General features: G+C 43.6%; 1 protein-coding gene across 1 annotated transcript; it reads left to right on the forward strand.

The window, feature by feature from the left end:
* The first annotated feature begins 10388 nt into the window (after positions 1 to 10388).
* On the forward strand, positions 10389 to 48932 carry LOC126199597 (loricrin-like). Its single transcript, XM_049936523.1, has 3 exons — positions 10389 to 10412; positions 14188 to 15753; positions 48921 to 48932. Exons 1-3 carry the CDS (start codon positions 10389 to 10391, stop codon positions 48930 to 48932), a joined length of 1602 nt encoding a protein of 533 aa, XP_049792480.1.
* Positions 48933 to 72089: the final 23157 nt, after the last annotated feature.

The raw sequence follows: 72089 nt of genomic DNA on the forward strand, positions 1-72089 counted from the left end.
ACTGAAGAAGCACAGAAAGATAGTGGACTTTCATCGTTTTTACAAAGTTTTTTATTACTACCATCACTTTTACCATGTTTTTGTGTACCTATTTAAGTTCTTAATAAAGTGCCTTAAAATTTATAATGCGTTAATTGTATTACATTTATTACCTAAACAAATAGATATGCAACAATAAAAATGTTATAATTATACAGTGAAGTTTTATGATATACGAGAGACTAGAGCAGAAAATTCGTCGCCCTGAAAAGTTACAAAAATGTGACTCATTTTTGCCTTGTCTCTTCATATGTTTCGAAACCTGGTTATTGTCTATGAAACCCGCACTAACCTAGAAGCTATCAGACCATCTTTGGACCTGAGATCAGTTTAGTATTTGTAATGTGTAGATCAAACGTAAGTACTTATGTTTTACGTAAGGAAGTAATTTCATAACACAAGTTAAGATATCTGTTGAGATTATTAACTTACTTACAATCAGGTCCTGTAGTCCTTGCCTTCACAGTTTTACTGCTGTTTGCGTTTTCAGGTCCTTTAAATTCGCACTTTTTATCACTTTTTACTTTTAACTATCATAAATTTTCATCCTCTTGCGTTTTTCAGGAATTATTCCTCTTTAGAAAGTTTCAGGATTTTCTTTTCAGAAATATTAAGAAGAATTAACCAAAATATTAATATTAGCTTCAAGGAACTTTGGTATTGACAAGATTTTTGCTGGTCCATCACATGAGAGCTCTAGTGTAGTTATTTTGAATAGGGTATCAGTCATGGACAGCTGCCCTTTTCAAAACAGAGTTTTTGAACTATTGGTAATCATGACACTATGCAAGAAACTAGTGCCCTGTTTAATGAAAGCTGGCAGATATATTCATAAAGAACGTATTCAGAGACTGATGCACCTTTCAGAACCATTGATTCAATTGTTACTGACACTTCTCAGAGAGAACGTTTAAGACAATGTTATGCAAAACTTCAGCGAAGCATGGGGACCCTGAATTTATTGTTTTAACAATATGTTGCCAGTTTTTACAAAAAACCAAAGTCTCTAGAATGATTGCTGAATTTCATGTACACTTACTGCTGAATAATGGCTCAACACAAGATGGGGGACCCAGGAATTGGTCTGCCTACTAATGGGGTTTAGAACCACTAGTACAGACACTAATACAAACCTGTAACGTAAGAGTAAGCCCTGGGATCTTGTGGCGTACACTTTGATTTTATGATCAATGTTTTATTCTGTTACTTTTATTATTAAGCATTTGAAACTGCAATAAATCCCTTTTCCTCGCACTCATTCCTTTGGAACATTTCAACTGCTCACTGTTTTCTTTTGTTCTGCTTTATGGCACAAAAAAACAACTGGGGGTCATACACACCCAAGTCGAAACTATAGAACGCTAACACAGAGAAGTCAAACTACTATACATCAGTCCCAATGGACGGAACAGGAGACAGCTAGAAACAGGCACGTGGAAAAGTGCTAAAAACACCATGCAGAAATGGAGCTGCAAAACAAACTTAAATGGCCTTCGCCATATTGTTTCGGCGGATATGAAGTAAAACGCAGTCGACGGCTCATGCTGTGCTAAAACGGCTGATGAATCAGACAGCAAACCCAAGCTGGAATATAAATGGTTTAAAAAAGGGCGTTCCAACAGGAAATGGCAGACAGTTAAAATTAGGGCGCAATGTGTACAAAGTGAATCAGTAGCGCCACTTAGCAAATGATGATAGCTAAAAATACACAGCTAAGTTAAAATAATCTCCTCCCAGCGAGAGGGCCGAGAGATCGTCCAAGGTGCTGGGAGACAATGAGCCGAAGTTTAGTCCCGTGAAGGGAGGACCATTGATGATGCCAAAGGGACACCACATCCTAACAGATGGCAACACAGAGATCATCGAAGTGAATATAGGTACTCACGGGCTGAGGTACAAGGACTGCAGCCTTGTCTCCTGGCAGACTGACAGCCAGGAACCCACAGATACATCACTCTGCCTCCATGAAGAGTGAGCAAATGCCAGTTTTCCTGGACTTGCTGCACTAAGGGATGAGCAGTGTCCAGTGCACAGACTTTGCAGGGCACTGAGTGAGTCTGAGCAGAGGACAATTGGAAAGGCTGTGTCGCCGGATGTACTCCATGGCCTGATACAAGGCAAAGAGCTCGGCTGTAAATACTGAGGAGTGTGCTGGAAGCAGATATCGAAAGACACAGGTGCCAATGACGAAGGCACACCCGACCCCATGGTCAGTAAGAGAGCCATTAGTGTAGACAAAGCTACTGTCGTGAAGTTCCATATGTAGGTCGTGAAACTGGAGGCGATAGACCGAGGCTGGAGTAGTGTCCTTAGTAAGCGAATGAAGGCAAAGGTTAACATGGGCTGATTCACGAAGCCAAGATGGTGAAGGGTTCACAACCACTGGGAAGGTTGTAGGTAGTGTGAAGTTAAGCTGTTGTAGAAAGTGGCGAAAGCTGACTCCAGGAGGTAACAGAAGAGGGACTAGACCCTTACTGACGATCAAAGAAATCAAAGAAGGATTCTTAGGAGGGGTGGCCACGCATGGCAGACAAACGGCACGCATACCTGCGGAGGAGAAAGTCACAGCGGTATAACAGTTGTAGTTCAGCAGCTTCAGCATACAGACTCAACTGGTCTGATGAAAAAGGTGCCTGTGGCCGAAAAGATGCCATGATGGAAGATTGTGTCGAGATAGCATAAGAGTGATGGGCGTGTAGATGCATAAACAAAGCACCCATAGTTGAGTTTCAAACGGACAGGGGACCGGTACAAAGGGATTAGTGTTGTTCGATCGACACCCCAGGAAGTACCATTGATGACACGGAAATAGAGGGACCACGTACAGCAGGCTGCCAGGTAAGACATGGGAGGACTAAGAGTTCCCTATCGAGCGTGAGCCCCAGAAATTTCGTAGTTTTAACGAGCGGAAGGGCAACAGGCCCAAGATGCAGATATGGTGGGAGAAACTATCTGCACCGACAAATTCATCCAGACGGTTTTGTCAGGGTCAAAGCGAAAGCCATTGTCGATGCTCCAGGAATAAAGAGGATCAAGACACCGCTGAAAATGCCACGCAGTGAGACAGGTCCATAGAGAACTGCAGTAGATGGCAAAACCGTCTACAAAGCGAGCTGGAGATGCCTGGCAGGAAACAATCCGTTATAGGGTTTTGGCGATAGCAAAGAGGACGAGGCTCAGGAATGAATCCCTGAGGCACACCATTTTCTTCGATAAAGGTGTGACAAGGCAGAATCCAAACACACCTTGAAAAATCCGTCATGTAAAAATGCTCCAAGAAAACAGGGCAGGCGCCCAAGGAAGCCACACATATAAAGACATAGGAGGATACCAGTTCTCTAGCAGGTTTCGTAGGCCTTCTCCAAATCTAAACACACTACCACAGTCAGATTTTCACAGAAAACCATTCATGACATGGCTGGACAAAGTAACGAGATGTTCAACTGCAGAACGCCGTGCTCGATATCTACACTGTACATTCGTTCGTAAAGAGCACGTCTCTATGCGCGAACTGCGTTGCGGCATGCCTCAGTCCACCAAGGGACTGGAACACAATGTGGTAAAGAGGAAGTGCGAGGAATGGAATGTAATGTTCTGCAGCAGTAAGGATAACGTTGGTGAGATAGTCCACCTGGCCATCATAACTGGGAAATCTTGTTCTTCGAAGGTCGCCAGGAGTAGTAAAGCTGCCAGTTAGCCTTAGGAAGCTGCCATTTTGGTGTGCATGCGGATTGGGTAAGAGTCAGCAAACAGAGAGAACAAAGGAAATGGTCGGTCAGGTTTGTGTCAGAACAAACAGACTACTCAAGGCAATCGGCAAGCTGGGCAGTGCAAAAGTGTAGGTCCAAATGGAAATAGGTGTATGAGGAGTCAGAAAGGAATGTGGCTGCACCAGTGTTAAGGCAGAAGAGGATGAGTTCGTTAAGAAGGTCAGCCAAGAGGGCACCTCTGACAGGTCCTGGGAGAACCACAGAGGGGATAATGGACACTGAAATCACCGAGTAGCAAGAACGGGGGAGATATCTGCCCAATAAGCTGAAGGAGGTGTGCCCTGCTGACATCAAAGGACTGAGGTACGTAAATGGTAGAGGGAGAAAGTGAGGCAGGAAAGGAAAAGGCGAACTGCAACAGCTTGAAGATGGGTAGTCAATCAGATTGGTTGGCTATGAAGGTCAACCCTTATAAGCAGCATGACACCCCCATGAACGGAATGCCGACCTCAGGAAGGGAAGTCAAAACAGAGGAAACGAAATTGCGCCCTCACAACAGCTTTGAGTTTTCAAATTACTTAAGATTCGTTTTGACTTCCCTTCCTGAGGTCGGCATTCCGTTCATGGGGGTGTCATGCTGCTTATAAGGGTTGACCTGTTCGACATTGTCGCCATGCGATACCTTAGCCAGGCTGGCTTCTATCTCGCTGGTGCACACAAGCCCTGCCTTTAGTGGACTTCTTCAAGCCTTTCCAGTTAGAGGAAGACTTGGGTGTTTGGCTTTAAGGATGAGGAAGTTTTCAAGGCAGCACCACTACTGTCATTTTCTGCTGGCTGGTTGTGTAGTCTGAGGCTTCGCTCCTTGAGGCGAGTGTTTGACTGTGTGTTGCACAGCGGGACGGGGGGATAGTGATGCTACCTTGATACTGGGTGATTTCACAACCTCTGAGCCGAATTTAAGATCACATGTCTGCGTGGTAATGCCCTTTAGGGAGCGAGGGGTAACAAGAACAGGACTATAGGTGCCAGACGGGAGAACACAGTGTTTGCGACTAGCCAGTAACTTGCGAGCTACTGGGCTAAGGCACTTTTTCCTTTACCCAAACCTGACAGCCCACTCATCTAGATACACGGGACATCCCCGAGAGGTGGCGGCATGGTCGCCATTGCAGTTGATACAGTTGGGGGGGGGGAGGGGGGGAGGGGGGGAGGGGGGGAAGAGGAGGTGGACAATCGCCCTCGTGTGTGGCCCTGCCACACGTTGCACATTTGGCTGGGTGTCGACAAGTTGTTTTAGTGTGGTTAAAACGATGACATTGGTAGCAGCCCATTGGGTTCGGAATGCACAGCCAGACTGATAATTTTATAGCCTGCTTTGAACGTGGACAGCAGCACCACCCTATCAAAAGTGAGGGGAAGAGTGTGGGTGGGCACTAAGGAGGAATCTACCTTTCTCATTACATGATGAATGGCAATGACACCCTGATCAAATAGTTAAGATTTTATTTCAGCCTCAGACCGTCAAGCAGCCTGGTGTAAGTTACACCATGGGAAGAATTCAAAGTTCTGTGAGCTTTGACATGAACAGTGTAGCCGTGGAGAAGCGAAGCAGCAAGCAAGTGTTGTGTTTGAGAATTAGAAGATGTCTGCAAAAGCAAAGTGCCATTCCGTAAACAAGAGCAGGATTTCACAGGGCCAGCAATTGCATCAACACCTTTCTGAATAATAAATGGATTGACTGTGGCAAAAGAAACAGTGGTGCAGCAGGGTGGGTCTTCGAATCAATAGCCTCATTACTTTTACGGTTTGTAGACCTCCATTGGGACGATGAGTGATTCATTGCGAGGAAATCCTCACGATTGCCAGTGTCTCCGATGGCGCGCTCCTTCCAGCTAGAGGCTCCTTTCACAAGGGGGGCACACCTGCCTTAGGTGATTGTTGACACCTCAGGTCACATCTCCTGAACATCAGAGACGGGGGCAATCAGCAATTTGCGAAGGTTGCAGCTTAGGCAATCACCCCTCCCTGGGCCTGGCCTGTACCAAGGAGTATGTGCAAACCCTACCTGTCGACCCGGGCCTGTGAATTACTCGTTACCCATTTACCTGGTACGTGTCAGATGCGTGGGCCAGCCTTCGGGAGCGCACAGGAACGAAGAAAAAAAAAAAAAAGAGGATCCTCAAACGCCAAAGCGGAGGACCAAGAGGAGAAGGGAAACAAAGAAAGGGAAAGAGCCAAATATAAAGGTGAGACTTTTCGTGTATCAGTGACAGAATGCAGAACATTCCCAATAAATCCCCAGACATGTTCCCCAAGGGAGGGGCAAAAGAATAGCAAGAGGATAGACATGCAGCACAGTAGAGAAAAATGCTGCAAAGGTTGGTGCCCTGAGGTAGCCAAGCATTAAACCGCGAAAGAGTGGCGAGTCCCCTGCGGGGCTCACTTTATTGACCACTTGGAGCATTGCATACGAAAGACTAAACACTTCAGAAAACTATTATTCCAACAAATGTTAACTATTTGGACAGTAATAATTTAGTTGTTGAACAAATTACCGCACACCGAATATTTTGACACTTGGAAAAGGTACCTAAACAGGTAAATGACATAGGATAAATGTGTGTTCTTAACATACAGTTAAGAATGGAAGAATTATTTAAACGTCCACCAAATTACTGGCCCATGGTAATGAGTACAATACTGAACTTCACTTATACTAGAGGCAATAGCTGTGGTGATTACCCCGTAATTATCATCTTGATGCCGAAATTTCATGATTCAGTGTAAACCAATAAATGCTATGGTTTAATAACCAATATAAATACAGATCTGTGGCATAATTAATCCAGTCATGCTGCTATTTTTGCCTCATTCATCATTCAGGACTAACTGGTTGGATGTTGCCCACCTACTATGTGCCACGAAGTCTTGTACCACTTCATGCCAAACCATGTTCGACTGTCACACTGTTCGTTGTGGAGGCATCTCCGTCGAGGTTTTACAATCCGTACAGTTCTACATTTTTTGTGCATGAACCAGTTTTATATGAGTATTTTAACACACATTATGAAACAACAGCTTTAAGAAATACATTCACATATTAAATTTGATTATATTGCTATACTAAAATAAGAAGCACCGTTTCCACAGGCGCATGTGTAATCCAAAGAATATTTCAACACATATTACAGTATTGATAGAAATGCATCATATTTACATAAAGGAGATTGTACAGAAGTGTTACAGAGCTTAATCTATTCTGTAATCTAGTTGCTGTCTGGTGTTTTCATTTCACACTGGCTCTTAACATTAATCTGAAAGGTGACATATCTCTCTCAGCTGCTCAAACCTTTGTTCTTTTTCTGTTTTTCTTAATTTAAACTAGTAAGAATAATAATTTAGAAACAATTAGTAAACTTTTTAAATAATGCAGGAGCTGATTACAGAAAGAATGACACCAGCAGGCTGCCGACTGGTGCACAGAAAGTGTAGAGATACTTAAGTTTTAATGAAGTGAGCCTGTCCATGGATTCTGAGGTGGCTGGAGCAGGCGAAGGCCAGGTGGCACTCTTGTGGGCATGCGTAGACGGTGGCGTACCCAGTCAGCTTGGCCAGCAGGAACAGCACGGCCTTGAAAGGATAGGAGCAAGCGCAGTTATACAGAGAAAGGACTTTACCTATAGGTTAAGACCGTCCTCGAGATGAGCACCCCTTCTCTTTGTTTGTACGTAGGAGCAGGCTTCGCCACGACGTTGTACAGTCTTAGTGCTATCTCTTTTCACATAATTCTACAAAGGCACCTCGGAGTGTCATTTATAGCGTTATGTTTCTTTATATTTTGAACCACATCTGAATTCGTTTTGCATAGGGCATTAAAATATCTGGCCCAAGATTTTAACGTATTTACCTGTTCTTTACTTTGTTATCACTGTTTTAGCTCCTCTTACGTGTTTACCTTCCACTGCCATTACTTCTGTTCCTTTTACATGCACAGTCACACAATAACTTCAGTTTAACATTTTCTTGTAAACCTTTTTCAGTGTTTTCTAGGAGAGCCTGGTCATCTGAAAATAGAATTCGGTTAGAAAATTTGTTCCTTCCCAACTCCACATTCTTTCGTTTCTTAGAATTCCAGTCTTCTAAAACTTTGCAGATATATTTGTATTTACGAGGGCGGTTATGCCCCGTCAGTACGAGTCCTTGTCCTGGTGGCGGGGCCAGTACTTCACTATGTGAATCAGCTCCTCATCGTCCTCAAAATGTCTTCCACGAATGACATCCTTTAATGGCCGAAACAAGTTGAAGTCTGAGGGAATTACATGGGTCAGACCCGTCAGGTGTGACAGCCGTGGATGCTCTCCCCGACCGCTGCAAATCGTGGAGCCACACCGAACCGCCTTCTGATGACCTCACCCTCCGTGCCTAGCGAGTACCTGTGCTTCTGTCTACAGCAGATGCCCAGTAGACTTTGCACAAGCATTTGTGGAAACTTCCCAGTTTCTTTATTTGCCGTGAGAAATTCAATGACGGCACGTTGCTTGTAACGTACATCACCTACAGACGGCATTTGTAAAATGTCCTGCAGCTACGTTATCTGTCTGAAATGAAACATGGCGCGCTCGCTCAGGAGACTTCCAATAATACACACGTAACATTTATCATTCGCAGCATTGTTTCCGGCTGAGAAAAAATGCGGTGCATTACTTTCGGGCAACCCTGGCATTTTAAAAGTGATTAGTGAAACCAGACCCTTTCTTTAGTCGCTTGTTAACAGTCAGCTCTTCGTTTACACTAATGTTAGTGTTATACAGTGATTTCACAGCATTCAATCAATTTAGAGGTACATTGTAATCGGTCAATATTTCTCGCAATGTAATTCTTACCATACTGTAGGCCTTCTCATGGTCTAGTAAGAGCAGAAGCGGGGGTTCGTCGATCAGTTAAAACACGATCCCAATAAAAATGTTGACGCTTTTATCTTAAATTTCCTTTTAATGATAGATTAATATATTTTATAAGCAGCATTTGTAATGTATATACACATATGAGCATTTTAATTTTTCTCCTTTCTTTCACATACTTATTCCTGCTAGATTTCGTTCCTCAGATTTTCCCCATGCACCAGTTATTGAGTAACTGCAAAAATCTGTTTCCATTTAATACTGATATTTTGTATATTCCGGATACATTCCATCTATACCTGTATCCTTCCTGGCCTTTGTGGTCTGTAACATGTACACAATTAGTATAGCAGGACTTGTCTGCCTGTACTAATAATAGCTGCTTAAACTGTAACGATTACTTTCCTGGTATTACAAACTCAGTTATTTATTTCCCAACAGTTTCCGAATACTTTGAATGTAAACTTTCGAGGAGCATTTAAGCTATCTAGGTTCTTTTAACAGTTCTTTCTCAGCTATCTCTGTTTATTTGTCTAATAAGTTTGTGAACTATTGCTCTGTTTTTCATACTGTAGCGGGTCCTCCCGTTTCTAGGCATTATACAACTCTCCTAAAACTTCTATAAGGAGGCAAATGTCGTGCACCATGTTTTTAAAATACATAATTTACAAGGAATAATTAACTTTATGTCAAAGTAAGGGTAACTAAGCTGGCTAGACAGTGCCGCGGGTCGGTGAGTAAAGGGCGGCCAGCTGGTTGGTCCCTCATCAGGCACGCACCCCGCGCAACTCGAGCTCCGCTGCCGTGAGCATCACGAAGATCACCAGGCTTCCGAAGACGAAGAGGCCGAGGCTGCAGTAGAGCGCCGACGGCGGCAGGATCTCCTCGCGCATGAAGTAGTGCGCCGAGCCCAGCCAACCCAACACGAGGCACAGGAATCCGAACAACATTACACTCACGACCGTCAGCCCCCGGTCGATAATCGTGTCGCGCCACAGAGCTGCAATCCTAGTGGCGGTGTCACCTTCAAACCAAATGAGTGAACACAATATTAAGTATGTTTCTACGTACAGCAATTTTCGCATACATGTTATATTCTGGTCGTATTTAACGGCTGCTTGAGACATGTAGATGCAACTAGAACTGAAATTGAGGGTACCAAAGCTAAAACAGAAATACTGAACTCTGTTAAAATATTCTTTTAGAAACGAAAACCCAGCAAAGTAGCCTCAGTTAAATTCTTTTACCGGCGAAAGGACTGAAACAAGTGTCAGTGGGATTGAAAAGCATCTAAAAACATTAAACTTTAACGCAACTCCAGGACCCAATGAAATCCCTATCAGATTCTGCAATGAATTCATAGCTGAGTTACCCCTATATTAACTGTTATCCATCGCCGATACCTCTAACTGGAAAAAACTGGGCCCTGTATGGGACTGAGCTTGTGCTATCTTAACACTGTGCACGCTCTCACTGAAAACAAACGATCAAGAATAATAATTCAGGAGCATAATTACTCTGAAAACCTGTTGAATGATGCAGGACTTAATTACAATAAGAATTATGAGAGCAGGTTAGCAACTGGAGGGCATAGTGTGATGATATTTAAGTTTTAATCAAGCGAGCCAGTCAGTTGACTTAGGAGTGGTTAGAGCACATTAGGCCAGGTGGCACTTTCGGCGGCATACGCAGATCGTGGTGCACAGTGTCAACAGTCAACGGGGTGGGCGGTACCAGCATGGCCTCGAAAGGGAAGGAGCAGGTACAATGATACAAAGGAACGACGACAAAGGTAAGACGCAGTTCTTGTGTGGAGACCCATTCTCTTTGGTTCCTGTGGATGAGTCCATCAGTGGACCCAGCCAAAAGGAATAATAGTCCACAATACATTTTTTGTCGTGGACAGTACGGGAAGTCCTCTTACTTTTTAAAGCAATGTTTGCAGTTTGTCCCCATGAACATAACTCACAACATGAGGTAATCACAAGTGAAGCGAATATATTTTGTTTTATGGTAAGAAGTAAAAGAATTTAAATGCCACTATATATTAAGCCCAATCGACGGAAGGAAAGAGCTAAGAACAGGGACTTTCTCTTTGAGAAAAGTTCCACAACATACCCTGTAGAGATAGCGGAGGTCCCAAACCAAAGATTAAATATCCTTCGCGATATTGCTACGATGGATAAAAAGTAAAACTCAGCACGCGTCGTTCACTAAACCAGCTGATAACTCTAGACGGCAAACATACATTAGAACATAAGTCGGCAAATTGGTAGCACACGGGATATGGACGCTCTATTACGTATCAGAACGGACAACAAGCGAGCTGGGCAGTGCAGAACGAGAGATTCACATGGAACTAGGTGTCGCGGATTGTGAAAGGAACGTGAGTGCTCCAGTGTTAAGACAGACGAGGTTGATTTTATTGAGGGCAGCCAAGAAGGCACCTGTGGGACAGACTCTGGAAGAGCCCAAAAGGAGATCTTGTGCATTAAAGTCACTGAGCAGCAAAAAGGGCTGATGGAGGTTACCAATAAGTCGGAGGAAGTCCTGCCTGGTGACACCAGATGACGGGGATGCAGAAGTTGCAAAGATAAAAGGTAAAACGAGGAAAGAATGCAAACCAACACCTTACAGTCGAGTTTTCAGCAAGATGGTCTAGCTATGATCATCATCCTGGATCAGCAGTGTAACTCGCCATGAGATGGTATGCCGTCTTCGAGCGGGGAGGGGGTCAAGCATACTGGAAGGAAATGAGAGGTTAAAGCCCTCGCAATGACGCAATTTAGTTTCATGGACACAGAAAACAAGTGGACACTGCCATTCCAAGCGCAGCCGTAATTCTACATTGTGTGATCTAATGCCGCTTATTTTCACTAGACAATAGTCATTAACAGGCATTTGGGAGGAGGGCATAAATGAAGGATAGTCTCCTCAGCAGCTGCTAAGTGCCAACCTTCGAAGATTCATTGCTATAGGGCGCAGAGTTTGGAAGATCCTGCTGAACGAGGTTTACAGAGGCGTTGGCATTCTCACTGGGTCAGCCTGTAGATTACAGGGTGGAACTGGTATGCAGTGCACACCGGCAAAATGTGAATATGACTTTTGTCCTTTCCAGGCTGCCACTTGTCCAACAGGTGGTTTCGCCACTGGAGCCTAAGATTTGGTGGCTTGTTGCACAGCTGGAAGAGATACTGGGCTATTTTACAACTGCTGTGTTGAACTGGAGATCACGAGCGTGTGGCCATGTCCTTTGTGGATCAAGGCGTAGCAAGAATGGCACTAAGTGCCGGATGGTAAGATGCAGGGCTTTTGACTATTAAACACTTGCGAGTGACAGGGTAAAGCAGCCTTTCCCTCACCCAGATCTCCCGAATGGCCCCTCGTCAAGATACATGGGACACCCACGGGATGAGGTGGCATTGTCACCATGACGATTGATACAGCGGGGAGAAGGAGGCGGGCAATAGCCCTCGTGAGCATCCCCACAAGTAACACATTTGGCCGTGTTTTTATAGGACACGAGAGTGTGAGTAACGTTGGTAGCAACGCATCGGGCTTGGGAGGTAAAAACGTTGTTATTACTTAAAAACTGAAATTTCAATAGTAAATCTCTCCGTAATGCACAACATCTCTCTTAATGTCTGGCAGTGGAGTTTGTTTAGCATCTCCGTAACGCTCTCTCGCCAGCTAAACGATCCCGTGACGAACGCGCCGCTCTTCGTTGGATCTTTATCTTCTCTACCAGCTCTACCTGATAGGGATCCCTGATAGATGAAAATACTCCAGAATCGGACGAACAAGCGCCTTATAAGCTACTTCCTTCGTGGATGAGTTAAATTTCCTTAATATTCTTCCGATGAATTTGAGTCTTGTGTGCTTTTCCCACTATATGTTTTATATGTTAATTCCACTTAAGGTCGCTTTGGATAGTTACGCCTAGTTATTTTATGGCAGATGCTATTTCCAGCATTTTATCATCAATAGTGTAGCTGGACAGTAGTGGACTTCTATTCCTATGTATGCGCTGTAAGAGTAATGTCCTATAGGAGTGGTCAGCAGAGTTTTGCAGGTTCTAGAAGTGCAGCTGGCCAGCAAGGACGCATGTAGGTCAGTTCAAGTGCCACCCACCCCTTTCAAACAGCCACCTACTGTGACAGTGAGTTATTGCCAACAATCTGTTGTCCTTCAGAGGCGAGCGATGAAATTTCTGCAGCAGCACGGTCTGATTCAGAGTGAAAGTTAATGAGATAGCCGAGGGTATCAGAAAGGTTACAAGTAGTTGGAAGAAAGCACACGTCACAAACAAGTGCAGTAGTTGGTTGGTTGTTGAGGGGAGGAGTCACTAAATAGTGACGTCACTGGTCACGTGATAGATAAACTAAGAGGAACAACAGACACCACAATCCAGTCAACACCCAACAGAGTCAAAAGGAATGTCGGGGTGGCGAGACGAGTGAAGAACGGGTGGCGGGGAGGGGAGTTGGGGAAGGGTGACATACCACAAAGGCGCTACGCAACGTTGTGTTTGCGACAACGCCAGCAGAATAAGACAAGAAAAGAGGGGAAAAATGGTACACTAGACCAAGCAAAACGTGGGGAAAAGCGGGAGGAAAACGTAGCTAGTGTTGAGTTAGAAGAAAGGCTTCTCAAACCAGTGCCAACGCTAACCAAAGATCTCTAATTCCGGATGAAATTGCAGGTATTTAATTCTTTTTGGACAAACCATTTTCAAAAAGAAAACCGAGGGCAGACATAGCTATGCGAGAGTCATTCGCTAAAAACCAGGAAAAGAAAGGTGGGAGGGCACATTTATTGTTACAGACCAAAAGACAGGGGCAATCGAGCGAAATAAAGATCTTGAGGGTGGCCCCAAAATGACAAGGAGGCAGCACATGGGTCAATACAAAGATAGCGAAGGCTGGTAGGTTCCTGCTGGGAGAGGTTAAGGGAATAATGGCACATTGGCAGGTCCCCTTGATCACACAGTTTATTGGACAAGTGGGTGGGACCCCATCAGTCTGCTCATGACTGAGCAAAAATTGACGAAGCCACAAATCCATCTCCAGAAGGGTAATGGACAATGATACCCACAAACGCGTCTGATCTTCATTCAGATTTGGGAAGGTGACGTATGATACCTAATGTTCGAGATGTACCTCTCCCTAAACTCCTGTTTCCGTCGTCTTGTAAGTTGGAGAATGCGGGCACACAGCCGTTTAAAAGCTGTTAAGTGCTCTATAGAAGGGTGCCGCTTATGTCACTGTAGAGTTCGCCAACGCTCTTTAATAGCCTCCGCGATTTCCGGCGACCACCAAGGTGGTGACTTTCGCTGGGGCACCCTAAAGAACAAGGGATCGTATTTTCCGCCGCTGAAACGATCGTTCTTGTGACCTGTTGAACCACCACATCGATGGTACCATGTGGGGGGAGATTCAACGGTGAGAGGTGAAAGCTTCCCTGTCTGCTTTGTTTAAACACCATCTGGTAGTCGTCTGGGGAGTGAAAGGAAGATGGGTTAGTGGTCATCACCGCAGAGGGGGTGCAGAGGGGGTGCAGAGGGGGTGCAGAGGGGGTGCAGAGGGGGTGCAGAGGGGGTGCAGAGGGGGTGCAGAGGGGGTGCAGAGGGGGTGCAGAGGGGGTGCAGAGGGGGTGCAGAGGGGGTGCAGAGGGGGTGCAGAGGGGGTGCAGAGGGGGTGCAGAGGGGGTGCAGAGGGGGTGCAGAGGGGGTGCAGAGGGGGTGCAGAGGGGGTGCAGAGGGGGTGCAGAGGGGGTGCAGAGGGGGTGCAGAGGGGGTGCAGAGGGGGTGCAGAGGGGGTGCAGAGGGGGTGCAGAGGGGGTGCAGAGGGGGTGCAGAGGGGGTGCAGAGGGGGTGCAGAGGGGGTGCAGAGGGGGTGCAGAGGGGGTGCAGAGGGGGTGCAGAGGGGGTGCAGAGGGGGTGCAGAGGGGGTGCAGAGGGGGTGCAGAGGGGGTGCAGAGGGGGTGCAGAGGGGGTGCAGAGGGGGTGCAGAGGGGGTGCAGAGGGGGTGCAGAGGGGGTGCAGAGGGGGTGCAGAGGGGGTGCAGAGGGGTGCAGAGGGGGTGCAGAGGGGGTGCAGAGGGGGTGCAGAGGGGGTGCAGAGGGGGTGCAGAGGGGGTGCAGAGGGGGTGCAGAGGGGGTGCAGAGGGGGTGCAGAGGGGGTGCAGAGGGGGTGCAGAGGGGGTGCAGAGGGGGTGCAGAGGGGGTGCAGAGGGGGTGCAGAGGGGGTGCAGAGGGGGTGCAGAGGGGGTGCAGAGGGGGTGCAGAGGGGGTGCAGAGGGGGTGCAGAGGGGGTGCAGAGGGGGTGCAGAGGGGGTGCAGAGGGGGTGCAGAGGGGGTGCAGAGGGGGTGCAGAGGGGGTGCAGAGGGGGTGCAGAGGGGGTGCAGAGGGGGTGCAGAGGGGGTGCAGAGGGGGTGCAGAGGGGGTGCAGAGGGGGTGCAGAGGGGGTGCAGAGGGGGTGCAGAGGGGGTGCAGAGGGGGTGCAGAGGGGGTGCAGAGGGGGTGCAGAGGGGGTGCAGAGGGGGTGCAGAGGGGGTGCAGAGGGGGTGCAGAGGGGGTGCAGAGGGGGTGCAGAGGGGGTGCAGAGGGGGTGCAGAGGGGGTGCAGAGGGGGTGCAGAGGGGGTGCAGAGGGGGTGCAGAGGGGGTGCAGAGGGGGTGCAGAGGGGGTGCAGAGGGGGTGCAGAGGGGGTGCAGAGGGGGTGCAGAGGGGGTGCAGAGGGGGTGCAGAGGGGGTGCAGAGGGGGTGCAGAGGGGGTGCAGAGGGGGTGCAGAGGGGGTGCAGAGGGGGTGCAGAGGGGGTGCAGAGGGGGTGCAGAGGGGGTGCAGAGGGGGTGCAGAGGGGGTGCAGAGGGGGTGCAGAGGGGGTGCAGAGGGGGTGCAGAGGGGGTGCAGAGGGGGTGCAGAGGGGGTGCAGAGGGGGTGCAGAGGGGGTGCAGAGGGGGTGCAGAGGGGGTGCAGAGGGGGTGCAGAGGGGGTGCAGAGGGGGTGCAGAGGGGGTGCAGAGGGGGTGCAGAGGGGGTGCAGAGGGGGTGCAGAGGGGGTGCAGAGGGGGTGCAGAGGGGGTGCAGAGGGGGTGCAGAGGGGGTGCAGAGGGGGTGCAGAGGGGGTGCAGAGGGGGTGCAGAGGGGGGGGGGAGCTAGGACAGGAAAGGAAGGGCACAGAAAAGGGGATGCAGCTGTGGAAGGTAAAAGGGCCGTAACATCTTGTGTCTCCTTGTTTGCCACGCACAAACTCTCGAAATAGCCCTACATCCCCTTCAAGCAGGGGGGCGGGGGTGGGGGGGGGTTGGAGGGGTAGGACAAGAATTTTATTTATACGCCAAGTTCCGTAGGACCAAATTGAGGAGCAAATCTCGAAGGTCATGGAACGTGTCAGTACATGAAATTACAACATAAAAGTAATAACATAAAAATAAATGTTCATGAACCTGAAAGAAGTCAGTCCGTAAGTTTAAGTAAACGCTATCAGCAATGCAATAAGAATTAGCTTAATTTTTCAAGGAAATCCTCGATGGAATGGAGTGACCCATGAGGAAATTTTCAGTTTCGATTTGAAAGCGCGTGGGTTACTGCTAAGATTTTTGAATTCGAGTGGCAACTTATTGAAAATGGATGCAGCAGGATACTGCACACCTTTTTGCACAACAGTTAAGGAAGTCCGATCCAAATGCAGGTTTGATTTCTGCAGAGTATCAACCGAGTGAAAGCTGCTTATTCTTGGGAATAAGCTAATATTGTTAACAAGAAATGACAGTAAGGAATATACGAGTATATATTGAGGCCAATGTCAAAATACCCTGACTCGAACAGAGGTCAGCAAGAGGTTCGTGAACTCTCACCACTTATTGGCGTTTATGAGGCAAAAATATCCTAGTAGAATGAGTTACCCCAAAATATAATACCATACGACGTAAGCAGATGAAAATAAGCAAAGTAGACTAATTTTCGTGTCGAGGTATCACTCACTTTTGATACCGTTCGAATAGAAAAAAATGGCAATATTAAGTCTTTGAACAAGATCCTGAACATGGGCTTTCCACGACAGCTTACTATCTGAACACCTAGATATTTGAACTGTTCAGTTTCACTAATCATATGCCCGTTCTGTGAAATTAAAACGTCAGGTTTTGTTGAACTGTGTGTTAGAATCTGTAAACACTGGGTCTTACCGTTATTTAACGTTAGTTTATTTTCTACAAGCCATTAACTGATGTCATGTACTGCACTATTTGAAACCGAGCCAATGTTGCACATAACATCCTTTACTACCAAGCTAGTGTCATCAGCAAACAAATATTTTAGAGTTACCCATAATACCAGAGGGCGTATCATTTATATAATTAACAGGAGCGACCCCAACACTGATCCCTGGGGCACCTCCCACTTGACAGTACCCCACTCCGATCCCACATCACAGCCGTTTTCAACATAGTTAATAATGACCTTTTGCTGCCTGTTGCTAAAGTAAGAGGTGAACCAATTGTGAGCTACTCCCTGTAATCTGTAATGGTACAACGTCTGGAGCAATATTGTGAGATCAACACAGTCCAATGCCTTTGTTAAATAAAAAAATACGCCAAGCGTTCGAAACGTTTTGTTTAGAGCATCCAGTACCTCACAGAGAAAAGAGAATAGCATTTTCAGTCGTTAAACGGACTTCTAAAGCCGAACTGTGCATTTGATAGCAAATCGTGTGATGTAAAACCAATTATCCTTACAGCCTTTTCAATAACTTTTGCAAACACTGATGGCATAGAAATAGGTCTATAATTATCTACACTATCCCTTTCTCCCTTTTTGTAAAGCAGATTTAGTATTGAGTACTTTAATCGCTCAGGCAACTGACCATTCCTAAAGGAAAAATGACATATGGCTAAATACAGGGCTAACATGTGCAGCACAGTACTTTAATATTTTGCTAGACACCCCCTCATAACCATGTGAGTCCTTAGTCTTCAGTGATTTAATTATTGACTCAAGCTCCCTCTTGTCTGTATCACAAATGATTATTTCAGACATCAATCTCAGAATGGCATTTGCCAAGAAAGTTGTATGATTTCCTGTAGAAACTAAATTTTTATTTAATTCACCAGCAATGCTCAGAAAATGACTTAAATACTGTACATATATCTGATTTATCAGTATCAAAAATATTTTTACTGTGAACTGACTTTATATCGTCTACCTTGTGCTGCTGACCAGAGACTTCTTTCACAACTGACCATATGGTTTTAATTTAATCCTGTGAATTAGCTATTCTATTTGCATACCACATACTCTTTGCCTTCATAGTAACATTTCTAAGCACCTTACAATATTGTTTGTAATGGGCTACTGTAGCTTGATTGTGACTGCTAACATTTTAATATAATTCCCACCTTGTTCTACATGATATCCTTATCCCACTAGTCAGACACCTGGGCTTCCCATTACTGCTAGTACCCCGTTTAGAATGTTCTAATGGAAAGCAACTCTCGAAGAGCATGTGAAATGTGTTATGGAAAACATTGTATTTATCATCTATGTTATTGACACTATAAACATGCTGCCACTTGTTCCTTGAAAAATTTTAAAAACCCTATTGCCGTTGGATTAACTTTCCTACGTAGTTTGTAATTAAATATGAGATTGGTTTGAGTACAAAAACCTTTTACTGTTAAAATTTGTGTCTCATGGTCTGAAAGGCCATTCACGCTTTTAATAACAGAATGCCTGTCTAGTTGGTTCAAAAGGCTCTGAGCAGTATAGGACTTAACAGCTGAGGTCATCAGTCCCCCAGAACTAAGAACTACTTAAACCTAACTAATCTAAGGACATCACACACATCCATGCCCGAGGCAGGATTCGAACCTGCGACCGTAGCGGCTGCGCGGTTCCAGACTGAAGTGCGTAGAACCACTCTGCCACCACGGCCGGCGCCCGTCTAGTAATGAAGAATGAATAAAAATAATAGGCTTGAAGTAATCCACAAAATTACCGTCCAGTATCCTTGTCATCGGTTTGCTGTAGAAACTTTGAACAAATTTTGTTCTCAAACAACGAGGTGTTAACAGAAAAACCTCCAAGGCAACCTGTATGGATTCCACTAACATCAAGTGTGTGCAATCCAACTCACGTTTCACATTACATCATGGAAACCACGGTCCAAGGCAGATGCAGTATATCTAGATTTCGGAAAACTATCTGATTCAGTACCACACCTATGCTTACTGTCAAAAGTAAGATATTATGGGGTATCATTCCAATTTTGTGACTATCTCTGATAGGGAGATCACAGCGTGTTATCTTCGATGGATTGGTTGGTTGGTTTAAAAGGGGGGGTCAAAACACCGAGGTCATCGGTCCCTTGTTCCTGGTAAAATAATTACTCAAGGGAAAGAAGGAAAGAAACGAGATGAACAGGATCAAGGAAGAACCAGAAGAAAGATAGGGCACCCAACACTACCATGGACAAAACAGGAAAAGAAAACTACAGAGAAGCAAGAAACAGGTAGAAGGGGTAAAGAACAAGATATCAGATGACCGTGGCTGGCCGACCACGAGACTAAAAGGGAAAAGCCAGCCACTCTGCTACACATTAAAACATCCATCCTAAAAGCAATAGAGTGGAGAACACAAAGGGCAAAAGACATGCACTAAAACTTACATAGAATGAAGAAACTCACCGCCACGTATAAAACGCAAAACTAAATTGCGAGCTAAAATTAATGGCAACGAGTCCGGAAACTGAAGACTGTTGCAGGGCAGCCAAAGGAGGACAGTTCACCAAGATATGGACCACTGTCAGCCGGGCGCCGCACCGACACTGAGGTGGATCATCACGGCATGGGATGTAGCCATGTCACACCCAAGTGTGGCCAATGTGGAGCCTGCAGAGAACCACAGAGTCCCTGCCACAGGACCACATGGAGGACTGCCACACATTCGTAGTCTCCTCAATGGCACCCAGTTTGTTGTGCCTGCTGAAGTTATGCCATTTCGTCTCCCAAAGCCACAAAACCTAGCAGGGTAGTACCGAACACAGGTCAGTTGGAGAGAAGCCGATCTCCATGAACTGCTACCGCGTAGCCTGTTTGGCCAGCCTGCCGGCAAGTTCGTTGCCTGAGATTCCGACGTGATCTGAGGTCCCAACAAACACCACTGAATGAGTGGACCGTTCCAGTGCATAGATGGAATCATGGATGGTCGCTACTAGAAAATTACGAGGGTAGCACTGGTTGAGAGCTTGTAGGCTGCTCAGGGAGTCTACAGACAGAAGAAACGAGTGCCCAGGTCATGAAAAGATGTGCTAGAGGGCACGAGATATAACCACCAGATCGGCAGTGAAAACACTACAAGCATCTGGCAAGGAATGCTGTTCAATATGTCCTCCACGGACACACGCGAAGCCGACGTGAGTATCAGCCATCGAGCTGTCTGTGGAAACCACTTCGTGGCCTCAGTACATGCCTAGAATCGTGAGGAACTGACAGCGGATAGCTGCGGGGTTAACTGCGTGCTTAGGGCCATGCGAAAGGTCCAGGCAAAGCCGCGGCCTAGGTGTACACCATGGTGGTGTACGTGAATGGACCTCAAGTACAGGTGGTAAAGGCAAGGATCCAGTTTGGAAAGAAGGGATCGGACACGAACTACAATTGGAAGCCCTGACCTGGGCCGCCGGTTGCGGGAGATGAACTGCCGTGGGTGGGAAAAGGAGACCGTGATCGGATGCGCAGGGGAATTACGAACGTGTGCAGCGTAACTGGCGAGCAGCTGTGAACGCCAAACTTGCAATTGAGGGACTCTTACCACCGCAAGGACGCTCGTCACCATACGCGTCCTAATAACTCCTGTCGCTAGGCGAATGCCACAGTGATCCACTGCGTGCAGTAAACGCAGCGCATAGGGCGCTGCCGAACCGTAAACCAGACTCCCATAGTCAAGCTGCGTTTGAACAAGGGCTCTGTAGAGCTGCAGCAGCGTAGAGCTATCTGCATCCCATTTGTTGCTGCTCAGGTGGCAGAGGGCATTGAGGTGCTGCCAGGACTTCCGCTTAAGCTGGCGAAGGTGAGGTGCCCACGTCAATCGGGTGTCGAAAACCAGTCCTAGGAATCGATTTGTCCAGTACTGATGGAGCAGTACTAAATGCGGAAGTCTGTTTACAGAGTTGAGACAGACGGCGCAACAGCTGCTGCTAGACCATTAATGGCCATTGAAAGTAGCCCTCCAGAGCCCCAGTCTCCTGGAAGGAGGGGGGGGGGGGTGGGAGTGTGGGAACTATGGGAGTCACTAACTTGGACACGAAGTACGAAGCGAGAGGAAATTTCGGTTAAAAATCAGGAGTGGGTCTCTGAGAACCCGCTCGTATAATATGGCAAGGATATTATATCGGCAGGTGGTGTCATATGCTTTTCGTAAATCAAAAAAAGGCGGCAACCAGGAGTTAGCGTCTAGAGAAGGCTGTTCTGATGGCAGAGCCACTGGCGAAGTGACTCCAGGACCCAACCCAACCGCCAACACACTATACGTTTCGGCAGCTTACAAATAACGTTGGTGAGGCTGATGGCTATCCACATCAAGCGGGTTTTTACCGGGTTTGAGCACCGGAATGATGCTGCTCTCCCGCCACTGGGATGGAAAGACGCCATCGCATCAGATCCGGCTGAAGACAGATGTCGCTTGTAGTCAGATGAGAGATTTTTTATCATGACTGTGGATCCGATCTGGCCCAGGGGATGTGTCGGGGCAATGTGCAAGGGCACCGAGGAGCTCCCATCTTGTAAATGGGGCGTTATAGGATTCACTGTTGTGTGTAGTGAACTAGAGGACTTTCCCTTCCAGCCGCCGTTTGTGAGTGCGAAAGGCTGTGGGGTAATTTTGCGATGCTGAGGCTCGAGCATAGTGCTCAAAGTGCTCGGTAATTACGTTTGCGTCTGTAGATAACACGCCATTTATGTTAACATCGGGAACACCCGTTGGGGTCTGATACCCGAAAACATGTTTCATCTTTGCCCAGGCTTGGGAAGGTGACGTATGGCACCCAATGGTCGAGACATTACTTTCTCAACACTCCTGCTTCCGCCGATTGATAAGTTTGTGAATGCAGGCATGGAGCGGTTTAAATGCTATGAGGTGCTCCAGGAAAGGATACCGCTTATGAAGCTGTAGAGCTCGTCGACGCTCCTTAATTTCTTCAGCGACCTCCGGCGACCACCAAGGGACTGGCTTTCACTGGGGAAACCTAAAGGGCGAGAGACCGCGTTTTCTTCCACAAATGATTGTTGTTACCTACTCAACCACCTCATCGATGTTACCATGTGGAGGAGATTCAGCAATGACTGCAGAGGTGAAAAATTCCCAGTGCGCCTTGTTTAAAACCTATCTCGGCAGGCGTCCGTGTGCCTGACGCCGGGGCCGTGAAACGAAGATGGGGAAGTGGTAACTACCACACAGATCGTCATGTGCTCTTCAGTGGATAGATGGGAGAAGTCCTGGGCTGCAAACTGATAAATCAACGGCCGAGTAACTACCTTGAGCCACACTGCAATGTGTGATGGCCCCAGTATTTAAGATGCAGAGGTCGACATCTCTGCCTCGGCCAGTAAGCATGCTGCCACCTCACAAGGGGTTATGGGCATTAAAATCTCCCAAAAGTAGGAAAGGTTTAGGGAATTAATCAGTGCAGTTAATACATTCAGGGGTACTACACCATCTGGAGGAAGATATACATTGCAGTCAGTTATTCCCTGTGTCCCTGTGTCATTCTGATAGGCACAGCTTGAAGAGTGGTTTGAAGGGGCACAGGTTCAAAACAGACATAAATGTAAACTCCATGTGACAATTACAGTCTCAACGGTTCCTTTAGTATCCCTTATAGCCATCGAAGGCAGGGGTCCACGTTGCCAGGCACCAGGTTTCTCTGAAGGCTATGCAGAAAGTAGGTGTAAAGCTGAACAGCTGCCACAACTCAGCCAGGCGGTGGATAAAACCGCCGTAATTCTACTGGAGGATGAAATCGTGAGACTGGGAAGGCATGGAACAGTCTATGACGTAGTTTACTCCTCAGGGTCACCTGCTGTCACCAAATTTTTGCCTGAGCAGTCTACATTTTGTCTGGGTCCAGCGATACCTAGGTCCTCAGTGGACACCAGAATCTCCACCTCATTTGCATACGCAGAGCTTGGAGGGGCAGCAGCCTTCTCAGTAGCTGCAGGGGCAACAGTCTGGATGATTGACTGAGCTGGCCTTGTAGCACTAACCAAAACGGCCTTGCTGTGCTGGTACTGCAAACGGCTGAAAGCAAGGGGAAACTACAGCCATAATTTTTCCCGAGGGCATGCAGCTTTACTGTATGGTTAAATGATGGCGCCCTCTTGGGTAAAATATTCCGGAGGTAAAATAATCCCCCATTCGGATCTCCGGGCGGGGACTACCCAGGAGCACGTCGTTATCAGGAGAAAGAAAAATCTGGCGTTCTACGGATCGGAGCGTGGAATGTCAGATCCCTTAATCGGGCAGGTAGGTTAGAAAATTTAAAAAGGGAAATGGATAAAGTTATATATAGTGGGAATTAGTGAAGTTCGGTGGCAGGAGGAACAAGACTTGGTAAGGCGAATACAAAATCAAATAGGGGTAACGCAGGAGTAGGTTTAAAAATGAATAAAAAATAGGAGTGCGGGTAAGCTACTACAAACAGCATAGTGAACGTATTATTGTGGCCAAGATAGACACAAAGCCCATGCCTACTACAGTAGTACAAGTTTATATGCCAACTAGCTCTGCAGATGACTAAGAAATTGAAGAAATGTATGGTGAGATAAATGAAATTATTCAGGTAGTGAAGGGAGACGAAAATTTAATAGTCATGGGTGACGAATTCGAGCGCAGGAAAAGGGAGAGAAGGAAACATAGTAGGTGAATATGGATTTGGGGTAAGAAATGAAAGAGAAAGCCGCCTGGTAGAATTTTGCACAGAGCATAACTTAATCATTGCTAACACTTGGTTCAAGAATCATAAAAGAAGGTTGTATACATGGAAGAATCCTGGAGATACTAAAAGGTATCAGATTATATAATGGTAAGACACATTTAGGAACCAGATTTTAAATTGTAAGACATTTCCAGGGGCAGATGTGGACTCTGACCACAATCTATTGGTTATGAACTGTAGATTAAAACTGAAGAAACTGCAAAAAGGTGGGAATTTAAGGAGATGGGATCTGGATAAACTGAAAGAACCAGAGGTCGTACAAGAGTTTCAGGGAGAGCATAAGGGAACAATTGACAGGAATGTGGCAAAGAAATACAATAGAAGAATGGGTAGCTCTGACGAATGAAGTAGTGAAGGCAGCAGACGAACAAGTAGGTAAAAAGACGAGGGCTAGTAGAAATCCTTGGGTAACAGAAGAAATATTCAATTTAATTGATGAAAGGAGAAAATATAAAAATGCAGTAAATGAAGCAGGCAAAAAGGAATACAAACGTCTCAAAAATGAGATCGACAGGAAGTGCAAAATGGCTAAGCAGGCATGGCTAGAGGACAAATGTAAGGATGTAGAGGCTTATCTCACTAGGGTAAGATAGATACTGCCTACAGGAAAATTAAAGAGACCTTTGGAGGGAAGACAACCACTTGTATGAATATCAAGAGCTCAGATGGAAACCCAGTTCTAAGCAAAGAAGATGAAATGGGAGATACGATACTGCGTGAAGAGTTTGACAGAGCACTGAAAGACCTGAGTCGAAACAAGGCCCCGGGAGTAGACAACATTCCATTAGAACTACTGGCAGCCTTGGGAGAGCCAGTCCTGACAAAACTCCACCATCTGGTGAGCAAGATGTATGAGACAGCCGAAATACCCTCATACTTCAAGAAGAATATAATAATTCCAATCCCAAAGAAAGCAGGTGTTGACAGATGTGAAAATTACCGAACTATCTGTTTAATAAGTCACAGCTGCAAAATACTAACGCGAATTCTTTACAGACGAATGGAAAAACTTGTAGAAGCCGACCTTGGAGAAGACCAGTTTGGATTCCGTAGAAATGTTGGAACACGTGAGGCAATACTGACCCTACGACTTATCTTAGAAAATAGATTAAGAAAAGGCCAACCTACGTTTGTAGCATTTGTAGACTTTGAGCAAGCAGTAAAGGAAACAAAAGACAAGTTTGGAGTAGGTATTAAAATCCAGCGAGAAGAAATAAAAACTGAGGTTCGCCAATGACATTGTAATTCTGTCAGACGGCAAAGGACTTGGAAGAGCAGTTGAAGGGAATGGACAGTGTCTTGAAAGGAGGATATAAGATGAACAACGAAAACAAAACGAGGATAATGGAATGTAGTCGAATTAAGTCGGGTGATGCTGAGGGAATTAGATTAGGAAATGAGACGCTTACAGTAGTAAAGGAGTTTTGCTATTTGGGGAGCGAAGTAACTGATGGTCGAAGTAGAGAGGATATAAAATGTAAACTGGCAATGGCAAGGAAAGCGTTTCTGAAGAAGAGAAATTTGTTAACATCGTATATAGATTTAAGTGTCAGGAAGTCACTTCTGAAAGTATTTGTATGGAGTGTAGCCATGTATGGAAGTGAAATATGGACGATAAATAGTTTGGACAAGAAGAGAATAGAAGCTTTTGAAATGTGGTGCTACAGAAGAACGTTGAATATTAGGTGGGTAGATCACGTAACTAATGAGGAGGTATTTAATAGGATTGGGGAGAAGAGAAGTTTGTGGCACAACTTGACTAGAAGAAGGGATCGGTTGGTAGGACATGTGCTGAGGCATCAAGGGATCACCAATTTAGCATTGGAGGGCAGCGTGGATGGTAAAAATCGTAGAGGGAGATCAAGAGATGGATACACTAAGCAGATTCAGAAGGATGTAGGCTGCAATAGGTACTGAGAGATGAAGGAGCTTGCACAGGATGGAGTAGCATGGAGAGCTCCATCAAACCAGTGTCAGTACTGAATACAACAACAACAACAACAACAACAACAACAACAACAAACCAACAACAACAACAACAAGCTTTGAGGTAGCAGTGGTGTGGGTGCCACCGCAATTCTCTTTTTCTTGGGGACCTCCTCCTTGGATTTCTCTGTCTGTTCCTTGGATTTCCCTGTGAAGGAGGACTTCAGTCATTCAGTCTCTGGGACTGATGATGAGCATGAAGCCCTGCAACCAGCTGCTTTTGGGCTCTTCACCTACTCACGGGTGTTATCTTTCCCACTAGCACAAACCTGGGAAGGGAGTGACCCAAGGGACCCCTCCTAGCGAGAGCAGCGGAAGAAATTTTATGCTTCTCTGGCTAAGAAGTTAGGATGGACATCCCTGATGGTTGGGGGGTGATGCTCCTGAACTAGATGGTGCAGGAGCAAAAAGGTGGGAAGTGCCCCCCACCATCAAAGGGGCAGGTGTAGTCTTCAAGGCTCAGAAGACTGGTTGCCACAGCTGATGGGGTTAGAACTGTTGTAGCGGTGGTGTAAGACGATGTCAAGCGTACAGGATGTAAGCGTTAAAATTTCCTCTTATCCTCAGTGTAGGTCAGTCAATCTAGGTTCTTGTACTCCACGATTTTTCTTTCTGGAGAATGCTAGTCAGGAGAGCAAGGTGACTCCACAGCTTACACAGATTGGAGGCAGGGCACGTGGAGTATTGGAATGTGATGGGCGTCCACTATCTCGAGATGTAATGTTGGAAGTACAGCGGGAAGAAATATGACCAGACTTCCAACATTTAATGCACCACATTGAGGGATGGAAATAGTGTTTTACATCACAGTGGTAGACCGTTACCTTTACCTTCTCTGGTAAAATGTCACACTTAAAGGCCAAGATGAAGGCAGTGGTGGCAATCTGATTATCCCTCAGACTCTGGTGGACATGCTGGACGAAATGTACTTCTCGCTGCTCAAAATTGGAAATATGATACGCTGGACCATATTTAAGCTCTGATGTGTCGTGATGGTTACAGAAAAATCCCCAGCTTGTTACAAGCTAGTAACGCCCGTGACTGGGCAGAGGATGCTATTTTGAACAAGACTGATCCAGATCTCATTTTAGACAACCCCTCCACCTCCACAAACTTGTCCTTTAAATGTTCAACAAAAAACTTAGGCTTCATCATGAAAGATTCCCCATCAGCTCTCTAACTTACAAGGTACTGGGGCAAGTAAGAGCCGCTACCATCCTTAGCCTGACGTTCCTTCCATGGAGGGTAAAGATTTGGGGTCGTATTTCTGTGCACTGAATTGGTCCCATGAACGCTTTGAGACTGTTGGTGTTTGACCACCAGCAAGAGATGGTGTACTACACTTCATCACGAGTTATCAACCCTGATGCCACCCACTCCGACCAGGGGCCCTCCCCATGGGCGCCACCCAACCACAGCGTAGGCCACCTTGCAGGATAGCCATTGCCAGGAGTCCTGATGCCCCAGAGTGATGGGCATCTACCCCGTGGCACACGTGGGGGTTAACATCACAGGCATCAGCACAGCGATCCCTGTGTGGTCAGGGGGCTACAACCAACAGGGTACATAGCGACCCCACCATAACAGACTAGCTACCAGTCTGGATATCAGGTGCAACCAAGCAAACAAGTCCATTATCATCGTCAGTGTAGATAAAGATACTGCACAGTTTATGGAAAAATCGGACCCAGGAGGGTGACCTCGCCCAACAGTTGAAGAATGAGGAGAAGTGTAGATCCATGTCAAGATGGATTCGATACATTTCAGTGCATGAAGGACATAGTGCACCATGCAATGTGCCCTTCCCCAATTGGCTCGTTCTTCGGGAAAATTTTTAAATATGGAGGTCAAACCCTACAGTGGACCATCGCTAAGGCCGAATTGTGAGAGACTCCTTTTAGTCGCCTCTTACAACAGGCAGGAATACCTCAGGCCTATTCAAACCCCTGGACCCACAGGGGGCCGCTCAGTGAGACAGGTCCATGCAGAACTGCAATAGATGGCAAAATCGTCACCAAAAAGAGCTATAAATGCCTGGTGGGAGACAGGCCATTTTAGGGTTAATGGCAATAGCAAAGAGGGCGACACTCCGGACAGAACCCTGAGGTACACCATTTTCCTGGATAAAGGTTGTCGTAAAAGCAGAACCCACATGTACCTTGAAAACTCGGTCTTGTAAAAATGTCCTAAGAAAAAAGGGCAGGCGCCCAAGGAAGAGTTAAGAGTATGGAGGATCCAGTTCTCCAGCAGGTGTCTTAGGCCTTCTCCGAATCGAAAAACACGGCCACAGTCGGATTCCCACAGAAAACCATTCGTGACATGGGTGGACAAAGTAACGAGATGATGAACTGCAGAACTCCGCGCTCTAAATCCACACTGTGCATTCGTTAGTGAATGGCGCGACTCGAGCCACCACACCAGCGGGGCATGGATCATATGTTCCATCACCTTGCAAACGCAGCTGGTAAGATATGGGGCGGTAGCTAATAAGGTTTTTGTCCTTACCAGGTTTAGGTATGGATATGCCAGCATCCAGAAAATTTACCCTCTGCCCAGATGCAGTTATACATGTTAAGCAGAAAGTGCTCGCCTGCAAGAGAAAGGTGCTGCGACATCTGAATGTGGATGGCGTCTGGCCCTGGGGCGGAGGATCGGAATTAACGGAGCATAATCTAGCTCCCTCATAGTAAAGGCGACATTGTAGCACTCATGATTCAGAGAAAATAAGGGTATCGCCCGAGCCGCCTCCGCTAGTTTCCAATGCAGGAAAGCAGGGTGATAGTGGGAAGAGCTCGAAAGGAGAGCTTGGAACTTCCGCGAAATGGCGGTCCAAGGTGTTAGAGATAGCAATAGGGTCCACGATGACGTCTGTGGCTGTCTGATGCGAAACTGGGGAATGGAGCCGTCGGAGGCTGGCTCACATGACAGAGGAAGGTGTGGCACTGTTAAAAGAACTAGTGGATGAAATTCGGCTAGCTCTTGCTATCCCGAAGAACGCGACAACACTTTGCACGCATCTGTTTATAATATATGCAGTTTGCCAGTGAAGGGAGGCGGTTAACAACGCCGAGACTACGTCTAAACGTGCGAATTGCGTCGCAGCATGCCTCAGTCTACCAAGGGACTGGGACACGACGTGGCAGAGAGGAACTGCGGGTATGGAATATTCTGCAGCAGTAAGTATAACATTTGAGAGAGATTCGACCTTGTGATCACAACTGGGGAAATCTTTTTCTTCTAAGGTCGCCAGGGAGCAGTAAAGGTGCCAGTTAGCCTTAGGAAGCTGCCATTTAGGCGTGCATGTGGATGGGGTAGGAGTCAGCAAATGGATAGCACAGGAAATTGTCGGTCGAGTGTGTCAGAAAGAACGGACCAATCAAGATGAGGGGCAAGCTGGGCAGTGCACAAGGAGATGTCCCAATAGGAATAGATATGCGTGGAGTTGGAGTGGAAAGTGGGTGCTCCAGTGTTAAGGCAGAAGAGGTTAAGTTGGTTAAAAAGGGCAGCCAAGAGGGCACCTCTCTTGACAGGTCCTGGGAGAAGGCATTAAAGTCACTGAGTAGCGAAAATGGGGGGGGGGGGGGGGGGTAGCTCCCAATAAACTGAAGGAAGTCTGCCCCGATAACAGCCTAAGATGGACATATATGGTACACTGGGAAAAAGTCAGATGGGGAAGGAAAAGCCGAACTGCAACAGCTTGAACGTTGGTAGTCGGGTTGACTATGAATGTCTTCCCGCATGAGCAGCACGACGCCCCCATGAGACGGAATGCTGACCTCAGGGGAAAGGTCAAAACGAATCCGTAATAAATCGCTAAGTTAAAGCGGTCGCGAGGGCGCAATTACGTTTCCTGGAAGCACAAGGGATGCTGCAGTGCTAAATGCAGCCATAAATCCTCATTGTGGGACTGAAGGCCGTGAACGTTCCATTGGAGGGCAGTCATGAGGATATGGAGGGGTGTCAACTCGACGGCTGCCAAGTGACAGACTGTAGAGTCGCTACTACAGGACATGGGAGCAGGAGGATCCTGCTCCATGGGAACTACAGAAGCATTTGCTTGCATGTGTGGTCGGTCTATGGAGCACAACGCCGAAAAACGTTGGTGCGCACTGGCGACACGGAGGCTGGCCGGGCCAAGGTATCACCTGCAGGCACCATCGAAGAGGATCTTCGACGTGGCACAGGAGAAGACCATTTGCCTTTGGTGGACTTGTTCGAGCCCTTCTGGTTAGGTTAAGACTGATGTTTGACTGGAGGGATGGAGGAAGTCTTCACAGGAGTAATCCTCCTGTCCTTCCCGGTCTACTGGTTGTGTAGTGGGTGGTTTCGCCTCTTGGTGCGAGTGTGACATCTTGCGACACAGCTAGATGGGGGGATGGCAATGCTACCTTGACACTGGGCGATTTCACAGCCTCAGAGCTGAATTGGAGGTCGCATGTCTCCGTGGCCAATGTCCTTCATGGAGCGAGCCAGTAACTTTTGAGCGACTGGATAAGGCATCTTTTCTTTACCCAGATCTTGAACAGCCCTTCAAGGTGGTTTAGGCAAACATTGTGCAAAGTTAATTTGGACCTATCTTGCATCATTTTTAAAGTTTGGGAAATCTATGTACTGCTTAGCGTGGACATTGTAAGGATGAGGAGTGTAACTTTTAATGACACTTTTCATCTAGATCTCAGTTTTCATAGTACCTGTGCTACCTGTTCAACGAATGCTTTATCGCCTGACAAACTTATTTTTTCAGCTGACCACTGTCCCTACGTCCCTCAACACACCTGACAACTGTCATTCTCTGCTACTTGCTTTGATATGTCAAATGACTGCACTCATCCTGATTTAGTGGTAGGCGGTATACTCAGTGTATCCTGTGTATCGGAGTCTGGAAGTACACCCAGATCTTGTGGAGGACGCATTGTCTTAAGGCTAGTATCGTAACAAGTCTGCTTATGGTTGAGACATACGAGAAGGTAAAAATTAAAGCTTACCAGCCTTATTTTGTGGGATACTACACTTTTCGTTTTTGGCGTTTGTACTTTGCAGTATCTCTTATTTTTACAGCAGGATAAAACTCAGCCACATTCCACTTACACACAGGCTGCCGACATAGCCTGCAGCCGTAGATCGACACCTGTCGATGCACCAACCTTGTCTACCTTCTTCCAAATGAGGACACTTGCACCTGAAATTCGAGATGTTTCAACATGACCCAAGCTTCTGCGTTAATCGGCACCAGCCAGTGGTATTTAAACCCACCACTTCCATCCAATCATCCAACAGCTACGAAAAAGTATGACGTCCAGACTGTGCCAACCAGCACTGTACTTCTGACAGCCACCAGAATCACCTCCAGGATATGAACCACAGACAGCCTGGGCTCCTGGCAGCCGACCCTCCACCACTTCCACGAAGTCCGAGACGCACAGTGAGGTCAAGAAAGTCAGCGCCACGGCTCCCCCATCTGTGAAGTCAGAGTTCAACACACGGCGCAGTCCAGCTAGGCGATCCTCTGTCCCTGGCCACTGGCAGCCGCCCTGCCATCCTGCATAGTGAGCTGGGGTAGCAGACAGCCGTGCTTTGACATCCTCTAAGAACGCGTGCATCGGCATGCTCAAGCCAGCAAACTTTGGTCCGAGAATCATTCCCCGCAGATGCTGCAGACTACTCTTAATCTACATAAGTGCACTGCACGTCACCCCAAGGTGCGTGGCGGAGGCTACCTATTTCAATCTCTGAGTGAGAAAATTGTGTATATGCCTCCTTACGAGCCCTATTTTCTCATCTTTTTGGTCCTTAAGCTAGATGTACTTTGGCAACAGTAGACTCAATCTGCAGTCGGCTTCAAATGCTGGTTCTCTAAATTTTCTCAGCTTTTGTCAAAAAGGACTTCGCCTTAGCTACAGATATTCCCATATGACTCGCTAAAATATCTCCATAATACTCTGACGTTGATCGAACATACTGGTGACAGCTCTAGCAGTTCTACCACGAATTGATTCAGCGTCTTCCTCTAAACCGGCCTATGGGATCGGAAACATTGCGGCAGTATTCAGGAACCGGTCACACTAGTGTTCTCCACAAGGTCTCCTTTACAGGTGGAGGATTCTTTCCTAAAACTCTTCCAATAAACAGAAATTGTTTACGATTGTTAATGAAAGATTTCAGCGAACGTTCTGTGCACATATTTGCACTTTCACCCCTATCCAGACTCGAGCCATTATCACACCTTCCTAAAGACACCTATTACAGTATATCCCCTCACCTGTCCTTAGTATTCTCGTTAGTTCAGGTAAACTGAATGGAAAGGGCTTTTAGAGGAGGATATAAGATGAACATCAATAACAGCAAAACAAGCATAATGGAATGTAGTCGAATTAAATCAGATTATGCCGAGGGAATTAGTTTAGGAAACTAGATACTTAAGGTAGTACATGGGTTTTGCTATTTGGGCAGCAAAATAACTGGTCTCAGTATTGAGGATATAACATACAGACTGGCAATTACAATAAAAGCACTTCCGAAGAAGTGCTATTTGTTAACGTCTATCATAGATTTTAGTGCTAAGAAGTCTTTCTGAAAGTATTTTACTGAGTGTAGGGATATACAGGGTGTTCCATTGATCGTGACCTGGCCAAATATCCCACGAAATAAGCGTCAAACGAAGAAACTACAAAGTACAAAAGTTATCTAGCTTGAAGGTGGAAACCAGATGGCGCTATGGTTGGCCCGCTAGATGGCGCTGCCATAGGTCAAAAGAATGTCAACCGCGTTTTTTTAAATAGGAACCCCCATTTTTTATTAGATATTCGTGTAGCACGTAAAGAAATTTGAATGTTTTAGTTGGACCACTTTTTCGCTTTTTGATAGATGGCGCTGTAATAGTTATAAACATATGGCTCATAATTTTAGACGAACAGTTGGTAACAAGTAGGTTTTTAAAATTAAAATGCAGAACGTAGGTACGTTTGAACATTTTATTTCGAATGTTCCAATGTGATACATGTACCTTTGTGAACTTCTCATTTCTGATAACGCATGCTGTTACAGCGTGATCACCTGTAAATAAATACAATAAATGCTCAAAATGATGCCCGTCAACCTCAATGCATTTGGCAATACGTGTAACGACATTCCTGTCAACAGCTAGTAGTTCGCCTTCCGTAATGTTCGCACACGCATTGACAAAGCGCTGACGCATGTTGTCAGGCGTTGTTGGTGGATCTTTCAACTTTATCAACAGAAAGAAATCCGGGGACGTCAGATCCGCTTAACGTGCGGGCCGTGGTATGTATGGTGCTTCGACGACCAATCCACCTGTCATGAAATATGCTATTCAATACCGCTTCAACCGCACGCGAGCTATGTGCCGGACATCCATCATGTCGGAAGTACATCGTCATTCTGTCATGCAATGTAACATCTTAGTAACATCGGTAGAACATTACGTAGGAAATGAGCATACATTGCACCATTTAGATTGCCATCGATAAAATGGGGCTCAATTATCCTTCCTCCCCTAATGCCGCACCATACATTAACCTGGCAGGGTCGCTGATGTTCCAGTTGTCGCAGCCATCGTGGATTTTCCGTTGCCCAGTAGTGCATATTATGCCAGTTTACGTTACCGCTGTTAGTGAATGACGCTTCGTCGCTAAATAGAACGCGTGCAAAAAATCTGTCATCGTCCCATAATTTCTCTTGTGCCCAGTGATAGAACTGTACACGACGTTCAAAGTCCTCGCCATGCAATTCCTGGTGCATAGAAATATGGTACGGGTGCAATCTATGATTTAGCATTCTCAACACCGACGTTTTTGAAATTCCCGATTCTCGCGCAATTTGTCTGCTACTGATGTGCGGATTAACCGCGACAGCAGCTAAAACACCTACTTGGGCATCATGATTTGTTGCAGGTCGTGGTTGACGTTTCACATGTGGCTGAACACTTCCTGTTTCCTTAAATAACTATCCAGCGAACGGTCCGGCCACTTGGATGATGTCTTCCAGGATACCAAGCAGCATACATAGCACACGCCCGTTGGGCATTTTGATCACAACAGCCGTACATCAACACGATATCGATCTTTTCCGCAATTGGTAAACTGTCCATTTTAACACGGGTAATGTATCACGAAGCAAATTCCGTCCGCACTGGCGGAATGTTACGTGATACCACGTACTTATACGTTTGTGACTATTACAGCGCCATCTATCACAAAGCGAAAAAGTGGTCCTACTAAAACATTCGTATTTCTTTACGTACTACACGAATATGTAATAAATATGAGGGGTTCCTATTTAAAAAAATGCGGTTTATATCCGTTTCACCTATGGCAGCGCCATCTAGCGGGCCAACCACAGCGCCATCTGGTTTCCCCTTCAAGTTAGACGAGTTTCATTCGTTGTTTTTTCGTTTGATGCTTATTTCGTGAGATATTTGGCCCCGTCACTATCAATGGACCACCCTGTATAGAAGTGAAACACGGACGGGGAACCGTTGAGACAGGATAAGAAACTAAGCTTTTGAAATGTGGTGCTCTGGAAGAATGCTGAAGGTTAGATGGGTATATCACGTAACTAATTAAGTACTGAATAGAGCTAATGAGAGAAATTTCTGGCACACCCTGAGTAGAAGAAGGGTTCGGTTAACAGGTCACATTCTGAGATCAAGGGATCACGAATTTAGTATTGGAGGTACTGTGCGGAGTATAGAACTTAGAGGCAGACTAAGTGATGAATACAGTAAGCAGATTCAAAAGGCTTTAGGTTGCAGTAGATATTTGGATGATGGTGGGGCTTGCAGAGGATGGAGTACCAGGGATAGAAACAACAGTTCTAAATTGATGGAAGATTACCCGACGGTTGGTCGGGTGTAAAGAGAATTATGTGGCGACAGATCGTTGTCCTTCGGTCGGACACACTTGAGTTCCGGAGAATCACTACATGCAGGCTACCGTCGCGCCGTCGCGTAGTAATGCAGCTTTCAAACTAAGCTTTAAGAAATGTATTTATAGACTTCTATCACTTGGGTCGTTCTAATCAATATTTCCTCGAACCATTAATGTCTCAGTAAGAGATTGTTTCTCCTCCTAAAGAAACGGAATTTTATCCGTAAGGCAGTATTCATACTGTGAGACCAAGTGTAACGATGGAAAACATTCCACTGCTGTTTTCTCGACACTAGAAGTTCTGCCTTCTCCTTCGACGATTCGAGGTCTGAATGAGACCACCCAATGCCGTATCACTCAGTCAATGAGGTTTATCACTTTGCTCATTAAAATCAGATTCCTGAGACGACGTAGGCTTATCGGGGTGTTCATCTACATTCCGTTCATCTACCTTAAGCTACCTTTTGGTGCAAAATAGCATCTGGTAAACGGTCTGAACATTTTCTAGGTAGAGTAGCATATTGATGGTGTTGACCCCTCCCTCTTCTTCATTGACGAACCTGACTTTGTGCGTGGAGACAAACAGAAATGATACTTATGCGTGTGGTTTGTGGGCTGCCGCCAGACTGCAGTTACAGCAAAATCACTAGTTTTCTTTTTTTGTTTGGTTTAATTTTTCAGCCATTCTCGAGGTATAACTGGACAAGAGTTGCAATGTATACGCGCAGCCCATGACTTCTCTTACCTTCATAGCAAAATAATGCTGACAGTGCTCGCAAGTGGAGAGACTGCGTTTGAGTGAAGTAATTGATATTTATAAATGCAACTAATAACTACGTTTTTCGTAGAGTTTTGAGTCCTCCATTTTTACACGGCAAAAGAACCCTAACATAGTATATTCTGCTTTATTGACAACACAATATGAAAGTCATTGATCTCCAAAGCAAGACCTAAATGGTTATTTTTATGGGGATAGTGATTTTTCAACTCAAATAAGCTATTTTTGAGCCCGAATCATTTTCGTCAATGGATAGTGTTACCGGCGATAATTGCTATAGCGGTCGTCACGAAAATAGGTACCTCAAGATCATCTCGTCCCACAGCATTGTCACTTGGCGATAATTTCAAATGTTAGTAAAAATTCCTAAATAATTGTAGACATTCACTTTTTGTCTAGAATACGATGGAATACTTCCCAAAAGAATTCTTGACAGCTGCTACGAAAAAAACTAACGTTACATCAAATTTTGAAGATACGTTTTGTACTTCAACCTGTAGAGAAAACAGACCTACTTGGGCTGAAATTAGTATACCCTTATCTACCTACTAACATACGCCCACTAACAGTGGGCCACATTTGTAGAATTCACAACAGCAGACTTATTATATGACTGCCCAATATTGTAAATTCAATGATGGTCGTAATCTTGTTAAAGGGTACTACGGGTAATTTACAAGGCATTCACATCGCAGAAGAAACCATAAATGAAAGTGTAACCCTTAGAAAACCAGCGCCAAAGCACGGATTCGTAGGGAAGCTTTGAACGAGATCTAGGAAGAAATGGTCAAAAGAACCGAAGACAAAACAGTAAATTTATGAAGAGTTTTAGGAGGACAAAACAATCAAACCATGAAGCCAAATGGCAAGTTTAAACTGCTGCGTAAGTGGATAAAATTGAGAAAACTTTCCTAACATCGTTATGACTCTCCCAAAAAATTTATTGATAAGCTAAAACACTTCTACGACCTACTAGTTTCCGCAGGACTTTTAGTTTGTGTGTTTAAGCCTCTCACACCGAGTTCCTACTCTTAGCTGTCTGAAGAAAGGACATGATACAGAGGGTGTCAGAATATCAACGAAGCACAGTCAGGACGAGCCACAAGAACAGACGATATATTGATAAGCGGCATGTTACTGAACGTTAAAACCTATTCGCGAATTCTGATACTGTGTCTAAATGCAATAGATCTCATTTTTCCCATCAAGTCTACGTTATCTCCATGAACAGCTGAATTGTATTGTTATAAATGATCTTTAAATATTGTTAATCTTTATTTCAACTTTGTGCTTTGACAGTTCGTTATATAGTTTTGTAATTATGTATATATCTCCAAACCATGTATTTTACCACAATAATTAGTTTCCATATGACTAAACTGTGTGTCAGAACACAGAAGTCTGCAAAGTGAACAGATAAATCTTAGCACTCGACCCTAGTCTTACAGAACAGAAAAAGCAGATTACTTCCTCGAATTTATGTTCCCCGCAGAAACACATGCTTACTTTTTAAAATTTCTTTTACTTCAAGTACCATCTAAAGGCCAGAGGAACTGATTTCTCAGTACGCATGTTCACATTGATTGATGGCCTGAAGAATCACACTCACAATAGACGTAGGAAATACACCACCGTGCAGTGTTTCCTTCACTCCATCCACGAGTGATTCCACATAACCCAAAGGACTTCAGGAAACGTGGTCAGTCTTAATATGTAGACTTAAAAATGTTGAAGTGAGTTCTTCGTTGTTGCATGATCTGTAGTCCTCATGGTGGCCAGTTTGAATTCTACAGGGTAAAACTTCTGTAGCCTGCAAGGGAAGGGGGGAAGGGGGAAGGGGGGAGTTGTGCAGTTCATTGTCTGTATTTGCCAGTTTGTACGCAGATGAGCACTAATGCAGAATTTGCACCAACCAATCATACGCTATACCGCAAATTCACAAAATCCTACAAAAAAGACCACATTCTTCTGTACAGGAACATGCTGCAGAATTCCTGTAAGAAAAAAACTTGCTAGTTACTATTTAATAACCAACTCTTGAAACTTTACTTCGCCACAAAGGATCCACAATACGTCTCCGGCAATATGCAGATCTGAGCGTCCAGTTTCCACACGGGTTCGACACCACTTCGCAAAATCAACCACACACACCTTCCGGCCTAACTTTGACCTCAGGCTACGTAGCACACCAGCGTCAACTCAGTATATTCAATACACACTAATTGTCAGTATTCTCTTTCTGCCTACGCACATCTGAGTCGCACATAACTCCCATAGTTTACGGTACTAACCTGACATATGCTCTCAGTAGCTTCTGTTGTCCTAATTTTTGTTTCTTCATATTGCACTCATATGGCACAGGGGGAGAACTCTAGTACAATTTTGGCGTTGTTGCCACTATCCGTATTCTAAGTTGGAGAAAGTATATTTGACTCCTTTTGGGATGGGTAAGATCCCCACGCTGCCAAACCTTTGACAAATCGTCCATTCAATCGAATCTTTTCACTGCCGTTGATCCAAATCGCCAAGCGTCCAGGATTGAGGAAAAAACTGAATTTATTAAAGGGCTTTTTAACTCCCACTGGATTCTTCCCATTTATGTGTCTTCAGAATCTTACCATCTCCACAGCTAGATCCATGCAAACGTTCCAGGTTAAATTACTCTGACATGATCCTTTAGAGACTAAGGTTGTAACTCATGGAGTGATAAACCGCCCATAGTGTAGTCCAGCGACACCGGGTCTTTACGTTTATTTACTTCAGTTAGGCTAGATTTATTTATACCCGCCAGGGTAGCCAAGAGCGCTAACGCGCTGCTTCCTGGTCTCTGGTAGGCGCGACGGCTCCGGATCGAATCCGCCCGGCGGATTAACGACGGCGACCGGTGTGCCGGCCAGCCTGGATGTGGTTTTTAGGCGGTTTTCCACATCCTAGGTGAATACCGGGCTGGTCCCCACGTTCCGCCTCAGTTACACGACTCGCAGACATTTGACACACGTTCGCACTATTTCACGATTTACACTAGATGCAGACAGCTGGGGTACACTAATTTCGTCCCGGGGGATATGGGGTGGCGGCAGGAAGGGCATTTGGCTACCCCTTAAAATTCACCGTGCCAAATCCGTCCTTACCCCGCCGACCCTGCGCACAATGCCGGATAAAGGCAGTAGCCAAAGAAGAACAAAAAGGCTAGATTTATGTATACAGTCAGCCGCCAATCTTTGCAGCAGACCTTTGTCACCCAACGCTGTCTACATTTGTGTCGTACGCGAATAGCGTCAGAAATAAGCGCCAGGTTATTTATGGGGGACGTATTCGAAAAATCAAGGGTAGTTTCCTTACACTTACGTTTTTGCAACTCACGGCGAAGCTGCACAAATGCAGTGCCTTCTGTTTACAAACAGAATTCTTAGTTCGGATGTAGTAGTAGGAAAGCATACCACAATAACTTCCCGAATCGTTGTCCCTGTCAATTGCAAATTGCGGGCCCTATACGATTTTTTGTCCAAAAGGATCTAGATCCATTCGGTTTCATCATCAAATATGCCTACTTATTGATATTACAGTAATGACTGCATGAAAGGTTAGTAGAGTGCTAAAAAGGGGCCCTTTTTATATCCATGATTAAGATCGAAGTCGCATGCTCAGTATCCAGACTGGTTGTAATATGGGCCACGTTTGTGATCTGATCGACATCTCCCAATTGCCATTATGATGAATTTCCTCTTGCTGGACGCATCACCATTTACACGAACTTCACGGAAGAAATTGATTTCGCAAGAAAGTGCCAAGGGGACAAGTGTTTCGGATCGGAATCGTTAATCTTTATTTTTCTACAGTCTTGTGGACGAGAACATCATATCATACAGCAAACAGAAACCAAGAATCAAAACATTCAATGCTGTGACCCCATTTAGCTTCGCCAAACACCCAAAAAATTCAAGCAATACTCTTACACTTGTTTCAAAATGGCTCTTTTTTGGAATGACAAGGGAATTCTTGTGATAAGGAACATGAGTCAAAACTAAGGCTGACTTGTTCCGAGAGACCTTACTGACAAGGAACCCCTTTAGTGCAGGTCGCTAAAGGCCAGTGATGTTTACGTCACGGGATGCCTCACATATTGTCTACTATGCCAGCACAATATTGGCTGCTAATTACAACAGAGGGGCGGGACTGGAGGTAACCAATGATGAACACAGCATGAGACTACGGAGCGTAGTTGCACTACTTAACAAGTAATCCACAACAATAGTTCTCTAAATGACATTTCGTCAGAAAGAAACCCAAGATATTTCGCAGATGAGAAAAGTGAGATACACTGCTACAGAATTGGCAGACAAATGAAATTTCAAACTATGCGTCAACTAGACAATGCATGAAAACTGCAGAATCTACCTGAAAATTTGTGGATGAGAAACATGTCCCATCGTTCACTACATAATTTGTTTCCAACTCCGACCAAATGGGATTTGAAGAGGAAATTCATATCAAGGGAACCCTGGAAATTAGAGGTGCCAAGAGAAGTTTATCAAAATTAACACTAATGGATTAACGCATTCGTGTACAGTTACGCCGACTGTTAATCTGGATGGTAAATTGGCTGGAAGGCTAGTTACTGCGCTGAGAGAAGTGATCTTGCAAAGGCAGTGGGGAACATTTACGCCACAGCAAGCAACAGTGGGAAAATGGGCGTAACAGAACAGCACTATGGTATGAGCACTGCTTTTGGCCAATAGCTGGTTAAAATAACCTGCTTCCAATTTTTTCCTGACCTGCGCATAAATATCGTATTGCTTTAGAACAAACTGTCACTGCAGAAAAGACACATTGCAGTTCAACTGGACAAATTCAGCCTTCACTTAAAGAGTGGATGCCCAGCTGAATGCCCTGTAAGGTTTTTAACTCCCAAGTAGTTCGCCTTAGATCTTGATGGTGCGAATCCTCGTGATCACATTGGCGCGCTATTTCTTCATTCAATGTTCAGGGTGTACGTTATTGGTTTTTTGAACATTTCTTGACTGTAGACGATGCCAATTTTGTGAAATCTAATACATACGTCCCATACAAGATTCATCTCTGCACCTGTCTGACAATCTTTTTCTTTCGCCCTCTTGATGCACGTGGTGAGCCATAGCAGCTAACATTTCTTGTCAGTTGTTAACACAACTCTCAAATAAGCCTTACTAAAGGTTGAACTTGTCACTGGACACTCAAATGGTTCCTTCTGAGACTCGCCATTCTGCGGAGCAGAAAACTCTGCCCGAAATAGTCCATGCAACGCATGTTCACGCTCCATTCCCCGTACCAGGGAGAAAATTCGTAGTTTCCTTAAGGAACTTTTGTGACACCCATCTAACAGACCCGCCATCACACCGAACTCTTACTACCTGTTTTTGGGCTTGAATCCACGGCTGCACGCAACAATTCGTAGAGCTCTAGACTAGCTTTCACATACGGCTCAAATTTGAGGTGGTGATAGACAAGGCGTTGAACAGAGTGAAACGTTACGAAAGTTGTGTCAAGTGAACGACAAGTACTTGGGAAAGTGAAGTAGAATTCCAGAAAAAAGCCTACAAAATCTTTCAGATGTTGCATTTGTGATCGAACGGCACTTCTCGAATTCACTTCGTATACATCACAAACCGCAGCACCCTCATCTCACTACTAAACGTGGCTGAACTTCAGGATTGCACCCCTCGACCGCTATGAAACGTTGAAGCGACCTACCCTCTTCCAGGAATGGATATCTGCTCCACCAAAATTCTGTCACTTCCTCCAAAATCCTGCAACACTATGCACTCCACCTCCCTATTCGCATCCATTTACTTTGCTCACATGGATCCTTCAGCATTTCAACAAATTCCAGCCGCTTGACACTAACAATGACCACCTCTGAACGACCTAATACATGCAGCAACTATAATAGTGCTATTATTTTCCCTTCATTTCCTTTTACGCTGCGAGGACTGGGATGTAACGACACATCAACATTACAGACCACACTTTAAAAAAAATTCCAGCTGTCTCCCTTCTCCAGACAATGAAATCGGTCCCTATATGTAATCAATTAAAATTCGACCCCACTTTCCCTGTCACATCCCTTCTTCCACTACCCCTTTTTCTCTTTTCATATTACGGTCTGCCCACAACCCATACGACTGGTCACTGTCTTCCCAATATCCGCTCAAACAAAACATCTATACTACCCATCGGACTACCGTACTTACATCCGCAATCTCCTACGCTACTGAACACTTAGTTTTCCAACTCCCCTCCCAAAAAACGTTTCTCGGTGCAGGTCCTTCACCTTTTGAGAACCCTTTTATACTACGTTTTAAATATATATTTTAGTTCTATTTTGATTCTAAAAACAAAATATCAAGTTTCTTTTCATAGAAGATTACGTTCATCTTACAAATTTGAAAATATGCAAATATTTCGCCGTTCAGTTTTGTACAATATTTATTGTGTCAGTCTCAGTTGCAATGAGACACTTCATAACAAGTTTCGATCACATGTAATGATCTTCATATCGGATACATCACGGATCGTGGAAACTGAAAACTATCTGAAGGCTTCACAATTCATGATTAATCTGATCTGAAGATTAAATGTGATCGAAAAGAGTCATGGAGTGAGTATTTGCGACTGGCTATTATAAAAACACTAATAAAGTAGTTTTTCATTTCTCGTGACAATATTTTATCCCTTATTTTAATTTGTTTTTCGGCTTTTTATATGGTACCCTTTCGTTGGCTGAAGAGCTGGTAGGTTCCAACGCTGACAGCCCACTAGTAAAGGACGAAGGGAATAGAGCGGAAGAAAGCGCTCACTCTCGCTCCCCCTTTACGTACGCCTGGCATTATCCTCATTTCCTAGGATGCCTCCCCAACACATTAAGAAAGACAGTACATCTATCTAGGTACCCCTGAACGTCGGGAGGGACCCACTAACACGCGCCGCATTAGAGTCTAAGACGCTTGCTGTGGCACCTCGACAGCAGTTCAAAATGGCTGATCACTATAGGACTTAACATCTGTGGTCATCAGTCCCCTAGAACTTCGAACTACTTAAACCTAACTAACCTAAGGACATCACACACATCCATGCCCGAGGCAGGATTCGAACCTGCGACCATAGCGGCCGCGTGCTTCCAGACTGTAGCGCCTAGAACCGCTCTGCCACTCCGGCCGGCCTTGACAGCAGTCCCGAGAGGAAAGGCTCGGATACTAGCTTCAGGCTAGTACTCATACGTCAGTGCACATCCGACACATCAGTGTCCGCCCTAGCCTGAAGGCAGACGGGAATAAGACCATAAGGCCTCCGCCACCTACCATATGAAGTCGCAAGTTCTGTTAAGGACCTACACACGCACAACCAATCGACCGACAAATTGGTCGTGTAAGCGTTCTGACCGACCGACGAACTTTCCTTGTCGGGATGTCATATGGATAGGACCACACGACCTCCCCGAACCAACTAATTGCGTCGTGTTTAGTGCTGTCGTGCCAACCGGACGACAGAAGTTTGCGTTTTGTCATTGTGCGCGGGATTAAATACTGTTCTAAAATACTTAGCAGGGTGTGTGGTGAACGAACCTTTGTGGACAGAGTTTCTAGACAATTTTAAAGACTGCATGCGTTTGTGGGACTGGTTGTGCGGGAAGTATAGCAATAAACATGCAATAAATAATGCTGTTTTATTTTAACGAATCGGTAAGGGTTTTGTTTGGCACACAGGCAACGAAAATCTGTCGACTTCCTCGATTTTTGCTTTTAGTTCCGATACTTAACGAAAACGAAATCCAAAAACCGCAATATCTACATACAATGGACGTTAATTCATTAGGTATACTTCATCGGTATATATAATAAAAAAACATATGCAAACAGTCTGCTATGAATGGCAAAGTGTGGTTTTTTTTTTTACAGTTCTAATAGTTGCTAAATGCTTCGTTTATTATGGAATGATGTATTTACTAAGTAATGTGCGCCACCACTATGTTTAGTCTTTCTTCGAATTTGAAACGAGTTTCTTAAACTTGCAGGCCATCTTTTATGCCTTGTGTATCAAAAAAAACTTTTCCATGAACATGGTCTATAATTTATTTTACTCTACCATAATGCATTTCCTCAATCAACTACGTTGCAGGTTTCAGGAATCATTTTAGTCAGTGATTGCGGGGACACAACAGCACATAATTTGCTGTCTTAACTTCTCCCAGTCGCTGTAAATCAAAGTAGCTAACAACCTGTCCTCGCAGCTTACAGCCTCTCTCTTTTCCTTTTAATTAAGAAGGGTTTTATGACGTTCAGTATCTGCAAAATGCATGTTTCATTCATTCTTAGTTAACTACGAAAATCATCGCCCTTAGCTACTTAAGCGAAAAAACTTCGGTAAATTTCTTGCCTTAGCGATTTCTTTCTCCACAGTTCTCTCTGCCTTTTTTTTGACCTTGTTACCTCTAAACAGGCAAGGCAAACCCCCATTTTTTGTTTCTGTGTAAAACCAAGGGAAATCTCTATCTCGAACATTAACAATGGACTTATGGTAAACAACAAGACATACTAATCACCAAATTATGTAGATGGGGACACTCAAAGCAATAACTGAAGCGGATAGTTTATAGTCAAACAAAAATTAATATCGGTAGCATTTAGCAAACAGAATTGAGGTCTTAAATCGTGTTGTTAAAAACTCTGCAAAGATATACATCCTACCACTTCTGACTCTACTGAAAGGCTACTCACCTTCCATTTCCGGAAGCGCGTTCTGCATGGCTTCTGCGGCTGTGTTGTGGTGCTCTCGATCAGACCTGCTCTGTCTACCTGCCTCCTGTTTACTGCAGGTGATGGTCAACGCCGACCGCTGTAGGGGCACGTCACTAGGAGAAATCAAAGATCGTTACATGAGGGGTCACACACTGCAGCTCAGGAATGACACTCGCTGATGTCTGCCAAAGGTGTCTACACACGTATCTGCAGCCACTGAATGATCAAGCACTTTGAGCAAACATACTTCACCGTGTGTAGAGTAATTTTGGGCAAGTATTCGGACTGTTATATCTACTTGAGACTTAAACAATTTTCAGTCGTGCAAGCTTGTGCAAGCATCCGGGCGTGCACATTCGTGAGTGTGTGAACCCATGACGTGCAGGCCTGCACAAGAAAATATCATTTGTGGGTCAAATTCCGTAGCGGCACTTTATCGAGTGATAAAAACCAAACAGTTGCAAATTACTGAAAAAGTCTACTCGAGTATATAAAACACAGCGAAGCTTCAGGAGCATTAGACTGAAAACCTATCACAGAATGTTGTATACCTTATACATTTGTCAAAATACAAAACAACTGACCAATTTTAATATAAATATGTCTTTAATTTTAAAAAAAGTCTCTCAGAACCAACAAGAAGAGCATAAAGGAAGAAATCTAACGTGAAACGTGCTGGCTATTTTAAACTTTGTCAATCCGTTATTCTAACCCAGAAATTACCTTTCGCGGGCAACGGTCTTATATTACTTTTTTAAATTAGGCCTCCCATTTCCCTTTATAGCCCACCCATTCGCTGTCCTTCTTTGGTTTCTACTTCTGGCTACACTGCTTTATTGTTTATTTGCCTTTATGAAGTAACTCTTAAAGTTCTTCCTTTCTTAGAAACAAAGATGTAACAGCCACTCGTAAAAACCGATATTCTTCAGAAATAAAAATTGTTTTCGTGTGAACAAATAAATCCTGCTTCTCTGCCGTTCTGGATCATCTATTCAGTAACGAAAACAAAAGGGTGAAATCCTTGTTTCTCTAGAAGAACAAAAATTTCTAAGAACTTCTTTCCTAAAGTGGAGATTTAACAGATACCTCTGTTCAATAATTTTTCTTCACTGTCAGGTAACATCAGTAATGTTCAAGACTCATTTCGGTTTTCTTTCCACTTGAGTAATAGGTATAACTGGCTAGGAGTCAGACACATGCGTTGCGTTTCTTTCTTGGATAAAAGGACTTATCCGGAAATAGAATTTCTTCTCAACTGTCTGTGGATGCCGAAGTACGCGTTATGACTGCAAGTTCTTGCCTCGTCCACTGCCAAACTTCAGGCTTCTCACAGCACATTAGTCGGTGACATACTGTATCCTCTATGTTGTAACGGGTACACATTGGCGAGGGGCTAAGCCGTTATTTTGTGTAGTTTGCTGTTTGTGGGAATCTGTTGGTGAATAACCCTGTGGCACAGGGATCGTGCATTCGAATTGACGAGTGGGTTATGGTTATTTGACCACATCTTTTTCCAGTTCTTGATGTTATTCTCAGTTTCACCTTTGCTCGTGTATTGTTGGTATACTGCATTCTGTGTCATCCTATTTGCTGTATTTCCTGCAATTGACGGTTGTATGTGACTATATTCTTCGATGAGTCAGTGAAACAATCGAGGTGTCTAAAGTGGGGATTGATGTGGCTTAAATCAACTGGTGCCACCACCTCGTTGACGATATAACTCGTTAGGCTGCTTTGAAGGCGTTGACGTTCATGAAGAATGTTTCGCGGAAACATGGCACTACATTTTATCTGATGTTTACAATTTGTAATCATTCTCCTACATAGAACGTTGTGTGGAGTTTTAAGCATTTCGCAGTTCTGCACAATCCGCCTAACAGCCATTTCCATCGGACGTGCTTTTACCACTGGAATTGGAAGTGTGTGTGTTGGATACCATAGTAGCAGTGCCACGTTACCTACGCACTATATCTTTTGCATGGCATTCAATTCTCTAAGGGAGTATCGTTGCAGTCGCCCTCGAGGACCTACTCTCAAGCCGATCGAGTTAGCCCGCTGTGGGCGTTTTGACACATGCAGGCCCAGTATTTTTATTACCACTTGAGCTATCCACTGACCACTTATGATCCACCGTCGCAGCTTCAAAAAAAATGGTTCAAATGGCTCTGAGAACTATAGGACTTAACAGCTGAGGTCATCATTCCCCTAGAACTTAGAACTAATTAAACCAAACTAACCTAAGGACATCACACACATCCATGCCTGCTCGGCCACCGCGGGCGGCGTCATAGCTTCACTTCCGCCAGTGCATCAGTCCATATCTCGCGAAACGACCTCGTAGAGAAAATCGGAAAGATGCAAGTTCATAGGAAGGCATGCCAACAGCAATTTATTCCGTGAACCGTTCACGCCTGGCACACGAAATACTCTCTGCCAGACACGGTAACGTGGCTTGGGGAATACAGCAGTGGATGTAGTAGAAGAGTCTGCGCTATGTACGGGCTCTGGTACAGCCTTCTTTTTTGTATATTTTCTCAGCCTCTTGTAGAGATGGATATAGCTGGGGCCCACAATGAGCGCCATTTATATAGTGATGGGATTTGCTGACTTTAAGGTAACATGAGTAAATTGAAATTTAATTGAACCTTAATGTGACATTTGCAAAATAATGATGGATGAAGGGAGTGGAAGCTCCAACAGCATACGTGTATATAAATTACATTAAAATCCGTTACCTTCGACGAAAAGGCGGTTTAGACCCATAGGCATATGCAAGAGGGACAAAAGGGGACACTTGACCCTTTCTGGAATCAAAGGGTACAGACCTTACTTTCGCACATTTCTAGCAATGGTTCCCTGCGAATCTACTGAATCGCAGATTTAGTATTGTCGACCGCAATGGGAATATCCGTGATTTTTAAAGTTTAACTGTTTCTGCCCTTTGGGAACTAATAATTTGGCGTTTATCCATGATAATTTTTGTTGCTATTCAACAGGATTTCCTCTCTCGTCGTGACTTTTTCTGCTTGGAATTTCTTAATTTTCGGTGAAAATCTAATATCAGTGGACTATGGCCGTTTTTTATAAGGCGTTGAATACTACGGATTTACTCGTAAAACGTGTACTTTTGAACGTTGAATCAAAATACTAGCATTCATATTCGTATGGATATAAAAATTTACACGTAGCTTATACTAATGAAATACGCTAGCCAGTTTCATACCAAAATGACACGCCTAAAACCACTGTGTCAGTACCTATCAGTAGTTTTACATACAGTCGGTTTTCTGCATCTCCTACCAAATTTAGCTTTCGGGGCACTATACGTTACAAATTTACAGAATCAGTTATATAAAAAATGGCAATTCTAAAATTTTCCTGACTCGTGGATAAATTTCTGAGGAAGATCATGTTTTGACAATGAATTTAGGTTAACATTTACAAAGCACTGTTATACAATCATTGACTTTCAGCTGCCAAACCCGACATTGCTTGGGTATTCAGTCTGCCAATTTTCTATCGTAAACGAAAAAAAAAAAAAAAATGAACCGTTTGTAGCGTAATATCGAGACACTTTCCTTACGCTGGGCGCAGCTGCTTCGCCTGTCTACAACGAGATTTTCTAAACGTCATGGCAACGTCTCTTCGTAGCCCAGTAGGTGGAGACTGTTTTCGCTTGGAGCCGTTAGCGCTTCGCAGTTGAAGGTTATCAAAAGCGCGTCACGTATCAGGGATTTCATTAAGCTGTCTCACTGCAGATGTGTCTTAGTGGTAAAGAATAAATTTATTAAAACTTTATGCATGTATGCGTGATGCGGCATTTTCTCACGCATCTCAGTGTTTGTGAAGTTATATCCCTTGAACTATGTGTCTTACAATGACACATTCGTGTAGGTACATTCAGTGGCATACATGCGTCAGAAATACAAAAATATCTAATTTTATACTGATGTATAACTATGTAAGTTAGATGTCACATGTGAAGATATTTCACCAGTTTCACGAAAATTTGCCATGAAAGTCGTTGAAAATTATTAACATGGCCAAAGTTTTAATGTATTCAGCAGAATAGGAAAATAAAACTTTGTGTGTGACACTAAAGAAAAATATTCTATTAACGAAATAACGAATAATTCGTACAGTTGTTCAGTACCTTACATGATTTTACAGTTTTTCCCGTACTTGTGAACTTCACACTGAAAATGTTCTAGCCTTCAACTACGCAAATTTTTTCGAAGTAGAATTAGCATCTATTGGCTTCAAGTCTCACTAACAAAGGATAACTTTGACTGTCCTCAAATTCTTTCTTGAGAAAGTGTTGATCATAGTGAACAGAGAGCTGTGTTAACAATAGGGCACGAAATATTTACCTTACAGGAGCGTTCTCCATCAATAGTTTAATCGTTAACGTCGTAGGTAAATTGTTTCTTCACTCTCCAGAACAGGATTTTTTTTCTTTACAAATCCAAATGAGGTCTAACTTTGTGAGAAAGCATTTTTAATCCATTATGGCACTTTCAACGCTTTAGTCAGGTCCCATCTTTCTCAAAAACCTGTCAAAAACTATCAATCCGGTCCAAAGACGCTGAAGATATTTGATGACCTCCCTCAAAGAATGTTGTGTATCACAATTTCACAATTTTTCCCAAAGTAAAAGTAATGTTTTTTTTCTTTGGTACTGTTTATTTGTACGTTTTACTGTGCGTGATCAAGTGATATGGTACGTGTTGTCTAACAGCAACAGCGATTTAGCATATTTTACAGTATTCAGAAAGTTGTTTTCATTTTTGTGTAACTTTCCGCGTAAGAGCGTTGCTTAGTCTGTAAAAGTATATTGTGTAATATGATTTTCTGTTATAGTGTGAAAAATAATGGAAAGTATTAACGGAATATACTATCTGACATACTGAAGTAATACAATGTAGTTATTTAATTAATCTCCAAACTAAAAAAGAAGACAAGTCTGCGCAGGACAAGAAACAATAACAAAGAAAGAGTTAAACGCGGGAAAAATAAGTTGAATTCTTTAGTCAAGAAGGAAGTTCATGTACCTTTTCAAAAAAAAATGGATACAAAGGGATAAGATTCGAAAGCTCATAGAATTTGGCACATGTGTAAGAGATATCTCCTACCAAAGCAAGCGCAGTTTCTTTTCTTTACACAGTATTAAAAAAAATGGTTTGCAAAAAAAAAAAAGTTGTGTTATCCGCTTCTTACACCGAGGTCTTCAATTCAGAGATCAAACTGACTACAAAGTGTCACTTATCTGTAGAGCATTTCAGTGCGCTGTCGACGTCCGCACCTACTTGTGTGTTTCTGGCACATTGATAGATAACACTTTCGCAGCATTATGTCACTGACATTGTAGGTACTGGCAATTCATGTAATGAAATGGCTTCCTCATGTAAAAGCAATACGATGGCAATACAAGCCTTCATGCCATTCCCAACACCCAGAATTCATTGTACCATATTTGCCACCGACCACCGTCATTCACAAGACAGAACACCGAAATAGACGCAGTGAAAGACCCAGATTAAGATTTTGGAGGACAGAACGACAGCAGCGCTCCAGAGTCCATATATGGGCGCCACCAACTCCTTTCTCAGCAACAAATAGTGTCTTCGATCTACGTAGTGTAGTTGTCTTTCACATTTTGATATTTTTATGTCGTTTAAATTTTTGCTAAAACAACTGAAAACATATCACTGGAAAGAGGTAAAAAATTACACAGAAATATTTAAACACATACTTACTTGTTGCACTGGTTGTTAATTTCGACCCACACTGCAGTAATAACTTACAAAGGAGACTGTGCCGCTACCGCCCAGGTCCGGACACCATCGTAAGTATATTTTACTGATAATTGCGCCCGGCGAGAGCGTGAGTGAAGCACTTATTTGGCTGAGTGGACACAAGAAAGAATCACGATAATACGTGGGACCTGAATGTATACTTTCGTAAAATAATTCTTTGATTATTTAACAGCGCGCGTCTTGTTAATATATTATTGCTTGAGGCGCTTTTAGAATTTATTAAACTGATGTCTTCGTGCAGTGTGTGTACCAAAAAGAAAGAAAACGCAAACATAATCTCAGGGGTTGTATCTCGTATCAGCATATTAAAATATAGCTGCATGATATCTTTGCTGTAGTGAAAATTAAGTAAGCTAAACCTTGTGATGAAAGAAAGTATTTCCTCTTTTATCTTTTTTTTTGACGCAATATTTTTCGTCTTGCCGAGAAGCAGCCAAGATCTGTGTTGAACGTAATGTCCTTAGTTTTTACTTTTAATACAACATAAATTTGAATATTCGCTTTCCTTATATTGATAATTAAATGTAAGTCTTTTAAACGCGTCCGTTGATGACGGAACACAATGAAATTCTTTCTATGCAAGATGTCTGCCAAGAATGGGTGATTGTTCGACCATTCTTGCCGTTTATTTAACTTGCTGAAAATGTTGCAAATGATATTTTTATTTCTGTATGAAGGTCACTAGGCATACGAAAGAAAAAAGAAATTCAAAATCAGCATAAACTAACATATGTTATTCAAAAATTTACACTAACAATGCGTAATGGCCGCCGTAGCGTGTGTTAGCTTCGATACTAGAACAGAGAGTGAGTAATACCGCTGGTCTTTCTCGTTTCTTTCGACAGCGAGTAAAAGAATAATTAATACAGAGATCCTATACAGTTATCTATAGAGTTTGTTTGTACAATTATTATTTCATTTTATTATAAATTACTATTGTGGCAGCTAATCGCATGCACATTTTCAGAGTCTTTTACACTTTTCTTTATGCTTTGCTTTTGTGTCTGACTTTTCGTTGCACGAATTAATGTTTTGTACCGTGTGTCGGTACAAGGACCCTCTGGTATGAATGTGCCAAACACACTTGTGGGTTGCGAACAGTCATACCACCTTTATGACAACACATGTTGTTTCTCACACTTATGTTTTTAGACATATGTCACTTTACGATGATTAACAATTTACAATCAGTTTGATAGAAAGAACATTTTCCCTTTTTACTTGGTTTCACCTATTTCGACTATGGACATTCCTCTACCTTTTGCCCTTACACTACTCAACCGGTGAGAACAGCTTGGTATGATTGAACAATCCCGGTAAGCATTGACTTTACTCCCCTATTTATGCTACGGGCGAAGGGAAAAACTCGCCCGGAGTCTTCAAACTGTTCAAACTTCCGTTATTGTCAATATTGATTTTGTATGATGTTATTGTTACAGTCAAAGCCCGTTTTTAGTTAGAACGGGTTCTTACTAGTTAAAATTAGTGTTACTGAGCCACTTCGTCAGAACGCGTTTTGCCTAGTTAAAACTAGTTTTAACTGACTTTAGCTTTTGACCAGCAGTAAATTCTAGTTGCAACAACGGCTATCAGTATCAACTAGTTTCAACTAGTAAGAACGGGTTCTAACTAAAAACTGGTTTTCACTGTAACATGTGTCACGGGATACTCGACAAATTGTATTGCTGGTATGTATTTCTGAATTGATTTCAATAATTATGGAAAATGTCAGACATATTCATTACTTCATTGATTTAATGCTCTGAAAATGTTGTTAACTATTGAAGTAATTAATCAATATTTTATGTTTTAATACGCACATTGGAATATATTTTATAATATGTGTTAAGTACCTAATCGCCTTTCAAACAAGGTAATTGGAAGTTCTCTTCCAGAACCGAATTCGACGTGTCCAAAGAGAAATTCTTGCTGCTGTAAGACGTGCCAGAGATAAACATGGCAGCCTTGGGATCAGGACAAGGATTTGTTCGCTGTGTGTGTAAGAAGGTATGTATTTCAAAAAGGTGCATTTGTAGGAAAAAAGGAAACCTTTGTAACTCAAAATGTCACGACAATTTGCATTGGAATAACAAATAATAAAATTTAATTGTTAAATTTTTTGGGACGTTTCTCTTTTATTAAGACTGTAGCAACTGTTGTCAAATGTATGAGTAATTATTATACTTCTTTCTGTATGATTATTTTGTTTCCACTTTCGTAACTAATAATAATAACACACCTAGTGATACGTGGCTGGCGACCACGGGCCCCGAGCTGAGTCCTGGCATTGCTTCCACTTACTTATGCCAGGCTCCTCACTTTTATCTTTCCTATCTGGCCACCCTCGGCCAGCTCTTGTTCTTTTCCGACCCTGACGCTATTAGGTTTCGAGGGCTAGGGGTCTTTCATTTTCCAACCTATACTTCTCATGCAGCGTCTGACCCGGAGCGGGCGGCTGCAAAAGGCGTATGTATCCCATGTTAGGGGCGGCCTCCAGAACTGCGGAAGGCAACGGAATACCACCGCAGATTATCTTCCCTGCATAATGCAGTCTCCATTTTATGCACAAAAAATGGCTTCCTCTCATGTTAAATCAGTGTCCGGAGGTAAAATAGTCCCCCATTCGGATCTCCGGGTGGGGGGGGGGGGAGGGGGGGGAGGGGGGGGGGGGCAACTTGAAAGGAGGCAAAAAATCAAAACGAGAATTGGTACCTAGAATGTCAGAACTCTGCTACAAGCAGGAAAACTAGAAAACCTTAAAAGAGAGATGGAAAAGAATCATATGGACCTCGTAGGAGTTGCTGAGGTAAGATGGAATGGACATGGAGAGTTGCAGTCAGATGAATATGTATTCTACTACTCAGGAGGAGAAGTAAAAGGAATTAAAGGAGTAGGAATGATTGTGACAAAGGAATTGGCTAAATGTGTGGAATATGTAGACTATGCAAATGACCGGGTTATTGGTGTAAGGCTGAAAGGAGCACAAAAAGATTTACTGATTGTCCAGGTGTATATGCCAACTTCAGAACATGATGACCAAATTGTAGAGGAAACGTACAGTGTAATAGAGAGAATAATGGACGAAAATAAAAAATGCTGCAAAATAGTAATGGGAGACTGGAACGCCATTGTGGGAGAAGGGAAAGAGGGAAACATAGTAGGCAGTCATGGTCTTGGAAAGAGAAATGACAGAGGTGAATGGTTAATTGACTTCTGCAGGGAAATTCAGCTGATAGCGGCAAACACATGGTTCAAGAACCATAAGAGGAGGCTCTACACTTGGAAATCACCAGGGGATAAATACAGAAACCAAATCGATTTTATACTGGTAGAAGAAAGATACAGGAATGGAATCAAGAAGGTGCACACATTACCAGGCGCAGATATTAATAGTGACCACAACTTACTTATGGCAGAAATAGAAATAAGAATGAAAAAAATGAAAAAGCCGACAATGGTGAAGACGTGGGATTTAGAGAAGATAAGGTCCAACAAAGAACAAATTACAGAAATTCTGTCTCGGGACTTTCTAAACACATTACGAGACAAAGAAGCACCTGATAATGCCAACGAGTACTGGAATATGCTGAAAGAAGGAATCATTAAAGCAGGACAGCAAAATATAGGATATGTAAAAGGGAAAAGGTCAAAAAACCATGGGTCACACAATAAATGATTTCCAAGATGGAGGAGAGAAGAAAGTTGAAAAACAAGAACACTGAAGATGCAAGAAAGATATACCGAAGGTTAAATAACGAACTGCGAAGAGAAACAGAGCAGGCTAGGAAAAAATGGCTAAAAGAGGAATGTGATGAAATTGAAGAACTGGACAGGAAGGGAAGATACGACTTACTATGCAACAGAGTAAAGACTATGACATGGGAACAAAACAGAGCAGGAAGTGCTACTATGGAAATTTTGAGACGAAGAGGTAGTGTACAAAGATCGTGACGTTGTCCTGCAGAGATGGGAAGAATATATAAAAGAGCTATATGACACAAATAGCAAACCAGAATCTCTGGAACTTGAATCACACAACAGTGTAAGTGACGAAGAGAAAGGACCGACCATCATAATGGAAGAAGTAAAGTCTGCCATTGCTGCAATGAAAAATGGCAAAGCAGTAGATACAGATACAATACCGGGAGAAATACTAAAATGCTTGAACCACAATGGAATAAGAGAAATATTGAGGTTATGTAATAAAATATATGACAGTGGTGAATGGCCTGAGGACTTTTTGACAACAGTAATGATTCCATTACCGAAAAAACAAGGCACCAAGAAATGCAGCGAGCACAGGACAATCAGCCTCATTTCACATGCAGCCAAAGTGTTGTTAAGAATAATTAATAAAAGACTTGAAAAAGTAATAGAGGAGAATCTCGGCGAGGAGCAGTTTGGCTTTAGACGGAATACGGGCACCAGAGATGCAATAGGGCTCCTACGAATCTTGGGAGAAAGGTTTATTGAAAAAGGAAGAGACCTATATATGTGCTTCATCGATTTAGAAAAGGCATTTGACAATGTGGTTTGGGACAAGCTGGTGACTATTATGAGGGAAAAGAGAGTGGACTGGAAAACCAGAAGACTTAATCAAAAAGTTTCAGTTAAAGTGAGAGGAGAAAGTACAAACTGGATCAGACTAGGGAAAGGAGTAAGACAAGGATGCTGTTTATCACCTACTCTTTTCAACCTGTACTTGGAAAATATGATTGACCAATGCTCATTAGATGAAAAAGGAGTAGAAATTGGAGGAAGAAGAGTAGGGTGCTTGAGATTTGCTGATGACATGGTCCTTCTAGCCACAGGGAAAAAAGAATTACAGGATTTGGTGGACACCATTGCAACTAACGGGAAAAAATATGGAATGAAAATTAACACAAATAAAACAAAAGTATTGGCAATAGGAGGAAATAAGGAAATAAAAATTGTGCTGAATGGAGAAACACTACAACAGGTGCAAAATTTTAAGTATCTCGGAAGCAGCAAAGACACCGACTGGAAGTGCACCACAGAAATTAAAACAAGGATAGCAATGGCAAAAGAGGCGTTTTATAAAAAAAGGAGAATCTTCTGCAGCGGTCTGGACAGAGAACTCAGAAAGAGACTCATAAAATGTCTTGTATGGAGTGTTCTTCTATATGGCGCTGAAACATGGACTATGAGGAAGAAAGACAGAGAAAGGCTGGAGGCTTTTGAGATCTGGACATGGCGGAAGATGGAAAGAATAAGTTGGATGGACAAAGCAAAAAATGAAGAGGTACTGAGAAGAGTGGGACAGGAAAGACAGTTACTAGATGTAATAAAGAGAAGAAAAAGAAATTGGATTGGGCATATATTAAGAAAGAATGACGGACTGATAAAAACAGTTTTAGAAGGTTATGTAGAAGGGAAAAGGAAGCGAGGAAGGAAGAGATTCCAGATACTGGATGACATGATGGACGGTACAACATACAGCAGCCTTAAGAAGGAAGCAATGGATCGCAGAAAATGGAGAGGCAAAGGACCTGCTAATATAGCAGATAACTGATGATGATGACTGTTAATATGGCTCTGTGATGTTCCTTACAATGTTTCTTCAGTGTATGGTTATTTTTGTTTGCTGTAGTTATTATTAATGACTTAGATGTATGATAAATATTATCAATAAATATTACATTGCACAATACAAAAATTACGTTTTTTATTTCAATCAACACACAGTTGCTCTTAATTTTAATATTTGCCCCTAAATAAATTTAGTGAAAACTAGTTCTGTCTAGTTGAGTTAGAACGCTTTCTAGTTGAAACTAGTTGATACTGATAGTCTTAGTTACAACTAGAATTTATTGCTGGTCAAAAGCGAAAGTCAGTTAAAATTAGTTTTAACTAGGCAAAACGCGTTTTGACGAAGTTTTAACTAGTAAGAACACGCTCTAACTAAAAACGGATTTTGACTGTAACATTATCGTTTGATTACATTGATCTGTAGGCAACCATTTTTACAGAAAACATTTTTACAAAAATATTTACAAGTTACATCGTTACATATTTGATTCATGTCATCGGGCATACAATATGAAAATATGCAGTTTATGGATTATTTTGTTCACTTTTCTATTGCATCCACTTTCAATGTACGTCGACTTTATATAGGTAACATAGGTGTTAAGAGATACATACAGCACAGAAACCTTTTCATTCATATCTCTCGCAGTCAATATTAGAGAATATATCAATAATACGAAGTTACAGAGCTTTACGTAGGTTTTATAAGGAATTATATGGATGTTCTCGTCGGTTATCTTTCCTGCTCGGTGCCGCTGGAATGGTGCGCCAACTTTCGGGAACTCTCCTCCTGCCGCCGGTCGTTGACTGCCAGACAGCTGAGCATCGTTATCGTAGTAGCGGGTCCCACCCACCGCGCTCTGATCAGCTGTTGGACGGAGGCCGGCTCCGCCATCGCACCACCCCGAAGCAAGCATGAAACAAGTCCACCGCGCATCAGTTTTCTTATCATGAAGATACATGCACATGTAAGCTGAAAAATGTTTTGATCGGTTTTGATTAGTTCACAATCATTCTTTAGCCACACGTGTCACTGTCTTGTTGTTTGTGTATGTACTTTGTTTTGAATGTCACTAGTCCAGCACTTTGCAACATTTATGATTAGACTTCTACCACCTCACTGGTTAATAAAAAACACAGCTCATAGCTTAAGACATCCCGTCACACACGCACTGCATTTTTACTTCCTAGAACGTTCATAAAGTCGTCGTGTTCCATAAGGACTTTCCGTTGCATGTTGGTACACCTGTCACTTCAAGCGTTCGGATGTTCCGTGTTTTGACATTACTCTCTGCCGCACGCGGATCCCGCAGTATGACAGTACATCTAACACTTTTATGCATGTGATGTTTCAACAGATTGGTACACTGTATATCACTATTTTGTAGCTGAAACTTCACATTAATAGTACAACCTTTCCACACGCTACGGACCTTTGCCATAAATTTACATATAATTTAGAGATTCACTGTCTTTCCTGTGTATCACAGTTATTCCTTTCTGTGGTTGTGCTCACAGACTTTTCCACCTACTTAGTTCGTGGATTTGTCCTTTGTTTATTTAAAGGTTTTTACCTTTCACTGTCGCTACTTTAGCGTCCAGATTGTTCGACATTTAAAATGCACTTTTTGCACACAGTTTGTACATTGTACGTGTGAAGAGTCCATTATAAGCGCTTTCACTTTTTTACATTATGTAGCACACATTGTACATTTTTTACAGTAAAAGTTTTTATATTTCGCTAGGATTTATGTAGCCAGTGTCCACTCATGCAGAAAGTTCGACCAACTGGTCGCCTGGACTATTATTCAGTTCAGTATATTTAACCATCACATTTGCTCTCAACACTGATTTATTATCTAGTGTTTACTTTGCTTTTTGACAGCATGATACGAGCACATTACTCCCAAGTATTTAACGTGTGAAGGCTTATACCTTCCACCGTGATAAAAGTTTAACTTGAATACTTAAATTTAACAATTCTGTCCTTATGGTAATTCAAAAATTCTTTGAAATTGGCCCATGAGTTAGAGGCGCACATTAGTAATCTAGGGAGCATGCAAATTGCCTACATTTCCTTACTCACATTGTGATTTCATGAAATTTCCTCTAAGTGCAATGTCCTCATTAGTAATTCACTTTTGTTGCCACTGTTCACTTGCTCTTTCATGTATTCATGCAGACATCCTGCTTTCATACACAGGCACATAAATGTACATATGCATAAACATTTAGATACATATTAACAACACACACATACACACACACACTCACTCACTCACACACACAAGAAAAATACATGAATGAATCTAAAACTAATAAAATAACCTTACACTACTGTAACTAATTTTGTTTCGTGATCTACATTTCACGATGAATAGTCTTATTCATACCTTTGACGCAAAGGGCTTCAAGTCTTTGTGCGGGTAGAGACCACGCACTTTTTGTGTCTCAGGATTTGCCAAAACATAACATCCCTCATGTGGTATGTTAATAATCCCATGTGGATCTGTATATAACAGTTGCCACTTGTTGTTAACCTTTTTTATACTAGAGGCTTTTAGATGTGACCTCAGAAATACTAAATCTCCCACGTGGTACTGGTGCTCCCCGTTTAACAGTTTGTTGTGTTTCTGCTGTCTTAGGTCAGCTTGTTTTTTCAGCGTCACCCAGAATTTTTATAATCTTTCCTCCTGCGCCACATGTCTGGGTATCCTAGGGAGTGGTTTTACCCATTCATCTAGCGTAACTGTTGATGTCATGATTTTGGCTGGTGTATGCCTAGTCGATTCATGTGGTAGGTTACTACAAATATTTTAAAAAAATGGTACTAGATCCACCCATTTTGTATGCTGATGTGAGGCATATATTCTTATGCACCGATTGAGCTCACGAAAACATCGCTCCATAGGATTCATATTCGGACTAAAACGGGACACTACTACACTCCTGGAAATTGAAATAAGAACACCGTGAATTCATTGTCCCAGGAAGGGGAAACTTTATTGACACATTCCTGGGGTCAGATACATCACATGATCACACTGACAGAACCACAGGCACATAGACACAGGCAACAGAGCATGCACAATGTCGGCACTAGTACAGTGTATATCCACCTTTCGCAGCAATGCAGGCTGCTATTCTCCCATGGAGACGATCGTAGAGATGCTGGATGTAGTCCTGTGGAACGGCTTGCCATGCCATTTCCACCTGGCGCCTCAGTTGGACCAGCGTTCGTGCTGGACGTGCAGACCGCGTGAGACGACGCTTCATCCAGTCCCAAACATGCTCAATGGGGGACAGATCCGGAGATGTTGCTGGCCAGGGTAGTTGACTTACACCTTCTAGAGCACGTTGGGTGGCACGGGATACATGCGGACGTGCATTGTCCTGTTGGAACAGCAAGTTCCCTTGCCGGTCTAGGAATGGTAGAACGATGGGTTCGATGACGGTTTGGATGTACCGTGCACTATTCAGTGTCCCCTCGCTGATCACCAGTGGTGTACGGCCAGTGTAGGAGATCGCTCCCCACACCATGATGCCGGGTGTTGGCCCTGTGTGCCTCGGTCGTATGCAGTCCTGATTGTGGCGCTCACCTGCACGGCGCCAAACACGCATACGACCATCATTGGCACCAAGGCAGAAGCGACTCTCATCGCTGAAGTCGACACGTCTCCATTCGTCCCTCCATTCACGCCTGTCGCGACACCACTGGAGGCGGGCTGCACGATGTTGGGGCGTGAGCGGAAGACGGCCTAACGGTGTGCGGGACCGTAGCCCAGCTTCATGGAGACGGTTGCGAATGGTCCTCGCCGATACCCCAGGAGCAACAGTGTCCCTAATTTGCTGGGAAGTGGCGGTGCGGTCCCCTACGGCACTGCGTAGGATCCTACGGTCTTGGCGTGCATCCGTGCGTCGCTGCGGTCCGGTCCCAGGTCGACGGGCACGTGCACCTTCCGCCGACCACTGGCGACAACATCGATGTACTGTGGAGACCTCACGCCCCACGTGTTGAGCAATTCGGCGGTACGTCCACCCGGCCTCCCGCATACCCACTATACGCCCTCGCTCAAAGTCCGTCAACTGCACATACGGTTCACGTCCACGCTGTCGCGGCATGCTACCAGTGTTAAAGACTGCGATGGAGCTCCGTATGCCACGGCAAACTGGCTGACACTGACGGCGGCGGCGCACAAATGCTGCGCAGCTAGCGCCATTCGACGGCCAACACCGCGGTTCCTGGTGCCGTGCGTGTGATCATTGCTTGTACAGCCCTCTCGCAGTGTCCGGAGCAAGTATGGTGGGTCTGACACACCGGTGTCAATGTGTTCTTTTTTCCATTTCCAGGAGTGTATGTGTTTGATGTCTGCCTCTCACAGAAACTGTTTCGATTTTTGACTCTTGAAATAGGCCGCGTTATCCGAGGGCTAAGTCACAGGTTTTTCCACAAGCGGAATGTAGTCGGAGACCAGTTTTATTACTATGGTGGCCGATGTGGAGTTTCTTGTCGGATACATTTTGATATATTTTGAAAATATGTCGTAGACAGCTATGATGTACCTGGCCCCACCTCTAGCCACCGGTAAGGGTCCTGTGACATCGACTGATGTTATTTGGAGTGGTTTCGTTGGGATGATTGAGTGTAACCCATTACGAGTGCTCAGATTTATAGGTTTTGCCTTCTGACAAATTGTACACGAGCGCACCAGTTTTCTGACACGTCGGCTCAGGTTCTGGAAGTAACAATATGTTGCAATTTTCTCCGCACATTTCTTAATCCCAAAATGACTCCAACATCGGTGCGTGTATATAATTACATTGTCGACTGTATCTGCAGGAATACGCATGCACCATTGTTTCGATCCCTCTTGTCCATCATGTACTTTATGGTTTTTGTGTAAGCTCTCGGTCGGGTTTTCTTCAAGTGAAGTCATTATTCTGTTCCATACAGGGTCAGCCTGATGCTGGATTTGCATATTACTGCACATGCGTAAGAACGCCTGTCTCCCGCTTGTGTCTTTTATCAGCGAGATCTTATGCTCTACTGATCTTTCCACCAATTTGGCAACCGGGATAGTGCATCCGCATTTACGTTGTCACTACCTTTGACATTCCTAATTTGTTAATCGTAGTCTTGCAATGCAAGTACCGCCATATTTAAACGTGTGTGAAGTAATCGGCAAGTAAGTAGGTAACTTAGAGCTTGGTGGTCACAGAAGATAATCATCCTCTTTCCACAAACGTAGTAATGATACTTCCTTAGTGCCCACACTACCGCCAGAGCTTCTAACTGCGTAGCCGAGTATGCCCACTCACATGCAGTTAATACGCAGCTCGCGAAACCAATTAAAGGCACTTCAGGTTGTCTCTCATTTTCTCTAGTTGAAATAAGCAAGCTCCGAGGCCACAAAAGGAAGCATCTGTTGCCAGGTAGAAATCCTTTGACATGTCTGGGTGATGAAGAATTTCTGATTCCAACAGTGCACTTCTTATGTTGTCAAAGGCCTATCTGCACTCCTCTGTGAACACCCACGGTTTATTTTTCTGTAACAACCGTAGCAGTGCCTCATAATTAAGCAGCTGCACGGGCACGAAATGTCTAAGGAATGACGCCATCCCCAGAAAAGCTTTCAATTGTTTCTTCGTAGTGGGGTACGGCAAATGTTGGATAGCTTCCAACTTTGCCTGGGTCTGGCGTTATACCTATGGGTGACACTATATGTCCTGACCGGCCAAATTTTGATTTCTTTAAGTTGGCAGTAACTCCCATTTCTGCGAACCTAGCTAACACCTGGTCTAATAATTCAAGGTGTTCTTCTCATGTGCTCGTGGCGATTAATATAACATCCACATACAAGGTTACCTTTTCCAGTAATTCCGGTCCGAGTACGGTGTCCAGTGCTTCAATAAAGACTCCTGCACTTACATTAAGCCCAAAGGGCAACACTCGAAATTGGTAACTACAATCGGCAAATGTAAAAGCTGTGTATTTTCGTGAGGCCTCTGTTAGCAACACCTGCCAATACGACGCTTTCAGGTCTAGACTAGTAAGGAATTCAACTCTTTGGAACTTTGGAATATGTTCTTCAAGGTTTTCAGGTCGGGTTCTAACAGGTATAATGATTTTGTTAATGTCTTGGGCATCCAAAATTGACCGCATACTTCCATCTGCTTTAGCAACTGCGAGCAGAGAGCTGCTGTGTGGAGACAATGAATGTTCTATTATTTGCCAATTAAGCATTTGTTGAATCGCTTTAGCTTGCTTTTTAGCCCATGGCATGGAGTACATGGCACAGCAAAACATATCGTGCAGTTTAATTTGCATGTCATAAGTGTATGCACTTATTATACCAGGTTTCTCAGAGGATAACTGACTATACTTGCTTAGCAAGTGAGTCAATTCATTCTTTTGGTTACAGTTGAGGTAACTCAACTCCGACACCTTTACTTCAATACCTTGTATGATTTGCCTTGTTTCATATTCAGTACCATGGACTATCTTATTGTAAGTCCCCCTGTAGCAGTTATTTTCTACATGCAATATCTTTTGGTCAACGATATGCACCTGAAACTGCCTACAGTAATTGTTATGTGTGGTAGCAGTTTTTATTAGTGCCAATTCAATAACCCCATTGTGGTTTCTCAAGGTGCATGTCACACAAGAGAGGTCTATCTTTGTGTTCCTCTCATGCAACATATCCAAACCCAGGATACAAGATACCAGTAAGTTCCTAACGACCAAGAATCAGCATTTCATCGCTTGTTTTTTATATCTAGGACAGTCTGTACCTGATTTCTAATGATCTGCACCCGGAAACATATGGCCCCCACAATTTTACAGTTTTGCACTGGTAAAATTGGCAGTCTCTTAACCTGGTCTACGCATTTATAAAATTCGTAATCCCTAACTGAAGCACTTGCCCATATATCAATAGTGACAGTTACAGGTATTCCATTTATCTGAGCCTTATGGGGACCAATCCGTGGTTCAGGTTGAAAGAAATTGATTTTCGGTTTTCATCATATTTCGATAAATAAAGGTTTTATTTAAGTGCCCTGAAAAGGATTTTGCTGAATAAAATATTTTTGTTCGAGCATCTAAAGAGCATTTTCCTACTATGTGTGTTTATGTGCCACGCCCACTTTTGTGTCACCCACTTTTCTGCATATATTTGAGATCTTTATATCCCCTACATTGCACGTTAGGGATTTTTTTTACTCCCGAGTGTGTTGGCTTTGCTTGGAATGTAACAGTCGGTATTCTTTACTTTCTGATGTTTGTAAACAACACGCTTTCAAACATGCGGTTAGTTTTGTTCCAGTGTAATTGCGAGTAGTTGTTATACTTACGTTTGCAGTGCTTGTTTATGTGTATTTTGTTGTTTTTATTGAAGATGACGAAACGTAAAGGCATTTTCAAGAAACGACAGTTTAGAGGAAACACGTTTAGAAAGCTTTCTGTACAAGAGGTTATGTCGCCTTGCTACGATGTTTCTAATTGTTATTTTTCAACAAGTGCATCATCAAAGAAGCCTTCACCATTTCAAGATAGTTACAGCGAATTTACTGTAAGTGACAAGGGGTGCAGTAACATTATTATAAATTTGAGAATATTATCAGATGTAATTACTAAATTTGTAAAATTTAAACAGTGTGGTGAGTCGGAGAGTGTGAAAATTTGTGAGAGTGCGAGTGGGCGAAAAGGTCTAACAATTGCTTTGGATTTAATTTGCACTAAATGCTCGGCTGGCATTTCATTTATGATTTCTTCAAAACCAGATGCAAGTGGCCCTTATGAAATCAATACTAGATTAGTTTATGCCTTATGATCCATTGGAAAGGGCATGCTTGCACGGAGAACATTTTGTTCAGTGATGAACTTACATCAACCACCAAATAAATTTGAAAAACTGACTGCAATATTAGAGAAAGCTGTATGTGAGGTCAGTGAGGAAAGCATGAAACTGGTTGCCAGGGAAGCAGTGGAAGAAAATGATGGATGTTCGAATATTGCTGTTGCACTTGATGGAATTTGGCAGAAAAGACGACATACCTTTCTGAATGGAGTAGTGACTGCCACAAGTGTAGACACCGGCAAAGTGTTACATGTGGAGATAATGTCTAAATATTGCAAATGCTGTAAAGTCAATGAACATAAAGAACACAACTGTGTGATCAATTTTAGAGGAACAAGTGGTGGTATGGAGGTTCATGAAGTACAACAAATATTTCATTGATCCGTAGAAACAAGAGGCGTATGGTACACCAGATATTTGGGCGATGGTGACAGTAAGGCACACAACAATGTGGTGAACTCCGAGCCATATGGAGATGCCATTATTAGCAAAACAGAATGCGTAGGCCATGTTCAAACACGTTTGGGAACAAGGCTAAGAAAACTAACTGTTGATATGAGAGGAAAAAATTAGAAGATGGAAAACTGTTGACCGGACAGGGTCGGTTAATAAAACTGAAATAGAAAACTTGCAACGTATACTATGGGCAGGCAATTGGGAGAAATAAAGAAAATCTGGAGGCAATGAAAGATGTTTGGGTCATGTTCTTCCATAAGTCCTCTACTGATGATAAGCCAAGACATGGATTGTGTCCATCAGGAGAAAATTCGTCGTGCAAATACAATAGGGCTCAGGCAGCTGGCTAATATTATTCTCATCAGCATTCTCTTCCTGCTGCTGTTATTACAGTAATTAAAACCATTTTCAGAGACTGGGCTCATCCTGACCTTTTAAGGAAATGTCTGCATGGGCAGACCAGAACCCAAATGAATATTTCAACAGCATAATTTGGAACCGACTTCCTAAAACTGTATTTGTAGGCATGCATACAATGAAGTTAGGAGTTCATGATGTTGTTATTACATTCAATTGTGGTAATACTGGAAAGTGTTGGGTACTGAAGAAGCTGGGAATAATCCTAGTGAAAATATGATCACTGGGCTGGAACATTGCGATAAAATGAGGATAGCCGATGCAGACAGGTCTGCATCTAATATGGCCAAGAAAGCGAGACAAACATCCAGCAAGGTGAAAAAAAAAAAAAAGCTGGAAGACTTGCTAGAGGCCAAAGAAGGGCGGCCATCATATGCTGCAGGGCAGTTTTAATTAACTGTAAGTAGCAAATTTCAAAAGTTTTTTCTTTAAAGTCAATTTCCCGCAAACTAAAATTTTCAGTAATACGCCCCATTATATCAGAAACTATCATAGATAAATGAATGAAATTTTCAGAGACTCTGCATAACATAGAAAGCCACCTCTGGTACTACATTCATTAATATTCCTCCATTAGGAAGTTCACAAAAAATATTTTCTGCAGAAAAAACTTAATATTTTTGGTTGATAAATTTAAAAAAGTATTTCGTAAAAATTATGATGACGATGAAGTCCCATACTCCTTGACAGAGCGTAGGGGAATGATGCGGGAGACCCGCACCGTCGTACTAGGCAAGGTCCTAGTGGAGGTGGTTTGCCATTGCCTTCCTCCGACCGTAATGGAGATGAGTGATGATGATAAAGACGACAACAACAACCCCCAGTCATCTCGAGGCAGGTGAAAATCCCTGACCCCGCCGGGAATCGAACCCGGGACCCCGCGCTCGGAAGCGAGAACGCTACCGCGAGACCGCGAGTTGCGGACCTTAAAAACTATATAATGGATAAAGTAGATTTTAGTAAATTGACTCTATTAGCATCATGTAACATACAGCAAAAATTATTAAGGTCCTGCATCAAATAGTTTTTTTCAGAAATGGGTCAAATACTTGCCTAAATTAACATAGGTTAGATAGGCATGGTTTGGTCCCCTTAAAGCAGCTTTTACTAACTCAACCTTTTGTTGCTGAGTTTGCCTCGGTTCAGCAGTTAATTCCTCCCTGAGGTTTTCACTTTCATTATATCTCAACATGAATGCTTGCGCGCTTTTCTTGCCTTCGCCCTGTGCCATACCGACCCTATGTGGAAGGCTTACATACGAGTACGTCGGTTGGAGTTTACCGCCCCCGAATATCCGGGTTGCTGCTCTTCAACCACTTCCACAATAACGTACTGTTTCATTTTGTTTCTGTTGTTGCTGTTTTTGGACATTGCGGTTGTGGTGTCCAATGCTGCTGCGTAGTTGGCGGCGGCACTGGTATAACTTTTATGTTATTCATTGGCACGTTCCGGTCGTCGGAAACGCGCTGTGTCTGCCAATTTGCAGGGCCAGACTTGTGCCACTGCTCATCTGCAGTTCGCATATTCTTGCTAGCGAAAGAAGTGTTACAACTTCCTTCGTTCCTCCGTTTCCTGTTAAAATATCAGTTTCCGTTTTTATTCAGGGAACTGTTACTATTCCCACTGTATTGGTAGCCAGCCAAACCACCGTGACTACTTTTTTTGTTGCTACAGTGATCGGCGTGGTAATCACTTTCTCTATTCTGTCCACCTTTTCTCGGACTGCTTCCATTCGTGTTTCTTTGCCTATTGTTACTACTAGAGATGGGCAAACTGAAACACGTAACTGTTTCGAAACAAATGAAACAGTACAATGTAATGTTTCGATACGCTGTTTCGAAACAGTGAAACAGTTTGTGTTTTGTAATCTAATAAACCTACACATTTTATCATCGTGAATGTCTACTGTATAAGTATGTCCAAATAAACACAAATGAGGTGTGAGAGCGCTAATCATATCGCAGAAAGTATGAAACTATCACTTAGGCATCTTGGCAGTTTCGTATTTCCTGCAGCAAATGCGCTGCTTTCGTGTCGTGTGCCTTTCATACTTTTCAATTGGCTGAGGACAGCCATAACTGAAGACAGAAGAACCACCACGAACGGAACTGGAGATGGGAGCAAACTGCAGAAACAACGGATATGCCACTGTGATTCCCACATTCCGTTAGTATGGGTAATATACCCATCCTGCTAATTTCCATGCATACAAAGGGAATCATTGTGGATAATAGGCACAGTGACTATAGACTCACAAATAACGCGAAATAATTCAAATATATAACAAAATATAACAGAAAAAAATTTAGTCTTGCAAGGTGTTTCGAACCGTTACTATAAATTCACCATGCTTCCCAGCCCTTCCCGTTCACCATTACACTATCAGTGATATGTCAAAAAGATTGCTTGCAATTATACCTACATCAAATTTATGTATATGTCTAATAACTGTCACTCTACGCCTTTTTTTATTCAAAATGTTGTAGGCTTACTTGCGTTTCTTAATACGATTACTGTACATGAATAGAGAAGCGCATGTTATAAAAAATGTAATTTAACTGAATGATTTTCACATATTCATTATTTTGACCGTGAATAATGTGCGTTGTTTTATTGTTTGGTTAGTGTTTCGGAATAGGACAGTCAGTTAAAAACGAAGCTTTATTTTCAGATATAAGTTTCATGCTATTGCTTGTCAAAAAGATTTCGACACTCTTGAAAGTGTTTCATGAAGTGGTATGTTGTGTTTCAGTACCTGTGCCGAACCCGAATCTCGTCCGACACAGAGCTGAATGAAACATCACTGTTTCGATACAATTAGTCCGTTCTAAGCACAGGTGGACTGAAACAGCCTTATTTTGAAACAACGATACAGTTTCTATGTCTGGCTCGAGATCGAATCTGGTCCAGTTATCCGAGACAGGGGCGGAATGAAACACCACTGTTTCGAAACAGTGAACCACAGCCGTTCCGAAACACTGAAACAGTTCCACGTATCGATACACTGTATCGAAACATAGAAACAGTGGCCATGTCTAGTTACTACTTTTCGATCCTGGCCCACCATTGCCACATTCGTTTTGCCTGGCGTCTTCTTGTATTAAACCTAATGAATCTACAGTGGCCATAAATTGTTCGAGGTCCGTATAAGCCACATGAACAAGTGTAAGACACATGAACAAGCTTTTTCCTGATTGAAATTGGTAACTTGCCCTTTAATATAATATAAAGCACGAGTTTGTCCCAGTATCGTGTCGTGTTTAAATATCTTTCGAAGTATTTTCGAAGATTGCCTTTCCCGGGATTAAAAGGTTCAGTGTAATACACTTGCTTTCTGAGTTGTTCTTGTACGCATGACGACCAGAAACGAGCTAAAAACATCTTCTCAAAGTCTGTGTATACCTGACATTCTCTGCAGCTTCCATTGCCCAGAGAACTGTATCTCCGCTTATAAAAGAAATCACGAATTGTATATACTTTTTTCCTGTCCATGAAAGAGGTAAAACATTTCTAAAATTCTTGATAAATATCACTGGGTGTATTGACTTTCGTTCGTCAGTGAATATTTGCAACTGCCTGTGCTGAATAAGCGACTCCTCATGTTTTACCTGTGCGACAGTTGGCACTGCACCCACATCTGCCGCACCAACAATGCTCCCATAACTGCACGGGCTATACTGCTTGGTATTATTGCAAGCCAGATGCTCACCATTTGACATATTCACAGGTATGTTTCCATACCGAGTACTAATGAGTGGTGTGCTATTATGTTCCCTACGACCACTTTCCCTTTGTTAACCAAAAGTACGTTGCTGCATCTCATTTAGTTCAGCGTTTAAGTGCGTGTTCGAGTCCTGGCTCTCACACTCAACACCTATATTTAATCTCTGCAACGCATTCGCTATTTCTTGTTCTATCTTTGTTTCTACACTGACAGCTATTTCATCTAGATTTTTAGGTAGCGATTTCACCTGACACTCCAGTGCTTGTTGGGCTCTGTAGAGTTCGGTTACCTTCCCGTCAAGTTTCTCGTCTTTCTTTGCAATACCCTTGCTTTGTGTTACCAATCCGGAAACTTGTTCCCGCAGCCCATCTATTTCTCCCTTAAGAATCGCTACGATGACTTTATCTCGTTCATCTAAAATCTGGTTTAGTCGGTCAACTAAACGTTCGTCACGTTCCTCTTCTTTCATTTGCCTTTCTAAGCGTTCTGCTTTTTCTCTTTCCTCCCTCTCTAAGCGATATGCGGTTATTATAGATTTGACTTGGTTACTTACAGATTCTTCATTTTCCTCCCGCTCTACTTCTAATATACTCTTCACTTGAGCTATTACAACCTTTTCTCTTTCGAGACGCTCCTCATTTTCGCGTTTCTCTCTTTCTAAAAGTTCCTCTTTTTCGCGTTTCTCTCTTTCTTTTTCTCTAAACTCAAGATTTGCCAGCAACACTGCCAGAAAGTCATCATCGGTGCCGGCTGTGACATCACGTCAGCTGTTTTTACAACCGATGTGGCTTTGTTCGAGTCGTCAGCTGAGCTGACGCCTGTCTGCTGTTCCGGCTGTTGACCGTTAGCAGCAGGCAATATTTCCTCTACATTGCTCTGTTCAGTTTCCGAATTGTGGACTACTGAAACAGACTCATATTCAATCTCTGTTATGTCGTCCATGCCTAGTTTTTTCTCTTTGCGGGTTTTAACCATATTTATATTAACACTGTTACGCCCAAAAGACACAAAAATACACAACTTAATCTCACACAAACAAATATACTGTACACACAATAATACACTATATCCCAACTAATTCACACTGAAAAACTCAGTCGTGGCCCCTTGGCAAGAAAAATTAAAATTACTCTTGAATCTAACTTTTAAACTATCTACAGCCACACAGCTTATCTCACAAAATGTCTACGATAATTGAAAAAAATTATGGCTACACCCGAACTTTAACACTGTAATAAAACAAGCACTTTGTTTAAACTTATGTAGCCGGCTGCACTAACCAAAGTACTAAATGTCACACTTTATTTAATGAGTAAGCACTCAGCATGGCCTCCACTTACCTAATGATTCTAATATTGAACTTGGGAGCCATGCAATCGTATCCATACCTTGGTAAGCAATCTCAGTTACTCGTCGCTCCACATCAAGGTTCCGACGTCGATTTTGTACAATAATCTTATGGCAGCTGCAGTCTGTCCCAGTCCAGCAGCTCGAGGTACTTATTTTCCGTGCTCATGAATGTACATGAAACAAAACATTTACAGGATTACAAACTGTACAAAATTGTTAGTATACATACATAGATATAAACTAGTATTGTTAATTTTTCAATAAACATTAAATTTTGCTACAGCAATATTTCTGACTTGTAAGTTGGATACCGACCAACAATATTTATTTATTCGGGCCCCACGCTGGGCGCCATTTATGCCGCTACAGCCCACGTCCAGACACCGTCTTAAGCATGCTTTACTGATACTTACGTCCAGCGAGAGCGTGAGTGAAGCACTTATTTGGCGGAGCGGACACAAGAGAGAATCATGATAATATGATGGACCTGAATCAATACTTACGTAAAATAATGCTTTGATTATTTAATAGGGCGCGACTCACCGACTTGTTAATATAGTATTGCGTGACGCGCTTTTAGAATTTATTGAACTGATGTCTACGTGAAGCGTTTATACCAAAAAGAAAGCAAACGTAAACTTAATCCACGGGATTGTATCTCGCATCTGCATATTAAAATGTTGCTGCATGATATCATTGCTGTAGCGAAAATTAAGTAAACTAAACCTTGTAATGAAAAAAAGTATTTCCTCCTTTTTCTTTTAAGCAATATTATTCGTCTGGCCGTGATGCGGCCAATATCTGATCTGAACGTAATGTTCTTAGTTTTTACTTCAAATACAACATAAATCTGAATATTCACTTTCCTTCTTTTGATAATTAAGTGCAAGTCTTTTAAAAGCGTCCGTTAATGACAGAACGCAATGAAATTCTTTCCATGCAAGATGTCTGCCAAGAATAGGTGATTGTTCGACCATTCTTGTCGTTCATCTTGCGTGCTGAAAATCTTGCAAATCATATTTTTATTTCTGCATGAATATGGAAATGAAATAGGAGTCCAAAATAGAGAGTTCGCAGATATATTATATAACATAAAAATTCAGAAATATAATGGGGATGAGACACAAATACCCCTTCCCACACCTCCCCCTTTCCTCCAACATCTCCGCATCCTTTACACTGTCTGCAGGCTTGATCCCCCCCACCCCCTCGTCTCCTCCTTCCTCTCCACCCCCCGCGCGTTGCCGCGCCTCTATCGCTGTATTCTTCCCTCTCTCCACCTCCACACCCTCCATCTCCTTCATCAGGGCAATTTCTAGCACCTCCCCCTAGCGGATGTCGAACTTCGCCCTGACATCTGCCCTTCCTTCCAACTATAACCTGGCCTTGTTCCCCCTCCCCCCCTTTCCCAGGGGCCCCCTTTTTCTTCTCCCCTCCTTCTCCCAGAGCGGATTTCTCTCCTTCCCTCCCTGAGTCCCTGCACGCCCTCCTCGACGATTTTCTCCCATGTCCTTCCCTCCTCGGCCCTCTTTGGCGCTCCCCCCAACTGTCTCTCCACATCTCCTCCTCTCCCTCCTTTCTTCCTTCCTCCCCCTCTCCTCCCTTCCTTCTTCCCTTCTCCCTTGTCTGCGTGGCCCTGGCAGATCCTCTGTTTGCTCATCGTCAGTGTACTATGTCAACGTTGTGTTCGGTGCAGTTCTCCTGTGTGTCAAGAGCTGTGCATAGTGTTATTGTCAGTGACTGGTATGTGCTACGCCGTCCGTCGAAACTTTTATGATCCAGTGTGTGGTTTTGTTTTGTGTGCGCTCATTTTCTACAGTTTTTATCTTCTTTATAGTCACCCCCGTTTTTTTTGTCTGTTCTCTTCCACAATGTTCGCCCTTTTTTTATATCTATGTACCCCATATTATCTCCTTTATGTTATTTTAAATGCCCTTCTATTGTATGATTAATGTCCTTCGGCTGAACAACAGCACATATGCTGCTGCCAGCCCACCCCAGATGGGGCATTAAAATACAATAAAGAAAAAAAAGAGACAGAAATACATGACGTTATCTGGATAGATACACTAATTTTGAATTACGGGAAAAGCTTGAACTTGAACGTGGCCGTTCAAGCAATATACGACATTCATCTCCGAAGCAATAGGAATAGTCCAGTTCTACTACCTCCGCTAAAACAGTCAAGGCCTTGTGTATTAGAAGATACTGATCGCAGCTTACTAGAGCACATTTATGAAGACTATTACAATCGTGACTACAATTCTTACGACAAACTAATAAGGCGCTATAAGCACATTACACGGAAATCAGGTAGCAGATCAATTCTAAATTACGTGCCTTGCAAAAGGCTAGACTGGCACAATTACAAACTATAAAAGAGCAAATAATATCGCAATTTGATAGAGAAGGACATATGGATCTACAGTTCACTAATGGCATCGTCACTTGTACACTGTACAAGAGGCGCGCGTAGGGTCGGAAGTTATCAGGTTTGGGCCAGTCTAGGAGGTCGAACAATTAATTGAAATGGGGAACGGAAGGAGAAGCGGCTCATGTTAACTTATGTCGGTGACCAGTCGTGAAAAGCAGAGGCAGAGGCTCTGCCTTCCAAAAAGACGTCTGTTCTGCTTGAGGTCTGGACTACAAGAGAGAGAGACAATTGTGTTCTGCACCGCAGCACACTCTTGCGTCCACACACGTGACCTGTATCCCATGCACGCTATTGGCTAAAACCGATGGCGTCAATCCGCTAGCAGTTTCAGCAGAGGTCTCCGGGCGTCTCTTGTCAGCGGCTTCAGCTGGACAGAACTGCCTCAGTTTTGCAAGACAGGCGACTTGTGTCACGTAGATACAG

The sequence above is a fragment of the Schistocerca nitens genome, chromosome 8 (genome assembly GCF_023898315.1).
Source record: "Schistocerca nitens isolate TAMUIC-IGC-003100 chromosome 8, iqSchNite1.1, whole genome shotgun sequence".
NCBI classification, from domain to species: domain Eukaryota; kingdom Metazoa; phylum Arthropoda; class Insecta; order Orthoptera; family Acrididae; genus Schistocerca; species Schistocerca nitens.

Coding starts and splice junctions, on each gene's coding strand:
- LOC126199597 (XM_049936523.1), top strand. CDS start 10,389: ATGGCCTCGAAAGGGAAGGAGCAG. Junction 10,413..14,187: donor CCTCGAAAGGGAAGGAGCAG/GTACAATGATAC, acceptor TCATCACCGCAG/AGGGGGTGCAGAGGGGGTGC.